Here is a 72,089-nt window from a genome sequence, read left to right on the forward strand (position 1 = left end):
ATCATTATGCGGTCATAAACTTATCATGTCACTGTCCAAGTTTGAAATTTTGAATTTTTTGGAATCACTTTTCGCTTACCATTTAACCATCAAGTCCTGAATTTATTTGAATTTGGCTTTTGCCAAAAAACTCATCTTAATACAGCAAATGAATTTGATCACAATAGTAAATAATACTAATAATAAGGGACATTTTATCCACAACTTATATTGTCTAATGTGGTTTACCAAGCCGCCACATTCACATTTTGGAAACATAGTTGTAGAGTACCAACACTGGCCAACTCGCTACATCTACCTATGGAAATGTTTTTTTTGTTTTTTTTCATTTATAATTCCTTACTTTAACATTCAGGAACAATCTCCTTAAACTGATTAATGGTAGAACACTGAAAGGTTTCACGCTTTTAGTAAACTTTTCCATCCATGTTCGTTAGCTAAACTAACAAAGGAGAGTTCATCGTCACATTTTTCTGATCCTGCTACTCAATTTGTTTGCGCACCGATTCTTTCCATGCCCTTGTCAGAGAGCTAAGCATTTTAATGGGTCAAAAAAATAATAAATGACTACAGAACACCCAAGGTCTTACATTAATTCCTCTCTGATAATGCCAATCAAAACTGCTTGATATTACAGTATATTCATAAAGGAAAAACTATTTGATCCAATGTCCGTTAAGTATATTATCCAATTTTTTTCCTCTGCTTTCCAGTGACCTTCATTTTGCGCCATTTTGGCCCACAACTCTAGTGTAGAATCGGAAATTTTTGCGGTATAATTGTGTTCCTTTAGCACGTATTGCTCTTCTGTGCCAGTAAAACGGTGTGGGACAGGCGCTGTCCCTGGGGGGAGGGTTGGACGTCTTTCACAGGACCCCTCTCTTGATTGTCTGTCTCTGCAGGCATCGTCGCTCATGTGGAGAGGTCCAGTACAAAAGCAGGAAGGAAGATGTCTGGATTAATGCTCGAGAGTAAAACCCTCACAGGACACTTCATTAGGTACACCTGCACACTGTAATGAGAGCCAGAGTGGGTTCACTTTTTTTTTTTTGTGCGCAGTATTTTTTTTTATTCTTTGCTGCAACGTTGGGTGCTCATGGCAGAAAGTAATGTTTACTAAAGTTAACGATGATGGCAGGATCTCACATTGAAACAAAATTGTCTTTATATCCTTCTAAGATCAAGCCTATTTATTTGTGTCCACTGTAGTGGACATTTGTTTTTGGTCTCTATCTTTTGATCCATAAGAGCTACCCTACTAAGTCCTTGGGCGCTCTTTTAAGGACGTTCAGGCCTTTACAATAATGTCTCGTGTTTGGGTGGCATGCTTGTCATTTTGCTGTCTCCGTGAGACAAAATGGACACAACAGAAGAATATCAGTTGTCTACTTTTGTACTCAATGGACGATGCGATGTAATTTAAGGATTGGCTCAAAATGGTTGCTTTTACAAAGATAATGGGCATTTCCATTCTAATATTTTGTTTGCTATTCAGCGCAGTTAAGACTCGAAGTGAAACACGAGAGAGGTCGATGCACATTACGAATTCTTCACTAAATACTTGAAGAGGGCCTCCATCGATAATTCTGGCGAGTTGAAAAGAGGCTCATGTGCCCCAGGGGCCGTTGCTCATTAGTGTCTTCCTAATAAGATATGAATGGACATTCCAGGGAATTAATAACGCAGCATCCATTCCCTTTAACCTTATTGATTTTTGCACTTTATGTCAGGATTATAGTTATTGCTTATTTTTTTCACAGCACTTTTAAAGAATATTGTACGGTTTAAAAACATGCAACAAACATTTTTTAATTCATTTTTTTTAGATACTGATTTGTTTTCTGTGGTCTTTTGGGACTTATGAAGCCTGAATGACTTCGTTACCAGGTGAGCGCATCTTTATTAGAACAAAACAATAAATAATGAAACCTATATGATAAAACATAACAATCCTGTACTGATGAACTATCATACAGTATTAAACTCTTTAATGGCTGGACTAATAAATTCTCATTAAAAACGTATACTGTACTTGCATTTCCTGGTTATTAAGATCACAAATATAAAAATTGTCTCCAGAAAAAAATTCCCCAAATTTAGGTTTCTCTAAACCTGAACATAACCTAAACATTTCTTAAATCCTTTTATTTTTGTGTTTTTTTTCTTCAACATGACAGTCAGTGTGATAAATCGACACAGTGACCATTAAAGTGTTTAAAATCACATTTGTACTGCTAATTTTTATACTTTACATAATCATGTTGCGGACCAGATTAAACCCAGTTGCGGGCCAGAACTGGCCCGTGGGCCGTATGTTTGATACCATTGGCGTAGCCACAGTAATGTGCTCAGATTTAATAGTGCAACAACAATTGTTGCCACAAAAACGGAGGAAGATATTAATTTTCTCTCATACAGAATAAATAATATGTGCCTATTGATATTGTTATACTTGTTTCATGTGTTGATTTAACATTTTTATTCCAATGTGTTATAGAGTTAGCAGGTCGATGATGTTGGCATTGTGTGGCAACGCACTTTAGTTAAAAGTGGAACGTTAACTTTCTTTTTCCGAGTATTTTCGTCTGCCAAACATTCGTACATACTCATACACAGGGTCGGTATAGTTATAAATCTGTATATTGAGTGCGCTCAAGTAAGTTTCCAGCTTCGGCTTGAAGAATTTCCAGGGCATCTTTATGAGAATCTTTCCGTTCCTTTGTGGAATGCTTTTTCCATTATGCTTATGAGGGCATCTTTAAAATGCACTTTTGCGCCATTGTTCAAAGTGTTTAATAGATAGCTATACTTTATTACTCCCCTGAGGATAATTAGGGAAATTAAGTCTTAAATCACTGACCAAAAAAAGGCCTAATTTGACCCATTCAAGTGCACAAAAGCATGAAGTCTGCCATGGCGCTGATGAATATGCCCCTCTCGCATTTGCCTCTTTGTGCGCCGCGATGATGATTTATAGAAGCTTTATGGTTGTTGACTCGCCGAGGCTTTATGGGGAAAATGAGATGTGAGTTGTCTTACAGCCGGGCCACTCGTCTCCTTCAGTAAGCGACAATAGATTGTGCCAGAGAGGGGGTGGGGGTCGCGGCGGAGTCGGGAGGAGGGGGGGTCCTTTATCGACACATCCCATTACTGAGGTCTTCACGTTTTACGGCCATTTCCATAAATTCTGGCCCCAGGGACAATCTCCTGGCCTGCGCGGGGCTGATGGGGAGATCATATTGGGGCTGTCGTTTGACGCTTGGGTGCGCACACACTCACGCGCACCTCCACCTCCACTCGGTGATGGAGGCCGTCCCTCGCGGTGTTGAATGAGTTTACAGATGATGAGAGTCTTAGTTCGGGTCAGTGTGTATTTACAGCTCAGTGACTCCGCGCCGTCGGTTTAGAAAGCAAACAGAGAGGAGTGGGGTTAACCGATCAGACCTCTGGGAGCAATCACGCGGGGGGACGAGGGGGGCGGGGGGCGCCATTGTCCTCCCATCAACACTGCGCTATTAATCCATTACAAGCAAGCTTTAACTTACCGGCCAATTATAAGGCAAACGGCTAAATTAAATTCAGAGGGAAGATGAGGCAATGTTAATCTAGTGTGGGGTATCCATTTGTCTGACACACTTTTTAGGCCTTTTATTTGTCTAGCTCAGTGCCTTTCAACTATTTTTCAATGACATTTCTCCCTATGAAATATTTTTTTCAGTCAAGTAGCCGCAATCCAATGCAAAGCATTTTAGCACGGAGGAAAAGCCAGTGCTCTGTGTCTTCTATTTTTTTTACCCTCTACAACTACAATTCGGAGTGGTATCACCCTATTTTTGGCCTTCTGTCAAATTTTAAGCAGCTCACAGCAAAAAAATTACATATGCTTGTAATAATTGTGACTATGCAGTGTTTCTGAAGCTGCCAGCTGGAAAATGAACTATTTACAGATTTATGAGGAGATCAGGACCGCCCCTAGGCGATTTTGCACCATCGGCAAGATTTTATTTTGCGCCCCCCTCCATCAATAATTTACATACTCTTACAATAGAAGTTAATGTTGTAACATTGCCTTAATATAATGTCACACAATTTCAACTATAAAATGGAACATTTTCTCTATGTCCTTTCCATCACTGTCATAAAATGAGAAATAACTTGCTGTTGCGACATGTAATTGCGCAGACAAAAAGGAGTAACACATTTGTTTCTTACCTTTGCACTTTGATTGGGAGTAATTTTTTACATGATCACACACCTCTCTGGCATTATAGGCTACCAATAAATTCACTCCTGCTAGAGAAAGCAAGCAGCATACCAATCAACCAGAGAGAGACTATTTGATATTAATATTTATCATAATATTAACTGGGCATTACTTTAAATCGTCTTCACGTGGGAACCGCTTGTCTAGCTATCATGCCATCTATCAGTCTATCATTGTATTTTTAAGTTAAATCAAAGCTTGATAAAATTCGATTGAAATGTTATGATGAAAGGTTTTTATTCGTCAGTAAATAATTCTTCAAATCCTGTCGTCCTTCACGAATATAAATTGGCATCACATTAACAGTGGTATTGTTTAAAAAAAAGGATGATCATTTTTATAATGGTAAACAATCTCTTGTACTGGAGCTCTTTTTTGTCTAACTCGCCATCCGTCAGAAGAGGGCGCTGTGAACTTAAAGATCGTTGGACTAAGGTAATCTGTTCAAAAGTAGCATGTTTTTATTTATTCATATAATCATTGAAACTACTGTTATATTTCAGAAAAAATATCTCATTAATAATTATCATTAAAAGACATCTCATTATCCATCGCTGAAGGTTCCAATCTATTTTATTCCTTAAAAAAATCCTATCCCTGTAATATTCCTTAAAAAATCTACTTGCAAAATAATAGGATTTTGTAAGAGAATTAATGCTTTTTATACAAATACTGTACGGTTTTTTGTCCAGCAAGTAAAATCGAGTTTGTAAAAGAATGCCATCTAGTGGCTGTTTCCAGTAGTGTCCTTTGTTTTGCCCTTTCCTCTATTAGTCATTTAATGAAAAGCGTTTGGGTGCGCCCATGCGTGTGAGATCATTAAGGAGGCCTGTTTGCAGTTGACATGTTGAACGTGTGCGCACACACTCCTGTCACCTGTGTTTGTTAAACATTAACGGCATCATCATGCTGGCTCATTTCAGTAATTGAGGGATGCTTGACTGGCATGTCATTACACACACATGCACAAAGACACATGCGCCTCCTCACTGAGTATCAGCATGGAAGTGCAAACACTGCGAGGAATTAAAAACTATTGTTTATTTAGTTTCATTTTGCTGCATATCAGAAGGTCTGCAGTCCCCTGATGAGGACTTCCTGCTGAGGAGCGTTGATGTTGGCCAGAGACTGGATTGCCAAAAGCAAGGAAAAAAACGGCTCTGGCCAACAATCATACATGTTAAGACGAGACTTTTTTTTTTTAAATTTAGTTCACTGCCATTGATGATTTTACTTGTCAATAAAGTTTCAACAGAAGGATGCATCCGAGGAACGTCAATTTCAATCTTGGAAGCAGCTTTACTGATGGATCGTGAGAAGAAGTTTTAAATATGAGATTGAACACAATACAGTATCTTCTGGGTCTTCAAAATCCTCAAATTGTAAGTAAATTGGAGGTTTTTAAAAAGTGAATCGTAAACTAATGAGTATGGATGTTCGACACCGCTTTTTTTTTTCATATTACTACCAATACAAGTATTGAAATCTTGAGTATTCACCGATCCCAAGCCTACTAGTATTTATGAGACCAAATTTTCCCACATAAAAGATTAAAAATTTTATTAAGAGAACGATTTAACTTTTCCAAGATAGGATTTAAATTTCAGATCTTCAGTAGTAAATATTATTTAAAAGTGGATTGATTGTTTTTGCGTCGAATGGAAATAAAACTTGCATTTTGCCATGAAAAACAGTGATCTACATGTGCCTATGACAGGTTAGGAGATTTACATGACTTTTTTAAATAAAAGTATTGCAAATAAAGCTGACTTTATAAGAAATCTGATCAATCAACAATATTATGCGGTAATCATCTATTAAAAAAGAAAGTTAGTTGAACCCCTTGTGATTTTTTTAGTTGTGTATTTGCACATTCCAGAATCTTCCAGTGGTTAGCAGGTTGAGAATATTGAGATATTTTGTGCACTCTGTGTTCTTTCCCAGCTCATCAAACAACACGCTCGACTTAATGCGCGAACGTTATCGCGACAAAGACAAAACGGCATCGGGCTTCCTCGAGTGAAAGGCATGCGTTGTCTCTCATTATCTTTATTCTGCCTCAATTGCTGCGTATTGTGCTTGGCGCCGGCCGAACTGGCTTTGCAGAATCCTATCAGGGTTACTGCTTCCCTCCCACAAGACGTCTCCGTGCCAAAGACGGGAGACAGATGACTGCCACTCTATGTTGCATGTGTTTCGCGTTAGTGGCTTCTCACGGTTCTGCTCCAATCCCCGTTCGCCATTTGGAATCGGCGGCGGGCCGGTTTCCGACCCTTAGCCTCCTTCAAACGCACTTATCTCCACACCTTCGTGTCGCCCCGTTCCCATAACATCCCTCGGACCCCGTCCAGGCCTGGCACCCCTTTCCCTCCTCAGACCTTGACTCATGCTCACCGCCCCCCACAACTTACCCTTGGGGCCACCCAAAGTGAGAAAGGCAGACACTCCACCCCCACATCTACTTGCCATTGACCCTCTAAGACCACAACAGGAACCGCATTCTTTCCTTTGTGGCCCGTCTTTCATCCTCAGCAACCAGAAATAACCTGTGAGGGAGCATTGTGAGATACAGATGCTAGCTTGACTTCAGGTTGTGGGACAGCGTGATGACAAAACTTGGCAGCGATCTGCGGGAATTGCCCAAATTTAGCTGCTTTATTTGAACACTAGGTGGCACCCTTGGTAGAATTCGCTGCATAGGCTTCTTAATACCTCCTGTCCAGATAATATACATTTGACGTGTACAGTCGTCAATGGCGGCGAATGATTTAATGGGGATGCATTCTAGGTGGAGCTATGATAGCGATTAACACACTTGAATCTATTAAAACAAACTTTGGGGTTCATTTTTGTTTAAATCGACATTGAACTTGGGCTGTATCGGTATGCCAAAAAACACAGTTCTGTATATACCTTCGTTTTTGACCGATGATTCGTTTCACTTTGGGTTCAGGGAAATCAGGAAGAGGTTAAATCTTTTAAATGAAGCTGGGCAAGAAATCTAATTAATTTGTGATTTTAAAAATCGAAAATGATATAAATCGTGAAATTGAAGTTTTGCAAAGAATACTGGGCGAGTGATTTAAAAGACATGTTTACAAGAGTTGCTAACTACTTAACTCACTCTTTTCCATACATTTTCCGACCCTCCTTCATCCTTCCACTTGGAAATCCATAAATGAAAAACCTAGCTAGCGTTGAAAGAAAAATCTTTGGGATTAAGTGGTTAAAGTTTTAAAGTAATTTAGGATTCATAGCTTTTGCATAACATGGGTAAATTTCAAACTAATTTAAAGAAAGGACAAATGATCATTGGATGTATTTTTTAATAATTCAATCCTTTAATTAAATATGTGTTGTATTAATTACTTCAATTAAAATCAATTAAAGTGGTCATCGAAAAAAATGTCTTGCAAAATCACAATTTTATATTTTGGCCACATCGCACCAAATGAAAAGAAAATGCACAGAAATCCGCCAATAATTGAAGAATTCTTACCGACACAAAAAAATGTGCATAGTGTACTTTGACCCTATCTTGTGGCATGTTGGTACCAAGGAACTATGTTGAAATGCAAGGAGGAGCTTCATTTAAACAGTCCATCCTTGTCTAATTGAAAAGTAGGTCAAGTATCTGCGGGTGATGGCCTAGAATGACTTTTACTTCAGGGCTGTGCATTTGCATAAGTATAATAACTTGAATTTCTTGGCTTCATAAAGTGTTTGAGAACTCTCGAATTTGAAGTTGTTCCCAAAATATTGACTGCTTCGGTGCACGGCAAACCCTTTGATCAGTTCAAACCCAATTTAGACAAACACTTTCCATCTGAATATCGTGTATTAAGTCGTCTTTTACATCAACTTTGCACAACTGTCACTCGTGTTGACTCAGAGGCAACGGCAGCAGCGGCTTGCCAGACGCCAGCGAGACAGGATCTAACAGGACAAGACAGTACAAGGTGTGGTGTGTTTATCTTGTTCGTTAGGCTTCCTTCATTACACACGCACTTCCTGTAATGTCGATAACCCTTTGGAATGGCCGTAAACATCCAGCCCATTCTTTGCTATGGAGTCTAGCGGAGACATTAGTGAATGGTAATGGTTGTAAAACATAAGTGGGCTTATAGAAATCAAATGTAAATAATAGAAAAAAACGACCGACTTTGAAGTGTACAGTACAGTTGAGACCATTATGTATGAATCCTACTTGCATTTATTCACATTATAAAACATGTGGTCTTCCCAATCAAGTAAATACATTTTCTTTTTTTTAGTTTAGCTTTTAAGTTTTGGATGCATCTCAAAATAGTATGCTTTGATGGCACTTGTTATGCGCTCCCTACAATTTGTCATCCCAATTAGAAGTTGAAACACAAGTGCACAAGTGTTTGATCCGTCGAGAAAAAGTGAACACGATGTAACTAGTTGTAAGTACTCTTTACTGTTCTTTCAAATCAAAAGTTGAGACATTATACTCGTGGTTTATAGTGCATTGAAAAAGTTGTTCCGTATGTAATAAATGCCACATACCTGTATGCGCTCCCGACAGCATCTGGTCCTCCCATTTGGAAGTCACATACTGTATTTTGATGCATCTCATAATATTATGTATGATTGCCACCTACCTGTATACACACTTTACAACCTCTATCCCCATTAAAGAATACTGTGTATGAACTTCCCTTACAAATATACATTTTATATAAAGTCAGGTCATCCCAATCAAGGCAAAACTGTTAATTAAAAAAAAAGGTTTTCAGTGCAACTCAAAATAGTGCTGATGAACGCCTATGTGTTCCTGGAATATGTGTTCATTCAAATAAAAAAATTGACTGAGGTTCATAATATCAAAAACATCCAAAACAGGCCACATAGCCGTATGCGCTCCCTACACTGTCTGGTCCTCCCGTTTGAGAGTCAAAATTGTATTATTTTAACATTTTGATGCATGTCTTTTAATGCATGGCAAAATATTGTGTACAAACACCACATTCCTGTATGCACACATAGGTGTGGAACTCCAGTCCTCGAGGGCCGGCATCCTGCATGTTTTCCAGTTTTCTTTCCCCAACACACCTGATTCAAATGATTAGCTCATTAGCAGGCTCTGCAAGAGCTTTAAAATGATCCCAATCATTTGAATCAGGTGTTTTTGAGGGAAAAGGTTCGAAAACATGTAGGATACCGGCCCTCGAGGACTGGAGTTCGACACCTGTGCTGTATAACATTTGTTCATTCCATTAAAGATTTAAGATGAACTTTTACACATACCTGAATGCATTTGCTACATTCGCTAAGTTTCCATTGCAACTCAAAATTATGCGTATGAACTCCACATCACTGTATTTTCTCCCTACAATACAGTCCAGGATCACAATGAAGCCAAATCTGTATTTTTTTAAAGGTTTTCAGTGCAACTCTAGTGCGTATAAGCTCCACATCACTGTTTGTGCTCAGTCCCAATCAAGCCACAACTGTAGCGTTTTCAAAAGTTTTCAAAACAGGTCAGGTCAAAATATCATCTGTATAAACTCCACGGCACCTGTATGTGCTCTCTACAATAACACTTCAGCCAAATCACAAGTCAAACCTTTAAACAAACAAAAAAATCACCGCCTCATAATAACGCACACGTCGTCGGATTCCATTGGATTCTTCTAATAAACTGGCCCAAGTGTGAGGTCCCATTCCAAGCCAAACCAATAGATGTTATTCACATTAATATTTTAAAAGATGCATGGCTGTGACACAAAACATGTGTCGAGGTCTGAGTGAAGGAAAACCTCCCCATCCAGATCACACAGAGAGAGGAAGAGCGACGTATTTGATCTCTCTTAAACCTACAATTTTCACTTCAGGCCTAGTCCGCCTGACAGCTTCACTTGAACTCGCCGCCAACAATCACCTAAAAAAATGAACCGCTCGAAAGTATGGAGGCCTAATGGGAATAAAGAAGCCGTAAATAAAAACAAGCTAGGCCACGACATCTGGAGTCAATCCAGTAAAGGTATCAATGATAAGATGAGAAGTATTTCAGAAAACACAAACGTAATTACTACGATCCCCCTTTCATAGAACGGTAATTATCTGTAAGATTTATGATGTTAACGTTCATCAGTTGGCGTTTACAAGCCTGTGTGATGTTGGGAAGTTGCTCCCTTTTGGCATTTGCCTTAATTGCACGTTTCTGTTTCTTTTACAAGCTTACTGTAGTGGGAAAAGTAACGTATTTTCCGCACTATAGGGCGCACCGGATTATAAGACGCACCCTCAATTAATGACATATTTTCAAACTTTTTCCACATATAAGGCGCACCGGATTATAAGGCGCACCCTCAATTAATGACATATTTTCAAACTTTATACTGAACTATTTACAGTAATCATTTAGAGTTTAGAGTTTTTATTTGAGTTATTATTGTTATTATTTTGAGTATTACTATATTGTGATTGAAAAAGTGTTAAAATATGTTTAATTGAGGGTGCGCCTTATAATCCGGTGCGCCTTATATATTGAAAAGGTTTTAAAATATGTCATTAATTGAGGGTGCGCCTTATAATCCGGTGCACCTTATGGTGCGGAAATTAATGACATATTTTCAAACTTTATACGGAACTTTAACTGAATTATACAGTAATCATTTAGAGTTATTATTTGAGTTATTGTCATTACTTTGAGTATTACTATATTGTGATTGAAAAAGTATTAAAATATGTCATTAATTGAGGGTGCGCCTTATAATCCGGTGCGCCTTATAGTGCGGAAAATACGGTATATATTATAATTGTTTTCTGTTACAGTCTACATGCATTGGGGCTTATCAGGACACCCACCAGACTCTTCAGATACAGGTATGGAGAAGTACAAGTGCTCAAATAAATCCAATCCAAGTTTTATGCCATCTCATTTGGAGGATAGCGCAACACTAAATCCAACAATCTTCTCTCTTCAGCGTTCCTCGCCTCGCGTCCTGCAACCTGAACATCAATAAGAGGAAGCTGCTCGGTAAATATTTTGATCCAGATAAATGGCATTTTTACGCACATCACAAAGCCACGAGCTGGTTTCTGAGATCAACTATCTAAACTGCTCTGTGGCTTTTTTTTTTTAAATTCTGCGGCTCCGTCCATATGGCTGCACTTTCAAGTGGTCGAGACTTCTGGTGGGGGAGCAGTCTTATGACACACATTTGAAAACACTTTGTGGTCTCTCTGTGGTGGTGACAAACACCGTTTGGGTCTTCGTGGTATGCACTTCCAAATCAAATGGTCAATGAAAGAAGTTTCCTTTATACATATCTTTATATTATATGGCGACGTTGAGAAAACTATTCTCAGTTTTCTCCTCAGTTTTAAAATATGTCATTAATTGAGGGTGCGCCTTATAATTCGGTGCGCCTTATAGTGCGGAAAATACAGTAATTTCAAATAACTCATTTAGTTTTACTGTGAGTTTAATGAACCCCCCACCACGAAATTTGCAAAATTTGCAATTCTCATATGCTATGAAATTATGCCTTTGATGCTCATATCATTAAAGGTGACATCCCTGTATCTACAGCATCATCACCTTTCAGGAGACACCAAAAACAGCTTGTGACTTGCGATTTTTCATCCTAATGACAACAAAACATTCTTATTTTTGGTGTACTTTTCACACATAATCATTTTTGTGTATTTTATTAGAAGGAATTTCAACGTTAGTAATCTATAAAACCACACTGCATCTTACTAGGAAGTTCCCTTAAAATATAAGGAAACTTTATGTAAGTAAGACATTGTTTATCCCAATGTTCATCCTGCAATTTTTTTCCCCTGGTACTTTTACCCCATATTTTTATTCTCCGTCAGAGTGGACCTCATTGTTCTGGGCTTTTGCTTTTTTAAATAAATGGTTCCAAACGGATGTTAGCAAAGAGGAAGGTTACACGTGACGGGGGTCACTCGGGGCATTTTCGACGCAAGTAAAAATAGGAAAATTCAATTGGAGCGCATTCAACGTGAAAAGTGACTTCAAACACCAAGCAAATACGAGCGGCCTTTGATGCCGTTAAATTGCATTTTCTACACGGTCACAGATGGCGACGTATCTTTTTTACACACGAGTTTTAACACAAAGAGCATCCTTGTTGTTTTTATCAGTAGACTCACAATGAAAGCAGGAGGGGAAACAAAAACAAAACGTGGTTTGTAAGCGTGACTAATGCATTGAAAGTGGAGCGAAAAGCCCATAAAACTCGTGACACCTAATCAATCCTTAGCTGACGTCCTACGTGCGGCACAGGTCCAACCTTTAACAAGGCCTGTTTACGTTTACATCGTTCCCTTATGACAGCCAACAAGGAATTTCTTTGTCTACCCGTTTACTTACATCAGTGCGATTGGAGATCGCCTTCCATGCGTGCATGCGTGTACGGTATATAAACATGTTGATGTGGCGCTATCGTGTGTCATTTTCATGATTGCTGTGGACCTACCAGAGTGCCAAGGAAAAAAATGTTTTGCTGTGTTTTGCCTGCATATGTTGAGACCACTTGTGTTCAAACATAAGTTGTATAAAGTCCCGGCTAACCAGCGCAAAAATAAAGACTTAAAATAGAGTGCTGTAGAACTTTAAAACTATATTTGTAGTGGTATGTCAAGGCGTATGTTTTTCAGCAGCTCCAGAATGTAAATTATGTTATGGTCTGGAAGGTGTTTGTTGTGTTTTGGTTAGTACCGGGGTTTTCTGCCTTTTTCTGTTCAGGGTTTTGTTTTGACTTTTCACATTCTCTTGTTTGATCTTTTGTTCATGTTAGTTCAAGTTTCTCTTTCCCTTGTCAGTGTCTTGTTCGTGTAATTGCGTCCACCTGTCCGCGTTAACCTGCTTTCGTCGTGTTGGCTAATCAGCTCCCTGTTCCAATTGTCTCTTGCCCAGGTGCTCCTTGTTGTGTCATCAGTTTTGAGTGTATTTATTTTCCTGTTTTCTTTCACCTTTTGCCTGGTCACTCTCGGTGTGGAAGTTGTGCTGTCAGTTCCTCCTTGTCTTCATATATTACCCCTAGTGCCTTCATGTACCCCTAGGGGTACTTATAACCCCTATTGATAACTTCTGATTTAGAGCATTAATTACACCCCAAATCTGCATTCGCTATTACTTTACAGTTTAAGCGACCAATGGACTCAAATTTTGGAAATACATTCCAAATAGATTACATTGATTACAATGGGAAATGGAATGCCGTTACAGAGTGCTTTTTTCATACTATTTGTTACGTGTTACGTATCTCAGTTCGAGTCACTATCGATTTATGCATAATTTAAAACATAGTGATTAGCATCCAGCTAGCAGGAGTTTCCTAAAACAAAAGTGTGTTTTTTGTTGAATAAACAATATTTCTTTCTCAGCGCTCGATGTTTAATTTTGCGATAAACTTCAACTGGCAGTGGAAATAAACATCTTAAAGCCTCTGTTTTCAAGAATTCTTCGCAACCAGCCAAACTGTGTCAGAAGTTAAAGCAAAACATTGGTCGAATATAAGTCGGGTCACTCATCTCAAGGCACTACTGTGTTGTTTTTATGAATCTAAACATCGTAAGCCACAAACAAGCTCAGATTCCGGTAAAAGTCGCAAACGAGCCTGTGGTGGGATGTTTTCACATCATAACTTCTGACTGTTATTGTAACTTTTAAAACATAAGAATGCTTTGCGTGTGTGTGTGTGTCGTCTAGCGGCGGTTATGAATAAATGCGCTGCTCTCACGGCTCAAGCCAAGAAGTGTATGCCAGCCCACCGTGTCGCCCCTCCTGCTGGCCTAGCGTATATTTATTTACACTTACTGTAACGGTGGATCGGAATCACAACAATCCAAAAAAACAACTCCTTTCCTTCTAGATCAACGCCAGGCCTGCGGAGGCCGTCCGAGCCAGCGTCCGTGTTAGGCGGGTGGTCCCCGGAGAGCCAGCCCGCCATAATAGCCGGGGTGGAGCGGGCTGGCAAGCTGTGGGGCTTTCCAAACCCCCTAGACTTCTTCCAAGGCCTCAATAAAACGGCATTGCGCTCAATTAAAAAAAAAAAAAAAAACAGCATACGCGCCGGTAGATGACGGCTGGAGAATGCCTTTTGCGGCCATCTCACGCTGATGTTGGCTGGAAAATCATGCAGCCAGCCTTGTAAATGCGCACAGTGTGTTGTTGAAGTCGTAAGACTGCTGCATTCTTGCTTCCATCGCTCACTCGACTTCGCCCTTTTTTATTTCAGTTCCTTTTTCTCGAGGAATGCTTTCGTGCGTGGAAAGCGTTGTACAGTATTCAACCACTACACGGTACCATAGGAGTTCAGATCCCAGGTCCGTTTGTTACTTACGTACTGTAAATTAATGAACAAGTCTGTTATAAAAATAATTTCATATATAAGGCGCTCAAGGTTTTGAGGCATATTGTTTTTGTGAATCATTGTATGGTAAACGTAAAAAAATGCATCTTTCACATCACACAATGCTATTTTTTCATATTGAAGCATAAAAGAGACGTTATACATGATTTTTAAAATCTCATTTTGACATAATTGTTTAAAGTATTTCTGAAGTCGAGATGTTTGATACCACTATTTTCAGTCTAATACCAGTACGAAAATTCAGTTCTTAAATAGTCACTGATACCAAGTACCAACACCACTTTTGACTACTTATTTTGAAACATAAAATGTCTTCATTTTGTTATTCTTCTAATTGCTCATTTCAAGTTCCTGACGTCCAAACGGTCGCAAGTAGACAACCAAATTACTAGTTCCAATACCTTGAAATAAGGCTGGTATCAGCACCGATACCTGGTATGGGTACTCAGCCATCTCTAATATGAAATTGTTCATTTTGAATGTTGAAAGTAATTATTACTTAATGGGATTTTTCAATGTAAAAAATACATCAAAATGAATGCCACGTATTGAAACATTTTGGTGGGAAAATGATTGCAGTACGTACTGAACTACACCCCGTGCAGTGTTTGCTTACTTTCCAGCTATAGGCGGCCTATTGTCGCCGGGCTTCCCCTCCGCATGCGGGACTTTTCACACAAAGGTTCATGTTTGACATTGACGGCGAGGATGTAAAGGCGGCGCGAAAACACGAGACAGCCCGCAGATGGATGAGCGTGTACAGTAAGCCTCAATCACAATGTCACCTTCTATAGACGAGGCTTTCAATGTCATCGGACCTTAAAGGCTTTCCTGGGCTGGCGGGAAAAGTGCTGGACACATGATAGCTTTATCAATGCTTTTCTAAGCCGACTTAATGGTCCTCCTTCCCAGCCGGATCAAACAGCGCTATCTCGGCCTATCCTTGGCTCGGAACCGCACCGACGCCTTTTGCGCCTATTCACGCAGATTATAGTTCCGTTGTAGATTGGTGGGAATTCTTCAGCAGGAAGCTTCTGGCTGTATGATTTTGTAAAAATAAAGAAATAAAATTGAATGTAGCAACACAAACACTAAATTTCAGGCCATAAGATGCTACACATATAAGCCGCAGCAACAAAAATTGAGCAAAAAATTAAAAAAAAAATAATTGTCACAGATAAGAGGCACTGGAGTGTAAGACGCAAATTGTAACATTAGATATTTACACTGAAAGATGGTAGATAAACGTTTTTTTTAACTATTTTTTTTTGACTGTCTGTTTACAGCAACATCCTAAATTCAACATAACACAGCATATTACGGAGTAAAATAGCAGTTTTTTTCATCAATACTTCGTTAGTGTCTTTTTCCGTTATGTTTAATTAATTATTTTGTTGAACGTACGTATAAACACATTGCATACAATTCATTAATACAATCATATTATGCAATATATATATATATATAATATATATATATATATATATATATATATATATATATGAAAACACAGATGAAATTGACCTGTGACATTTATACAAGATTCTATTCAACCGAAACATTTTTTTTGTATTTTTATTCGATGTTTTTTAAACTCTTAAGCACAGCCATTGATTCACATATTTCAGTTTTACGCCTTGAACGCATACACATTTGCTTCACCCATGGATCGCCCCTAGTGGCCAGTAAAATAAATCCAGCAGATAAGCCACACTACTAGCCACGGGGCTCAAATCCTGAGAAAAAGGTTATCGTCCGAAATGTACGATAATTAGCGGTTAGCATGTTAACCGCACGATTAAAATGTCCAGGGTTGGGTCGACTTTGCTTTGTTTTTCCTCTCTCTTTATTTTTTGATCAGTCTGACGAATTAAGCTCCAATATGATTTGTGGCTTGACTTTTCCTTTTCACCCCCATCACTTTGATAACAACTTTTTTTTTTCTGTTTATTTACTAAGCACAAGTCACGAGCTGATGAGGGTTGGCTTTAATGTGGACCCGGTTATCAGTTACATGTCCGTCGGTTATCTTGCCAGCAGCTTAATGTCTGCGCCGATAACATCTCCCAGCGCTGCCCTCTCGTCTGCACATGTTTACAGATGTGTGACGGAGGCAGGCGCCTTTCCTGTGCACGCCCGCGGTCCAGCAACTCGCCACCGCCGCCGTCTGTGATTATCCACGCTTCCAATATGGAATCCACACGCGATGAAAATGTCCTAAGGTCGCCCCAATATCATTCCAAACGCGTCGAATGATTGAGGGCCTTTAAGGGGGGTACGTTTAGTTTCTTTAAAGGGACTGAAACGGTACAGGCTTCTTTTCAAATGAAGAGCAAATGAATTGGAACACCAAACAATTTATTGTTATAGTGTGTTATGGTGATTCCTTTGCAACACAGTTTTTAAGATGTCATTGAGCTTTTGTTCAGATATGTCAGCATTCGCATGACAGAACGTCATTATTTGCTTTTTGTTAATAAATACCATGTGCCGGAAGTTGCTTTTGGGTCCTACTACATCACATCATGACAGCTGTATGCCTTTATTTTGTAAAGTTTTATAGAGATGCGCGTCGAGAATTTATCTGAATAAAATATGCCTTGAGATACTTGAGAACTTGAATGAATCAGATTGATGCCACGGAACTGTTGAAACCTGTTTTTATTGTTTGTATTTTAACCCCAAAAAATTGAATCAAAATTGTTTTAATCCAACCACTGCTCTGTAGTGTTCAATATGGCATTTTAACTGTGACAATAAGTACGTTTTAGACCGTTTTGAATAAATTAGATGATTATAAATGTAAAAACCTTGAAAATAAATGTGTTCTTAAGGACCAACAGTATGTTTTAAATATAATCGTAGGTCTAGTTATCATTAAATTATATTACTAATATAATTAAAAGAACATACAGCACAAAAAACAAGGTTTTGTAAACAAAAGTGATATGTTTTAAACTAGGAAACTGTTTTTAACCTGGATTTAAAAGCATTTACACTTGGGGATGACTTAAGTGTGCAGCACAACAGCCAAATGCTGATTCACCATATTTGCTTCTGGTTTCTTCTAATGAAGAAAACGACGGATAAAAAAAAAAAAAAACAGTCATCCTTGTGGTTTTGTTGGTGGTGTTTTTTTACACTTTGAGTGACAGTCAGTTGCTGAGGTCATTCACGCTTATGTGAAACCTCCCCGAAGACAGTGAAATGCAATCTAGCAGTAAGAGAGGTGACTGTGAGTTTGCATGCCTACCAGGTTTCACCAACAACACGTGGAAATTTGAACGTTTTGGTCCGACTGTTTGGTTTCACTACTTCTTACTATTACCCTTGACCCTTATAGCATCCTAATACAAATTTTAAAAAATGTTAATCCAGGTTCCAGACGAATGGTTTTCAGTATCCGTTCTCTCCCCAGGTCATGGAGTTGGGGTCATCTCAGTCCATTAAACCATGAGCAAACTTGCAGGTCAAAGGGAAGAAGACAGCTGTCCACCTCCATCTTCATCACGGCTGCCATGCCCGTGAGTAATCTCTGATTTCACTCTGATTACATCTCCAGAGGCCTGACTCAGCCATGTTGGCTTCGGTTGCGCATACGTGGTCACTATTCAGATGCTCGTAAATACAGTACACGCATAAAGTACGTTACTTTGTCCGTATACCAAAAATTGAACAGTGCCACATGTGGAGGTAAGTTTGGGCCCATGAACAGACAGGACCCAGGAGGTGGAGAAGTAGAAACTTTTTGTGAACAAAATGCAATGTGACCACAACTCTAAAAAGTAGACTCGGAAACTAGATACGTCGGGCTACATTGGACTTAAATTCGGAAACAAGAAGCTAACAGCAGTTAGTGTTAGCTGAGTTAGTTTACGACATTATTTTCAGTAAAAGAAGCAACCAGGCTGAACCAGCGTGCGAGTCCATCCTTGTTCACAGACATGATGTCTACAGCTGATTCAATTAAAAGTGCCAAGTTATAGAGCTGTGTGCAGCGTTTAGAAAACATGGCAAAGAATTCAAACTGACTCGTTTTTTTTTTAATTGCGGTCTTTTGGCATATAACAAAAAAACTGCTGTGAGCACATTCAACATGAGACTGGCGCAGCGTTCACTGACCGCTCAAACTGTGGGAAATCTGAAACACTTAAGCAGTTGGTGCGTCCTATATGCGGTAACATAGATTATACTTGAATTTGACCCTAAAATTAAGGGTGCATCCTTTACACAGGTTGGGGAATTATGCTAAGTGTAGAATTAGAACATATCAATATTCCGATTTTCATTTTCAAACCTGATTTTGTGAAAATGCGTCCCATTTCCTAGCGATATGCTAAAACAAGAAAACGTTTGGTGAAAGTTCAACCTTCAAAGACCCCCATTTGCTACCTTCGCCAACACTCGCTAACCCTGAGTGGGATAGAGGTTTTATTTTGGTATATTTTAGAACACAAACCCAGCGATGAATGAATGATACTATATGTACACAAACAACTTTATTTGTCCGTGCCCTGGATTCTTCCCTTAACTCGGCATCATAGTTTCCCGGAAAGTTTCGCTCAAGTTCCGATTTGTCTAACCGCTGAACCCTTCTACTTTAGACAGTCCCCTGTAAATAGATATTCCCTTTTACCTGCACCGTTATTGTCTTGAGCGTACGACTTGAGTTTCCAGCACGGCCGGACGGGAGAGAGGGGAGGGGTGGGAAGCCCCCCCCCCTCAGGCAGGCAGCGCTAGTCGACCCAGATCCTGCCGATGAGATGGATGGACTTGAACCAGAAACAACAAGTCTATTTGAGTCGGGCATTGTGTGTCACTCAGTGCCAGTGTGTGTGTGCGCGTGTGTTTTTTTTCCCTCTCAACACGAGTGCGTTCACTGAAAAACCCAGTTTCATTACACACACACACACGTACACACACACATTGGACTGTAGTCGACTGGGAAATGTTTGGACTGCATGACAACCCATTTCCAAAATGGAATAAAAGCTTGGCAGCAGATGGACTCGTCTGTGGGCCTGTGGCACTCCTTTTTCCTGTAATTGGAGAGCACTTTGTGGGCCTGGCAGGAGCAGTAGTGTCAGGGCCTGTGCAGCAAAAAAAAAAAAAAAAAAATGAACAAAAACACTGGATTTGAATGAGTAGCATCAACAGCAAACATGCTAACCATCTGCTCCTCGTAAAAACTGATTTACAACGCCCCGGTTTCGCTTTCCCGAGGAAATATCTCGCACGCGTTAGTGACACGTTGCGTTCAGGTGAAGTTTATCAACCGCCATAAACGTAAACAAATCCCTTAACTCACAACTTTAGTCGGGGGGGGGGGCGGGGCTCTTTTGGAGCATACGGACTCCAGATGATGTTAATTCATGGAAATGAAGAATGCGGTGGACCAGCGGTTAGCGCGTCTGCTTCTCGATTCTTAGATGCGGGATACACCCTGGATTGGTCGCCGGTCAGTCGCAGGGCCCATACAAACAAACAACAATACACATTCGTATTAGACGATGCAACGTTAAAGGAATAAATTGCTTAGAAACTTGGCACTAAAGTTGACCCGAAAATCAAACGCTCTATGCGTCCCTAAAAACTATAAAACTGTTCTTAGATGCAGGATATACCCTGGACTGGTCGCTGCTCAGGGTTGGGTTGGTCTATGCCTCTCTAAAAACTGTATTCTGGATTGCATTGGCGCGATATGAATACTCGGCAAAACACTCATTTTTTTTCCATCTCAGGAGGCGGCCATTTTGTCATTTGCTGTCAACTGCAAATGACAATCATGGCTCACTGTTCTGAGTTTGGTCATGTGACCTTCACAAGCTGAATCGGATTGTTGTGATAGATTACACATAGTTTATTGATGTAAACAAATAATTAAAATCAGATTTCTCCTTTAAAAGGTACAGCAATTAATTGTTTAACAATTAATTTACAATCCATTAAGTCAAATATTATTTTCAATGGATGATTAATCGTTTAGAAGTTTAGACCTGACAAAATACTCAGAATTTCAATACCCGAAATTTGATGTTATCAGATTTCTTTAGTAATATAAGAAACAAACTGTGTTGAATCAAAAGACAACAGTTTCGACCGTCGAGTTTTATTCTGGGTGAGAAAATGAACATTTGTGCTTATTTGACGTTACGAACCAAACCAGTAAAAAAAAAAAAAAAAAGATCATTGTGAAACAAATGTCTTATTTTAGACTAAAATTAAGGATTAAAAAAAAAAAAATCAGATTCACTGATTCCTGAATTTCAAACCACAGAATCAATGCAATCCATCCTTGCATTTTCTATAGCGCTTGCCCTCATTGCCGCCCGAAGTCCATGAGATCTTTTTGACATTTTTTTTTCTCCTCAATCGTTGTCATGCAAATGTCCCCTCATACTGCGTGGGTCTGAGATTCCCACTCTCGGGGCGGCTGGCACGGAACAAAAGCCGGCATTAGGGCACATTTAAAGGATGTAAATCATACTGCGAGCGCAGGCCAGAGGGGAGGGAACGGCATTCACGGGGAGCCATGGTGACAAAGTGTCGGGTTGCACTCTGTCAACTCGGAGTGGGGAATAGTCAATCAGTGACATGCGACACTGCCGGCCACCTGTCTGACGCCGCTAAGTGTCCAAGAGCACATAAGCACCTACTACGTGCGTACGCCCAGACGAGCCGGGACCGGCCAGCTGTCCCGGATGGCGACCGAGAAGCTCGCAATGTTCCCCTCGGCAAAACATTTTAATCGTCCGGCCGGCCGTTTTCTGCAGCGCGCGTTCGCGTTTGGGTCACGGGGGACCGACAAAGTACAGTCGTTTGGGTTTACGGGCACTTTGATGGTTAGCGCGGGATGTTTGTTTAATTCCTGTTAGCGAAAAACACAAACCAGTTCGCCACCGTGCGCAACCTCATCCATCGATCGGTTTACCGATGCAACCGTTTTTCATCCATCCATCCGTCTGTCCATCCATCCATTCAAACTATGCTTCAGCTATCCATCCGTCCATACAACTATTCTTCATCCATCCATCAACCCATTTTTCATCCATCCAGCCATACAACCATTCTCCATCCATCCATACGACTTTTTTCATCATCCATGCATGTAACTATTCTTCATCCATCCATCAACCCATTTTTCATCCATCCATACAACCATTCTCCATCCATCCATCCATACGACTATTTTTCATCCATCCATCCATGTAACTATTCTTCATCCATCCATCAACCCATTTTTCATCCATTCATCCATACAACCATTCTCCATCCATCCATAAGACTATTTTTCATCCATCCATCCATCCATCCATCCATCCATATAACTATTCTTCATCCATCCATCAACCCATTTTTCATCCATCCATCCATACAACTATTCTCCATCCATCCATACGACTATTTTTCATCCACCCATCCATCCATCCATCCATATAACTATTCTTCATCCATCCATCAACCCATTTTTCATCCATCCATCCATACAACCATTCTCCACCCATCCATACAACTATTTTTCATCCATCCATCGATATAACTATTCTCCATCCATCCATCCATTCTTCATCAAGCCATCCACCCATTTTTCATCCATCCATCATCCATCCAACCAACCATTCTTCATCAATCCGTTTCGTAAAGTTGTAAACCACCCATCCAACCGTCACTTGTGCAAAACCTCAATTTCAAGATTTCATGTACTGCCCAGCCTCGTCTTTTGGATTTTACAAAACAGTACTGTTTTACTTTATTAGAAGATTTAAGGAAGTGGAACTGATGAAACTGATTCAAATGACTTCCATTCATTTCAATGGGAAAAGCTGATTTGTGATACGTGACCACTGTACGTGACTTCCCCCTATGGATAGACAGTATTGTGTTGACGCCACATAACTTGTCTATCATCAAAAGAACCGACAAAACTCTCAAGAGCATCCCAGTGGCCACGCAGCGCCTTACAAGGCAGACCGCCGTCAGAAAATGACGTCACTCCTTTGACCTCGTCTCAAGTCCCCGAAGGGAAGTGGCGGTGCTTTTTTTCGCTGACCAAGTGAAAGAGAGCTTGCTTTGAAAACACAGACAATGTTTGCCCGTGTGTAATCGAGGCTGTTCAGGCCGCTGTTGATTTGTGTAACGTAGTCTTTCCTGTCTACGTTGGCTTGCTACAATGCTCCCTATTTATAGTAGTTTTGCCTCAGATATTAGCGCTCTGGCTTGCTCGGTTGCTCATTTCCTGCCAGTGAGGAAGCACATGTGTGTGTGTGTTTGTGTGCGTATGTGTGCGAGGTCTACTGACTTTTACGATAAGTTTGACTGCGAAGCTATTGATGGCCACCGGTGGTGGAAAGTGCTGTCCAAAACTTTTCAGGAAAATTTTGGGGTACACTGAAGGAGAAACCAATCACATCTACACAATCAGAAGCAGAAATAATTTTATATTGCAATATTTTTATATTGCTTAAACCTGGTATTTGTAAAAGGATGTGTAGACTTTTTATATCCTCTTTATTGACAGTAAAAATATTTATATCTATATCATACTCATCCACATTTCATACTACCGTATTTTCCGCACTATAAGGCGCAGCAGATTATAAGGCGCACCCTTAATTAATGACACATTGTAAAACTTTTTCCATATATAAGGCGCATCGGATTATAAAACGCACCCTCAATTAATGATATATTTTAAAACTTTTTCAATCACAATATAGTTATACTCAAAGTAATAACAATAACTCAAATAATAACGCTAAACTCTCAATAGCATAATAACTCGATGTCAATATGAGCAACCTTGTTCAAATGTAAACACACAAATAAACAGGTAAAGCTTACTTTATCACTTCATTCCCCATCTACCAATCCCAATCCGAATATTGATCCATATATAAGGCGCACCCGATTATAAGGCGCACCATCAGCTTTTTAAAAAAAATTAAGGCTTTTAGTGCAGAAAATACGGTACTTTTTTTTCATTACTATAGTAAAGAAGTCAAATCTGTATTAAAACCTTTACCTTTTTTTTTTTTTTCTAATACGAGCTAGCTAATATCCCATTACCGTTAACAATTTTCCAGGCCAGGCGACAGTATTTTGTCAACGTGTCAATGGTGCGTGTTTGTGTAAGGCAACACCTCTCGCTCGCAGATGTCAGAGTTCACCTTCGTCCAAGGGCCGCCGTCGAAGGAAAGGCCGCCGCTGGTCTGGGACATCCTGTTTTTGGATATAAACACTGTTGTGCAGCCGGGGGGATTTTCCTACTTGTGTTGGAAAAACAATATGCAAGGAGCCCCCCCTCCTCCACGTTGCCTTTTGATAAGGGCAAATCAAGGCTTTAATGCAACTCAAAAGTATTTTTTTAACTTATTGGATGAACTTCAGAGACAGTGAGATGCTAATTTGCAAATTCAGTGATTCGTTTGTATTTTTTTGGAAGCTGTCCACCATTATTCACAGAGAATCTCACTTAATTCTTTTTTTTTAACTTTACTCAATTTTTATTTTCCTGATATGTTCCCATTTTTCCAGGTTTTTTTTTTCAAGGCAAAATTTGGGCTATTTGTTAACCACCACCCCCTCGTTTAACCTAATTCTGGTCATGTCGCACCTCTTATGCACCTAAAATAATAATATGCCTGGCTAGTTGTTGAAAAATAAATAAATAAATAAAAAGCAACATTTATGATTTGGCTAATAAACCTTGATAAAACACTTTAGAAATATGATCCTATTTTCGAGCATATTGCATTGTCGAGCATATTGCATATATGTATGTGTATATATATATATATATATATATATATATATATATATATATATATATATATATATATATATATATATATATATATATATATATGTATATGTACTTTTTTTTTCCCCTGGAGAATAACACTTAGCACTTGTGAATGGAGACTTTTCTCAACCCAAGAGTGTATTTTGTTTTCCAAATCATCTGATATCGTTCAATATGTCAGTGTCACATCCTCGCCCGTCGATCATTTTCGTGTACAGTATATTCCTTGTTTCCAACTCACCAAAACACACCCTCGATTCCACGTCACGCATTCCCCAACCGAGGAAAGAACAAGACAATTGGTGGCGAATGGAGATTTATTTCCATGTCCAAGAACCTCCCTCCTCATATTTTGCATACGTACAGCTCCATTTAAAAAAAACAACCAAAAACATGTAGGAATAGAAAAATAAACATTGATATCGCAACTAATCATTTGAGAGTTTAATTGAAATATACAATTTGCATATAAAGAAACTACGAAAAAACCTCTGAGGAGGAAGGAAGTCAATGGGTGTGTTTACATGGACAGCAAGAAAACTTAGGAAATGTTCCTTTTATTTTTGTTGCTACAATTTCATTTCGTCGGATCCGTCATAAGTCGTTATCAAAGCACGAGTGTCCATGTAAACGTAGCCCATACCTTAAAGCTTGTTGAGCCTACATTCAGAAAAGTCAGAGTTATGTGAAGTAGCATTTATAATCGTCCCTGTGTCCACTTTGAGTTATCGGAAAGTCATAATAAGCTAAGCTAACGTTGACGGGAAGACAGCGGGCTGATCCGTTTTTTTGTTGTTGTTTTTTTAAGACTACTAACCCCTCACGTTAACACTCCTGAGGAAAAAAAACAAAAAAAAAACAACTCAAGTTCAAAATAGTCCCAATGTTCAAGGCAAATGTGTTCACTGCGTCCTTCGTGATAGTCCAACGTCCGTCCCTTTCAACTAAGTCGAGACCTTCCTTAACCCTTTCGTTCGTCGCCGTCCTGAAGATCTGCTTCAATTCCTCTCGATCTGCTCGAGGTCCAGTTCTCCCCCTAGCTGGAAAATGTCCCTGGTTGAGGCACGGTCACCCTTCCAGAGGGCGACTTTATCCCGCGGCGAGCCGGACCTCGAACCCACGCTACAAGCCGAGTCGCTGTCCAGTTCCTCGTCGGACGAATCCTCGCCGTCTCTCGTTGTCTCCTGCCTGGGTTCCAAGCCCACCTCGGACACGGCGGTAAATTCCGATTGCTGTTGGCTCGATGGTATCAGGCCGGATTGGCAGGTGTCGAAGAAAGAGAATCCGGGGCAACTCAAGCTCTGGAAAGTCTGGAGTTGCTGTAAAAAAAAAAGAGGGGGTAGATATATATTTTGGGCAAATAGAAGTAGTACTGCTGGAAAATAATCAAGTACGGTATTCCAAACAAAACCGTCATTACGTCGGCTGATGTGAAGCTTTGTAAAACCACGCAGACTGCGATGGACCGTCCGTAATGACCCAGATCGACAGACGTAAACTATCTTCCGGTGGTTCGCATCACGAGATTTTTTTTCAAGGCTTCGTGCCATAAAGCGGGGGGGTCTGGCTACTCTAAAAACCACATCATCCTTCTCGCCAGAGGCCAACAGTCAATGCCTTAGATTTATATTGCGGACCAGGGGGGGCAGCTCTAAAAACCACATCATCCTTCTCACTATGTCTGTGCAGCCCACGCGGCCCGGTACCAGTTGATCCACGGAGCGGTACCAGTCCACGGACCGGGAGTTGGGGACCACTGCCATGAAGCACGCTTCGAAAATGCGGAGGCACTCGCGGAAGGTCAGTTTTTGAGTGGCTCTGATATAAGCCCGTTATTCACGTATTCACTTTTACAATGTTATGCAAAATGTATTTTTTCCACGTCTACCATAGAGAAAATAGTGTTAATGATGCAAGAATTAAGCATTGCCACAAAAAAAGTAAAGTACAGGAGCGTGATCAGTATTTTTGACACAACTATCTGTAATTCTACATAATTACATAAAGTGAGTCCTCTCGCCCCCGCTGCAAAGTAGCGGTCGGCCAGTATTTTTATTTGGGGGAATTTTCATCTTGAGGTTTTCCTGTCACTATTCTTGAGATTAGATTTCACTTCGAGCTGCCAAAGCTTCAAGCTGTGTTTCATCGTAACGCTCGTTGCACATGCGAGCGCGCGTGCAAAGCCGCCGCCCGTCTTAACGGAAAGCAAAACCGTGTCAAGTCGCCGAAAACCGCAAACCCTATCTTGTTTCTTCCGTGTCAAGGTGACTCGCTAGCAGGACTTTGCTTTCGTTTTCTAAACGTAACCTTGGGGACATTCAAGCCGCAAACAAGTTTCATCCTTCCTAACCTTGATGTGAACACTCAGCTCCTCTTTTGACATTAGCAAGACAAACAAGCAGTGGTGCGAAGGGCAAAAAACATTCCAACGGTGATTGCAGTCAAGATTATAGAGATGAATAGGAATTATCCAACAATCAAATTTCGCATGAATACGTTTCGTATCGCATTGTTCGACGCACGGAAATATGTATTTATTGAGCTTGCGAGATGAGCCACTTTATATTTTATGGTTTTGCGGCACTACGAGGAGACGTCAAGTGTAGTTTCCATAATGTTTATTTTCGATTCTCCCATAACTGATTTAAGTGGGCGATCCTATAAACGGTAACTTGTAGATTTTTTTTTTTCCCAACACAATTCGAGGAAGATTAATTGAGTTTTGACAAACAGATGTCCATTTTTTTTCAGCTAGCTTTAGCTGAGGTTGTTACGGCGTTATTTTCAATAAAAGAAGCAAGCAGAATAAACCAACATCCGAGTCCATTCTCGTTCACACGCAGGAATATTACTAAAACAAAGAGGATGATGTAAAGGTTATGATGTCTCCAGCTGATTCAATTAATGGCGGCAAAGTTATGGTTGGACGGTTACGTTTAGAGAATACGGATATGTATTCCATTCGACCAGTTTATTGTGGCCTTTTGGCATATACGTACACACAATCATAATGGAACATGGATGGCGCAATTTTATGGCAAAATCAACTCAAGCTGCATCGCGAGCAAAAAAAACAATTACTTCGATCGCATTCAACGTCGCACTGGTGAGGCGTTCACTTACTGCCCACTATGTGGGAAATCGGAAATGCACTTAACCAGTAATAAATACGTAACATACGAATATGAACATATATGAAAATATGAAGCGATTTATTTGGTTTTGCTATAGTTTTTACATTGTTGCCAAATTGTTGGTGCGTCTTATACACGGTATCATGGGATATACCAGAATTTAACCCCAAAATTAAGGGCGTCTCATCTTCTCAGGTGCATCTTATATGTGGGGAATTATGGTATGTATTTAATGTGCTTGTTCGGGGGAGCCATGATCAGAGATAGCAACCGTTGACTAGCGATTTTCAAAAAAATATCACTCAGTTATTCCCTTTTTTTTGCATTTTCAATGCAGTGGGCATAATAATCTCTGAAGCGGCAGATGTTAGGAGGTACAAAGATGAATAGAAATGCGTTTTTTTCTTTTTTTCACTTGAGGACGGACAACTTCCTTGTTGCCATGCACACCGGGAAACAAAAGCGAATACTTCAGGTGATAACGAGAGTAGTGGGAGACCTTCGCTGTCTGTCGCCACAAAGGAAAAAAAGGGGGATTTCTACGCCCTCGCAGTGTTCCGTCCCCCTAGTATTACCGGACTACTAATTATCCCAGCAGAGGAGGAGGGTTCGAAGGGGGGAGGGGGGTTGGGGGCTGCTTTGTCACTATGTGCTTTCCATGAGACCCGCTGGGGACTTGCCTGGGATTTGGGAGGGTCTGCTAGTGGCAGGGTTGCATTTCTCTAGTGCGCCCAGCTTTTCATACCAATTAAAAAGGGCTGTGTGCATACAGTCATTATGTAACGCCTCACATGCTTCACCCGCTCTTGTTCTTTACAACCTGATAAATGCGGTATTTACAAAAAGAACATTTGCTCGATAAAAACCATCCAACAGTTTTTTGTGTGAGTAGATGTTTGCAGTCATCCATAGATAAGGCTAACAATAAAAGTGTAAAAATAGAAGAAACATCTTTTTTTCATCTTAACTCATTGAGTGCCATGACGAGAATCCTCATCTTTTAAAATCGTAATAACATTAATAAATGATAACATTTTGATCAAATACGTTTTTATGGAGAGTAACTGACACCCTTGAATAATACTTACCTAATATAAGCCAATTGAGCACAGTAGTGCGAACTGTGACCATTGGATGGCGGTTTTGCCACACTTACAACACAGCCGTTAGTTACATGCAAGTGTAACTGAAGAATGGAAGTCAAGCTTTCATTTTTACATAGACATAGCACACAATGTTCTGTTGCCCTTGAAAGGTGAGTGAAAATGCTAAATCCACTGGCCCTCTAGAGGTGTCCTTTTCCAATAACGCTTGGCACTGAAAGAGTTAAGCATGAGTAGCATCACGCATTGGCGTGCACGTTTTGAAACTTTATTTTAGTACTGTATAGATGAGACAATTTAGCTTGCGCAACAATGAGGATTTACCTCAATACAGTTCACGCAAACGTGTTATTTCAGAAGTGCGTATGAAATCGTATTCCTTTTTATCAGTACAAGAAGCAGCTTTTAATTTCAAAGTTTGGTGAGTCGTTATGTAAATGAATGGTTTTCAAATTGGGGTGCGTGAAGGAAATTCAGAACTTATGTAAGATTGTATATAAGATTGGGAAGGGTTTCTGCAGGTATGTTTTGTCATTTTTGCAGTATTTTTTAAAATTTTTCCTTTCAAATTAAGAGAAAATCAATTGGAACATGAACCGGGTCAGTGCTAAATGTTGTTATAGTGAATCTTTTGCAAAACATTGTTTGCCTTTAACTCTTTACTGTGCACAGCGGACGCTTTCGGACGAAAGTCTAAACAGGCAAAAATGTTCTATTTTTAAGTCCTAATCAGGCAAAAATGTTCAGGACTTTAGAGAAATTTAGGGGCATGAATTAAAGTCAGTACTGTGAGAGGAAGGGCTCACAGTATAAAAAAAAAAAAAAAACAATGTGGAAATAAGGAATCTTGAACGCATTCCTGACAAGCAGATGACGCAGCCGTGCAACTCAGCATCAATTATTCATCCGCGCCGTACCGAGGACACCATGCAGATAAGCGCGCGGAGTTTATAAAGAAGTGAGCGCAGGCGGTTATTTAATAAGATAACGCGTTTACGCAGCCAGTGGTGTCACGTCACCGTCGTGTTCCCACGTTGCCGCTATGCTATGCTCGCCATGTGCGCCATGTCTGGAATGGCGGGGGTGGGGGTAGGTCATATTCATGGAGCAAGGGTTCGCAAGCACTTAGATAAACAGAAATTGTTTGGTAAATCAATTCAAGTACAGAAACTGTTTAAAAAAATATGTTTCATGTTTAATTGAATCAACTAAGAGTCTTAAATTCTTGATTTGTCTTGGCGTTGATCCAAACACTTTTAATGTACAGTAACCAAGAGGTATTTTTCACCATTCTTCAGATCAGATTCCACAAATCAGCTTTATTCTTAATTTCTGACTCTCTGTTAGTAAAGTTTGACTTACTACTGTGATTGTTTTGTTGACATTGCCTTAACGCCATAACGCAACCCTGTAGCTTCTGTCCCATGTACCCTATAATGTGGTGCGCCTTATAAATAAAAACGGTCTAAAATCGGCCATTCACTGAAACTGCACTTTACAATACAGTGGCCTAATACTGCGCAAAATACAGTAGATTTTTCTTTTCAAATTAAGGACAAATGAATCGGAACCTGAAACTACTTGTAGCTAAACTGTTTTATACTGTCTCCTTGACACCTGAACTCATTACCAGCCAATCGCAGGGCACACATAGACCACAGGTGTCAAACTCCAGTCCTTGAGGGCCGGTATCCTGCATGTTTTCTAACCTTCTCTCTCTAACACACCTGATTCAAATGATTTGGATCACTTAAGCGTCTGCGTAGCTCACTAATAAGCTAATCTTTTGAATCAGGTGTCAAACTCCAGTCCTCGAGGGCCGGTATCCTGCATGTTTTCTAACCTTCTCTCTCTAACACACCTGATTCAAATGATTTGGATGACTTTTAAGCGTCTGCGTAGCTCACTAATAAGCTAATCTTTTGAAGCAGGTGTGTGGGGGAGAGAAAACCAGAAAGCATGCAGTATACCGGCCCTTGAGGACTGGAATTCAACACCTAAGACATGGACAAACAATCATTAACAGTCACAAACACACCTAAGAGCAATTTTGAGTGTCCAATATACTTACCGTGCATGTTTTGGGGAATGTGGGAAAACCTAGGCAAGCAAGGGGAGAACATGCAAACTCCACACAGAAAGGTAAACCTGCAACCTCTGAACTGTGAGTCAGACGTGCTAACAACTCTTCCATCCCAATATGACTAAATTTATCACAAATATTTTGCGGCCCCCAAGTTACATCTTGCTGAACTTCAGTTTGAGAATCTCTGTTTTAGAGAACAAGAAGGTATGAATTTCTTTGCGTAATTAGGATCACCCTTCTCCTTCCTCAGCTGAAAACACTTGAACGTGGCTCTCCTTCCGCAAAAGCTGCGTGGACCGTTGACTGAGTGGCCTCGAATTTGGCGATAAAACTCGGCCATCGTCTGACGGTTTTCCACAGCCGCACCAGAGGAGGAAAAAACACAGCACCCGGCCAAGGTAAAAAGGAAATAGCCAAGCATGCAAACAACACCCGAGACAGCTTGCAAGCTCATTCAGGGATTTATTTATTTATTTATTTATTTTTTTTTTTTTTTGGGGGGGGGGGGGGGGGGGTTATGTGTAAATCCCTACAGTGGCAGAGCAATGTCATGAACCCCCAGAATTCACAGTCGTGGTCATTGACGTTGAGCAGGAAGCTAAAGGCCACATTACTGCATGTTGCGCTGACAGCACACACTAGGGGCTTGTTTGGTGCCCAACCTCCTCGACCTCATCGCACAAATATCCACAAACTTTCGTAGCGACAAACGTGCGTCTCAAGCACTTTGACGTTGCAGGGAATTTGCCGGATGACAACTATGTCATTTTAAAATCCGCCCTCGCGATCTTTGAGCTCATATGATTACGGGTCGGCAGAAATGTCCCTTGAGATTTTTCTTTCCCCCACTCGTTTTCAAATAAGAGTCCCTTTTCCAAACCTTTCGCTCATAAGGGTGTGTCTACAACAAAACTAAAAAGAACAAGAATTTACGTAATGCTTATTTAGAATAAATTATGTTTTCATGCAAGATTCAAAAGTTTTATTGTCACATGCATAGGAATACTACAAAATGACATTTTTATTCTGTTCACTTTCCCGAGCAGACTACAATCCAAAATCATGCAAATAATAAAATCGGCAATAAAACAAAAAAACAGTCATAGAGCAATAATGAACCACTAAAAAGATAATAGACTTATATTCTGAGCATATTGAGTGGAAGAAACTGTTTACATATAAAGATGATAGTGCAAAATGTTATGTATTTAGCAGCTTTCCTGCACTGTGCAGGATTTGTAAAGTGCATGTGTGCGTGCAGAGAAATGTTGTTACAAGAATATTGTGCTTTTGTATGCTGAAGTCCCCCCCCCCCCCAAAAAAAAAAAAAAAAACAATTAAATCACTAGTCAGTTTTTCTCAAGGCTGAATTTTCTTGCTAACTTCTAACTTCTTGCTAACTTCATATTTATACACGCCTATTATATAATCCTCAGCCGGAGTCCCTTTAAGATACACAAAGGAAGTTGCAATATTAGGAAAATGAAGTTGAAACGTTACAAGAACAAATCTATAATGTTAACAGCAATAAAAAGGTTCTGAAAATGTAAGCTTCTGCAATACTGTACCGCAAAAATAAGAAGAGACTGTTTTTTATCGAGTGTGCCATTTTGTTCACTCCTCTGATCTTTACATCAAAGGCATTTCACATCAACAGGAAAGCATTGAAAGAGGTCACCAGGGAGCCGAAATTTCACCCAGATGGAAGAAAATGACCCAAAAACGGTCAAAATACTGCATAGGCGTTAAGGTCAAACACACCAGATTCATTGTTAAATTCAATGTCATTTTTTAGAACACATTTTTATGTTACATTTTCCTTGCAAAAATAACTATTCTCATAGAATTACCACTTCATTTTTTGCATTATTTGGATTTTCTTTTATGAGACAGTGCACCCCTATTATACCACTTAGCAATTCATTTTACTTCAACATGCATATAAAATCCAGGACAAGTTCCTCATGGTGTACAGAGGTAGTAAAAAAAAAAAAAAACCTTAACAGACAGTTTGGTAGTAAAATGGGGAAGTGCCTTGTTAATCTACAAGTGAACGTCAGCGGGAACCTTTGGTAAGCGTTTGGCTGCTCGCTTCATCTCGTCCGAGTCAAAGTCCGCACAAAGTGGGCTACCGCTTTAAAAGAAATCTTGATTGTCCGAGTGCCAAAATAATGACCAACATTAACATTTGTAGCCTTGCGTAGGAAATTACGATAAAATCACCGGCAAGTATGAGGCAAAAATCGTATCCCCCAAAAAGTACATTAAATAATATTTGAAACCACTGTTATATGCTACATAGTAATACTGTGCTTAAGTATATCCGATTTAAATGTATTTCCCGGAAAAAAATGACATGTATTGTACATTAACAATATCTGAAAAGAATTCATTCAAATTTATTGCACTTAAAAGTTAAATCTAACGAGAAAAAAAAGTGATTAGACTCACACTCACAATATTTAGATAGCGCAAATATTCACCCTTGAAGTAATTTGTTGTGTTTTTACAACAGGTGATGGTAAAAATGGTCTGCTCGGAAAATCCAATCTTACTGATTTGTTGTCTTTTAAAATCGCACTTTCGACAACATATTTCACCATATTCTGTGTGCTAATTGCTGAAAATTCCAATAAAAAAAAAATTGTTAAAAAAGTATTCTGTTAACAACCGAAACCCAAACCGCCTCCTTTCCAACGCGTCCGTCTGTTAATCCCCGGAGACGTCTACGAAAGCACGGGCCTAGTATGTGACGCGGGAGCATTCCTGCGAACCGAGGTAACGTCAAAGTGACGGGCGCGTGCGTCGTCGGGGCTCGTCTCGTTCCCCGCCTAGCAGCTGGCACGATTGGAGGAAACGCCGCGCTTCCAACTCTTACTCAGCCGGTCCTGACACTGACACAAATCTTTCATAAAAAGGAAAAGGGAGGATTTTGGAATAAGATGCTGCCACTTTTTATTCCAGACAACAGACAGCATTCCAGAACGAGGGACTAAAGCAAACCTTCAAAAACCGCAATATAACGGCGCACAACTGTGCCGCAACATTTGGAGTAGATCAAGAATGAGGTCAGGATCAATATGTGTCTAATCAATGGACTCAAATCTGGTGTCATCGAGGGCCAGTGAATTTGTAGTCGGATTATTTTGATACATTTTCCAGATCTTGATTTAAGAGAGTGGTAATTTGGGAGTTTTTCGAGTAGCGAGTTTTGCTTCGTCATTGAGATGTCGCAGTTCCTTCCTCTCATGACATTGATATTAGTCGTTCTTCACAGGGGATAAGAAATATATGACTGAGAGTACTGTAAATAGTCTACATTTGTTGTTGCTGTTGGTCTTTATTGGATTACTAAACTTACTCCTTACTTGGGATGTTTGATTCCGCTTTTTTCGGATCAACACCAGTCACCAAAAGCAAATACCAAGTACCAATTCTAGCAGTGCTTATGATACCTTAAGTCGCTCCCGCGCCCCCAAAACAAACAATGATCTAAAAGGTCTTTAAATAGTGATCCCTTGTTAATTGGCACCTCCTCTATCACGCCCTCAGTTGATCACAATTTTTTTTTTCATCTATACTGCAGAGAGACATGCTGTGAACGTTTTCTCCTCGGATGTAGAACCACTGCAGTACACATATTTACATAAATCTTAAATTATTAAACCTTATACAGTAAGCGTACTGTTATCCCTTCCCATCCCTTTGGCTGTAGTCTCACGAAGAGCCGCGGTTATTTTAGCTGCGCCCAGAAGTCTCATTGGAGAGAAGCCTGTAGCTGACCAAACATGATCACAATCAGAATTTGCACTTGAAATTCCAATTTATTACACTTATTATATATATTACACTTATTATATATATTATATATTATAAATCACACTTATTAAGTAAGAGATTTACAACGCTCTGGTGCAGCATTGCTCTTTCCTGGCTTTCTTTCATGTCTGCCTAACAGCGCCTGTGAGTTTCATGAGGGAGACAGGCACTCCTCCAAGATACGTGTTTGGTTCCCTGTTCTTGGCACTGATTCCCATGCCTGGATTCGTGTTTATCAATCCCACAAAATTATAACTGATTGATTAAAACCATACACAATCCGTAAACCATCCTTTTTGTCAGTTGACTGTCGCAATCCAGTGCTCGTTTCTCAAATGTGCGCTCTCAAGTCAAAGCAACGACGAGTTTCCGAGCCTAACGGCGGCTCGTATCTCAGAAAACTCCTAAGTTTAGTCACTTGTAGACATTGTACAGCAATTTCCTTCATGGTATACTGCATCTTTCTACACTTGGCAAGGATGTTGTTTTAGATGAATATCTCCGCATCAAAGAGTGCATACCATTAAAAGACTTGACTGCTTCTACTTATGTAGCGAGGGCTCATTTACAAACACTGATTGCTGGGGCAAAACACATCGTATGCTGGGCCTTGTTGTGGCTTTCTCTGCGCAATCACTTCTTTTTTTTGGAGGCTTTAGTGGCTTAGTGATAAAAGCCAGATTGGTGCAGGAAATGACGAGCAAAAGGGTAGGAGTCAGTGAATGAGTGGACGTGGAAGGGGCCTAACCTTTTGGATTCAGCCAACAAACTCGTTGAAATGTTAACCCGAGCCTGGTGCTTTTGGAGTGTGCGGCGTTAGGCGGCATGACTGAACATGAGGCATGTTTCGTGAGAAAGCACCACTCCCTTCCCGGGATACTTAACATAAGACTTTAGATGTTTTAGTCGCGGACCTCTGGTTGGATGATCCAGATAATTTGATTGATTTTGATTTAGCGACTAGATATAATTGTTTGTTACATGCTGGTTTGCATCCGAACAATAGTCAAGATTACCTTGAGTGGGGCAACCTCACTCACTCCAGACTCTGAAGACGCCAGTGACTAACCCGAAGCCGTTCGCGTTTTTGGAGGTGTGCTAGCATATTCTGACTAGAACGCTCTGTTGAGCAGGAAATGTTGATGCATTAATGCGACGTGAGAATATGGCTGTATTTTTCAGTCTGTTGAAGATAGAACGTTGTTGTTTTAAATATTTTTAAAAATCCATGTATTATCTTTCTGTGTAAATATCTGATGTTATGACTTATAGCGACTTATAGTCCAGTGTGTCTGATCTGCTTTTTTTTTCCTCAATTCTTGCTGCTGCAGTTTATAAGCTGTTGTTATAGTCTGATAAATATAGCTGTTAGATTCTATAGAAAAATAAAATGGTAGACGAGAAAACCAGTTAGTTTCTACTATTCAGACCGCTGCAAGTCGAGATTCATACCAGCGGTTCTTGTCAAGGTAACAACTTAGTGCTATGAGACACTTTTTGTCACCATTGAAACATCAAATTAATACGACTAGCATGTTGCTTAGCATATGCTAACCTAGCTCATATTGAGTTAGCATGTTTCATAAACACGAGGTAAAGCATGCCCCCCTGTGCTATGTTTCTGGAGGTGACCCCCAGTGAAAAAGGTTTGGACATCCTTGATTTACTGTCTCCAGTGAGCCTAACATATGTCTTTGGATGTGGGAAAGCAAGCACAGGAAGAGCATGCAGATTTGAACCCTGACCCTGTCACCTAAACAATGTAGTGTAAATCCAGCCCGCCGCTGAAATACTTTCCCCATGAGACCTCGGCAAATGTTTGCCCGCGCGCGCTTTGTCTGTGCATGTCGGACAATTCCAGCTCACCTGAGTCATCTTTGCCAAGTCCAGAGAGGGCCTCTGCTCCTGGGCATCCTCGGGCCTCCGCCGCTTCATCCCGATTTTTTTGTCATTCAGCACGCAGGGCTGCGACCTGCTTCGAGACAAGCACCCCTTCCCGTCGCCCCTCTGGCCGGAACGCCGCCCCAGTTCCGGGGTGGAATCCGGAGAGCTGGCCTCGGAAGCTTCTTCCCTCTGAATCTCCGAGAGGCTGATCTGCTCGTGGGAGAGGGACAGGGGTCGCCAGAAGTGACCGCGGTAGGACTGCGGGGCTTGCGAGGAAGGAGCGGTCGGGGACACGGTGGAGGCGGTGAAGTGAGGATTGGCGGGCGGTCGCTGGTTGAAGAAGGGCAGGTCCAAAGGTCCGTCATTAGGGATGCTGGTGCGAGGAGGAAAACTGAAGCTGGAGCTACGCTGCATGGCGGGGCAGGGACCGCCGGAGAACCCCCCGCCGGCACGGACGCTCCCTCCGCTGTAGCACCGTCGCTTCTCCACGGCCGTCCACACCCGGGAGCCCTGCGGGCGCCACGAGCGAAAGCCGCCGCATTCGTCGGACAAGGACAGAGAGCGACACTGCCGCTTGCTGGGTGGCGCCGTGGCCGCCGGGCCGGTGGTGTAGTGCGAAGTGGCGGAGGTGGAGTGGTGGGCTTTGGTCAAGTTGGTGTCACCCAAGCTGAGATCCCGGATCAGGCTGGTGATGGCCGTGGCGGCGCCCGGCTCCTTGGCCCAGGGGCGGCCGCCCGGATCGGGCATCGCATCCCACAGGCTCTCCAGGCTGGCACCTGACTGGAAGCTTCGTCTTGGGTTCAGCCATCTGTCTGCCTCTGCAAAAGTGGAACAAAGCGGACTTACTTACAGCACAACAACCGAGGAAAAACTGGACGGTCCTCCTGCATGTCTTCATATGCTTCATCGCCAGAGGTGAAACAAGTCTTTGAGCAATTCAAGTACCTCGGAAAATGCTCGAGGCATTTTTTTTTCCACCCGGGGACCTGTTTATCTACTGTTTTGTCGCAACAAGAGTTCAGGCTGCCAACGAGAAGGCCAACTTCAAAATCAACCTTTACATGCCAAATAGCATATGGGCATCAACGCCTTGTCATACTTTTATTTTGAAGTCGATCCTGGCAGCGCGTCATGGCGTAACGCCTGCCTTGACTATCACCAACAGTCAAGATCACTACGTTCTGAAATCAAGTAAAATAGCTAACCACGCAGCTCCCGTTGCCAGCGATTAGCCTCGGCTTTAACGTTAGCGGCTAGCAGCGCTGTTGCGAGCCATCTGATTACTTTTCCAAAAAATTTCAATGGAAGTAAATGACTCAGTTGCCGTTCCTACCGATCACTTTTAAACTGTTTTGGTTACTGTGACTCTAAAATCATATGAACGTTTCTAAAGAAGGAAATGGCGTGCTATTAAGCACATGTTAAATTCAAGTTAAAATCCTGTTTATCCAAAAATGAAATGCAAAGGAAATGTGTCCTTAACTAAGCAAAAACCCACATATTTGGTCACGATGGTGGTTCTTTGTTTAACAAGTTTGCGAACCATTGATCTTTAGCCTCAAGCTGGTTTTAGCTACATGGCCAAACAAGCTTTTTTTTCACACCCTAATCCTGTCCATTTTGTGTAAATGCTTTCTTTTTGGCAGAGCATTTAAATGCAGCAGTGACCTGACAGGAATGTCATGAAAACAACTCAATGAAAGAGGCGACTTCAAAAGTGTCTCGTGACGCCTGAATGGACGCGGCAGGCAATGCAAAGCCCTCGCCACACTCCTCTAAATGTCAATGCCCATAAAGAAGAAGAGAACGCAGGGAGTATTTTTATTGAGGGAAGTATATTGTTGTTAAGCTCATCCCGTGAGAGCATACAGTAATGTGCAATGTAATGTGACACAGGTGCAGGCTGATCACGAAGACGTTGACTAGAGAGGAAGTGAAAGCCAAATATGGTGTAACCTCGGAGATGGAACGGAGTCCGTTCTGGTAAGCTCAAAACAGCGTTGAAAATGATGAAAAAGTGGTTTAAGAAAGGCCAAAAGAAGCTTTTGAATTTACACGCACACACTGCCAGACCAGTAAAAATGCGTTTTTGACCTATGTAGCCGTCAACGACAGTGAATTTATTTTGGCCACCTATAGGATTTGACAATGTAGGTTCAATATTACAAATCATAATATTTTACATTTTGAAGAAATTTTAAAAATGTGATTAAGTGATTTTTATTTAGATGTTTTGAAGGAAATATTAACTGATTATTTTTTACTATATTTTCCATATACTGTTTTGTTTTTATCTGTGGCGTTATTACGTGTAAAGACTTTATTTTGTCAAATTAACGACGAGAATGCACCGATAGCCCACACGTACAGTTTTAACATCTTTTTGTGCAATTATTAAAAAGAAATTAACTATTCCCTACCTTAACTCTGATTACACTTCATGCTGTCTTATGATGTGAGCCAAGACGCTCTGTAATACTGTAACATTAACTGTCATAAAGTGTAACAAGTTAAGCAGTGTTAATATTTAATATATTTGCCGAAATTATAAAAGCTAGCACAAAGGTTATTTCAAACATCTCATTTTTTACAACTAATCTCAAATGTTGGACAAGGGAAGAAATACATTAACTGCATCGTTGAAGATGAGTCCATATATTATATATATATATTATATATATATATATATATATATATATATATATATATATATATATATATATATATATATATATATATATATATATATATATATTACTTTTTACTCATGATACAAATGCAAAAAGACAGCCAAATGCTCAGTTAATCTATCGATGCTTGTTGTTTATATTTTTTTACCTCTACGTCCCAAATCTCAAATTTTGTGCGACTTTTGAATCCTGAAGACACAATTGGCTAAAATGAGTCGAAATGCAGAACTTACCGGCAGTTCCACAGGAGAAGAGGGTCGACCCTCTGCTCATGGTGTGGCGGTCACGCTGAAAAGAAGACAGAAAGATTCAGAGAACTGAAAGTATTCAAATGAAGAACTTGATATGGATTTATTTCATCCTCATTTGTATACTGAACATATGATCTAGAGCAGTGGTTTTCAAACTGGTTTATGAGTACCCCCGAGGGTACGTGAGGGCACTTGAGGAGGTACGTACAAAGAGCCTTTATCTTTTCAAATTAAGAGCAAGTTAACTGGAACATGAAGCAACTTATTGCTAAATTGTATTATAGTGAGTTCTTTGTTAAGCGGGTGGGTTTTTTTTTTTTTTTAATCATTGCCATTACTGACTGAGTTTTCACCCGTGGATCCAGAAATAAAACAGATGATGTTCCATGAGCTGCATTTTGAAGTGGCTGAATAAATTACACCTAGAGATACCGCTATAAATGTAATTCCAAAGCTTAATAGATCACCTAGATGGCACAACGTTTTATCTTTTTTTTCGCTTTCCAAAAGTTTTTGCTCTTATTAGATGTTATACGACTGAAAAAACATTTCACACGGGGTACATTACTGAAAAAAAGGTTGAAAACCAATGATCTCTTGGAGTTACAATCAAATGTAAAGTCGATTTAAAGTAAAAACAAGTAGAATATAAATAGAACTGCATTCCAAACCCGTGGCCTGTATAATTATACCTATACCTGCCTCCAGTTATAATTGCGGTGAAAATGCTAACTTGTACAATTAAATCAACAGAGCTAGCTCATATTTTTGTCACACATCAATGACAATAAAACATCCATCTTAGAGTACACCCTGGATTACTCATCAACTTGCCTGCGGCACATTTTGGGGATGTGGAGTTGGTATGCAAATAACAGTATACCGACTACCTTGCAAACGCTCCATCAACGCTGCTATTAACTAGTCCAAGTCCACTTCCTTAAGTTTCATTCAGAACGGCGTACGTCGAGTAAGGTTTGCCTGCACACGCCTGTCTTATTGATCGCTTGCAACGGGGTGGCGGCTTCTTTTGCACACAATGGGAAAACGCGGCGGAAAAATACAGTAACTCACACGCTGAGGTTACTAACGCAATAACAAAGAAGAGTAAACAAAAAAAGACAAAACATGTTTTTGCCGGCAGAAAATGGAGCCCGTTAATTTGCGGGGCAATCCAAAACATGTCGTATTTGACGACAGTGGCTTTTCTTGCCCGTGGCAAGGGCATTGCCGTGTGTTAAACGATCCTCCTCGCAAGCAGCAGATTAAGCGACATCTCAAAAATCTCGGAATTTCATTCACGTTTAAGCAAAAGCTCCGATGCGTATGGTTATTTTTAAACAATTTGTGAGGTCAAAATAAATCAAAGCGTCCAAGATTAAAACACAGCACGGCTCTAGCTTGTCGGCACATGCAGTAGCTGTCGGATGACATTAAATGGTGATATCCATCTGACGAGGGAGAAGTAGCTGCTAACGACAAAATGATAGTAGCACCAACACAATAGTACACAAGAAACGACGTTTTTTTCGACAGGAAATACATATTTTCAGCCTGCTTGCACAGTGGATGAGGTTCAGGGTTCCAGTCTTGCTTTGGACAAATATTCAAGCAAACGGCTGAATAGAATTGAAACGGAATGACAGCACTGGACTGGAGTATTGAACATTTCACTAACTTCATGACGGAGCTCGCGTCAGCAAAGAAAAAAAAAGCAAAACAGTGCGACCGTCGGGCTCTTACCGGCCGTCGCTCGCTGCTCTTGGGCCTTACATTATTGACACCCTTCTTCTTTTCCAGGCTTTTTGAGAAGATGATCACCATTGTAACGTAGCGCTCTTCACAAATCTCATCGGGCACACAAGGAGAAGGAGGAGGAGGAGGAGGCCTTGGGCGGCCATCTTGGGTAAGAGTCCGAGACGGGCACTTGAAACTCTCTCTGAAAGGAGAGAAAAGACAAATGTGTAAATGGTGACAGGCCTTGAATGAAAACCTGACATCTATACGGTACCTAGCGCAGTTTGTTACATCATCGTTACGCAGGTATACTGGGGGGCAAAAAAAACAACAACTCCGCTGCAATGCTGGCACGTGATATAATAGCTAGATAGGACAATGCAGGTATGAGCAACACCATTTTCCATAACATGATGCTTATCTTGACACATTCTGGAATGGCACAATAGTGGCAATGATGCGAAACTGCAGCAAAATAGCTAAGCAGCTAGCGTATAGTGATACCTTGACTTAAAGCTTCAGGCTTACTTTGGATAGCCGAAAAAAACAAATTTTGATGTTTTTCATTACAAAAATAGCACTGAATTGCAAGAAACAAATATAAAAACAATAGTATGCGATGTACAGAATTGGGAGTCGTCACTGGATGAGCAGTAAATTATAAGTATGGGTGTATAGAGACTGATGACAAGTACTAATACTAGTAGTATTAGTAGTAGTGGTGGTATCATGTGTTTTTACTGTATTTTTGGCATTTTCGTAACCTTTATTGTCATTCTATGGAGCAAACAACATCATCATTATCACTATTTTCATCCATAGTGAGGAAAGGCGTGTGAAACCCGATCAAAAAAAAAAAAAGTACCGTATTTCCCGAACTACAGGCAGACACGGACAAGCCGCGCTGGATTGTGAGCCGCGGGTCATAGCATGGGATATTTACTGCTTACGGAACCTATCTTCAACAGATGACACATGCCGACATATTTATAGAAAACGGATGGATATTTTCAACATTACATCGAGGGAATAAATAGAGAATAAAAAGTTAAATAACAGTCCAAACTCAAAATCAATACTTCAATAGCGTCTTCTTCTGGTTCCCTTTGTTTAATTGATTGATTATTTTAGTGAACATAAAAACACATTGCACATAATTCTTATACAATCATAAATATGTATATATTTTATACGTCACAACTTTTACACAAGATCTTATTCAATTTAAACATTTTTTTAATATTGTCAATATTATGTATTAAAAACGTTTTAAGCACAGCCAATGAGTTACAGCTTTTCAGTTTTATTTCATAGTTGACACATATCATATAAGCTACAGGGCTCAAATCATGAGAAAAAAGTAATGGCCTATAATCCGAAAAATACAGAAATTGCCCGATGTGTTTTACTCCAGGCCAGTGGGTGGAAGTAGCCGCCATTACAAACCAATAAACTAGCTGAAGTCATCTCGCATGAATTCAATAAAAACAACATACTAAACACACACAATTTTAACGTCTATTTTGCTTTGTGGGGATTGGTTTAAGTTTTCTAGTGCAAATAAACAAACAAACGCATAATTCACAAACGTTAGCACAGCTAAATAAAGCACTCCATTTTGTCGGCTATTTCACTTGCAATGTTTTTTTACATAACACACTTGGTAGTTTTATGCGATTTTATGGTGGCGGAGGCATTTTTTTTTTTTTTTTAAGTGAGCAGGAAGCTCGATTGCATGTCTGGTCTTGCAGTAAAACATAGAGCATATAGTATGTTGCCATATGGACAGGTGACAAAGTCAAGGAAAAGACAACAACATGTGTTTAACTAGGCGGCTGGCATGAGTTCTTCTGGTCCCCCTGGAGGTCTACTCATGCAGCTATGAACGTTATTCTTCCAACATCATGTGATGTTTTGACCATGCCTACAGCCCACAAGGGCTTCATCCTTTTCCACAACATGCATCCAGATTTTTCCATTCATTAAAACCCTGTTTTTAGGAGCCAAATGAGTACTTTCGAAAACTGCTTCCTCAGCCAAAACGTGCGGAGAAGCAAACATGGCGGCGTCGTTTTGCTAATCGCGGGTAAAGGCGGCACGACTGAAGATGTGGCGGAAGGAGCCACGATGGGAGCGCGGTTGTTTCATGCACACATTGTGGCTGCGCGCAGACGGTAGTGGTTATAAAAGAGGTTAACCCTTGAGAGGTCCTAGCAACACTTGTGCCATTCATTTGATTTTTTTTAACGTAACTCCAAGGCATTTTAGCTGGGCGGAACAGGTTGACAAATCTACGTAACAATTGAACCCTAGCTAAACGCTTTTCCCGCATATCGTGGGAAACTGACCATTTTTGAGCGCGTGCATTTAAAAGACGGTTTAAGGGTTAAATCCGAGGTTCTCGTCGTGCCTGCTCCGTTCTGATTTGGAGATCTCTCAGGTATGCTTCCTTCATCGTTTTACCGCCGGAATAGCTGCGCTGACCTCCAAGCGGGGCTTTCCTCCCTCATTAGTTGACCGCTCAAAGTCCAATTAGAGAGCACGCTTCTCCAAAGCACCCCAAATCAACTGCTTTGGGGAAGCAACACACATAAAGCTAATGGCTTTTGCAGGCCCGCCTGCGTAACATGTGCATACATGTTAAGTGGAGGTCGCTGCACTTATATAACGCCCGTGCGCTTTTGGCTATTCCGCACGCAGATCCCATCCCAGCTTGTGTTACTTTTCATGTCGTCTCTAGCAACCCCATGACTACACTCAAGATGTTTCACTTTGGTGAGGCCTAAACCAACTGCCGGCATATGACTCCCATTAGCTCCATTTATCCCGGAAAGTCAGTGGAGCAAAACCGGGCCTCTCGTTGGAATAGAGGGCCCGTGTTAGGCCTCTTGTTTGGAGTAAAGAACGGGAATGTTCTTGTTGATCGGTGTGCGATTACTTAGGCTGATTAGGACTGACATTGAGTAATGGGCCAGACCCACGAATTGGTTTTAGTATGAATGTTTGGGAACGAGGCATTTACGTGCGGGAGTTATTCCTTTTGTGCGCCTGGAAACAAAAGCTAGGCAGTTCCCGGAACCTGTTATACGGTCATTGCGGTGTCCTAGACAGAAAAGGGAACGTGGAAGACACTAACCGTTGAATCCCGTACGTCCCCAAAAATAAGACGCAGCCGTGTATAAGACGCACTCTTAATTTTGCAGTCGAATTCTCGTATTTTCTGTTACCAACACTTTGGCAACAATGTAAAAACTATAGCAAAACAGAATCAATATCTTCCTAAACTCTTATTTTCTTTTGTGTTCATATCCGTAAATGATATATTTGCTGCGCGTAGAGGCAACTGTTTCCGATTTCCCACATTGTGAGCAGTCAGTGAACGTCTTGCCAGTGTAACGTTCAATGTGCTCCGGGCAGTTGTTTATCCTTATCCTCGCGACGCGGCTCAAGTTCATTTTGCCAGAAATACCCAAAGTTGCGCAGCATCCACCAAGTTTATGATTGTGTGGGTATATGCCAAAAGACCACTTTTTTTTTTTTTTTTTTACCTTTTTATACCTTTCCGTGTTGTCTAACCCGCGCACTTTTAATTGAATCATCTGGAGACATCATAACTTTTACACCATCCCCTCCATTTTAGTAATATTCCTGTGCGTGAACAAGGATAAACTCAGACGGTGGTTCAGTCTGCTAGCTTCTTTTAACAACCACCTGACATCTACACTCTCGCTCGCCCCCTTATGGTAATTATTGTAAGTGAAAATACGGCAGATATAAAAACACCTGTGTGTCAAAACTCGGCTTATATATTAAGCTAAAAATGACAAAGGATTGTCAAAACAGGTAGAGGTTGCACCATGTGTTCATTCTTAATGCTAGCAAATGGAGTTTGCAAACAATTCCCAAAATGTGTGAAACCATTTTTGGAATGTACTAGACCAGAATAAGCAATTACTGGGATTTGTTTGACTGTTGCAAACATGTGTTAAGACTCCAATTAGCTTTATTTATCCCCGGGAAAAATCAGCCGAGCACAACACGGGCGCCTCGCGATAAAAGAAAGCATGTGCTGGACTTCTCGTTGGGAGTAAAGAACAGGGAATGTTCTCGTCGATCGGTGTGCGATTACTTTTGCTGATTAGGACCGACAGTGAGTAATGGGAAGGGCCAACGAGTGCGTTTGAGTGCCGGAGTTGTGGAGCGTGGCGTTTACATGCAGGAGTTTTTCCTATTGTGCGACTGGACATGCCATGTGTCTTTAAGCTAACTGTGCTTGTGTGTGTAGTGACTGGCAAGCGGGGGGTCATGGGAGAGGGCAGGGTACAAATCAAAAGCCCCCAGCCATGCTTACTCAATGAAGCGGCTCGCCACGACGGAGAAACCAGAGCCCAATGGTGAAAGAAGTGCCGTGAGCCCATACTCCGGTGTCGACGGATCACATCAGCTTCTCAAATGAGACTCTCTTCTCCATTGCTACCCGTTACACTGAACCCTCGCTGTTTCATCTAGATTTTGCAATATAAAGCAGCATTACAACTAAATGAGTGCTGAAATTGCGAAAACGGAAAAAAAAAAGCGCTAACGTGAGAATGGCTTTCTTGATCCGGATAAAACAATACAGTGACAAGAATGTACTGGACATTTATGAAAACCTGCTAGAATCTTATAGAATTTGCTCAATGGTTTTTTTTCCACAATAACCAGCATGTGCTAGTCTTAGATATTATTAGGCAGTTATTCAAATGTACAAAACTACCACATCGTTACTAAAAAGTAACCGAAACACGCTAGACCGTCGCTGAACCGTACTCTGCTTACCAAACAGTTGTTCATACCAAAAAGCGTTTCTGTTCTTGTCAGTCACATTCGTGGCACACATCTGCCCCCTACAGGACCGGAGTGGAATGCTCAACGGCAAAATTTCCACCAAATGAACTTAGAACTCAATCTCCTACTGCCATCTAGCAGAAACCACTATTTGATATCAGTGTTTGGCATTGCTAGAGGCCTGCGGTTTAAGAAATGCTCTAATTTGATCCGTTGTGTCGTGAAGAAATACAGTTTCCAGACTTGCCAAGCCACGAGCGCAACGTTTAAAAGTCGGATTTCCAAGTAACTCAACCGCATATTTCAAAAAAAGATAAACGACTGTTGCGAGCACTGTTCTCATCAGCTTGGTTGGTTACTTTAACCTCAATTAACAAATTCAGCAATTCGGATATAACGGTCCATTTCTTGTCTGGCTTTGCAAAAGGATGTCAGAGCAGCTCATTGTTACATCACGTCAGATTAGAGCTTAAAGTGACGGGAAGCTTCATCACTAAATGGGAACAAATCTACTAGTAGCTCGTTCCAGATTCAATTTGGCCTTGTCAAATTGAGCGGTAATTCCAGTCAGATTTGTGTACGGCGGGCAAGAGCGCATGCAGGCAGCAGCTCTTGGCTCATAAGAGCCAGTGACTATGGAGGGCACTGGAAAGGGCAGCTAAGATAATGTGGCTCCTCGCCTGAGCCGTGAGTTGCGAAGCCAAATGAATAGACGCCTATTTGGGGCCCCGTGAAGCTCTGTGACGAGGGTGTTTTGTGTGTCCATCGGCGATTGGCTCGACCCTCTGCATACTTGTGCGGGGTACGTCTGGTGTCAAGACTTTGATCGGTGGCTGCAGCCAGTGAAAAAAAACAAATACACCATTGTAGAGAAATCCAACATCATTCTGAACCCCACCACCGTTTTCTGGAAAAACTGGCGTAACGATCAATTAATTATGATGCGCATCACTACTGTTAAAGTCAAGTTTTGTGTCTGTTCCTGGAATGTGCCATGAGACTACCAGAGTTGGACATTTACCATTAGGTTAGAAGTTACCAGAATATGCTAGACAAATACCAGAATGTGGTAAACATTTTACAGAATGTGTGAGACTGTATGTTATGCAACAATGTGCTACAGATTTACTAGCATCTGTTAGCAGTACGTGTTAGGCAGTTACAGGGGTCTCAAACTCCAGTCTTCGAGGGCCGCAATCCTGCATGGTTTTGACGCTTCTGTCGTTAACTCACCTGAATCAAATTATTAGCTCATCAGCAAGCTCTGCAGGAGCTTGAAAATTTGAATCAGGTGTGTTTAAGAGTAGTATGGAAAACATGCAGGTTTGCGGCCCTCGAGGACTGGAGTTTGAGTTTCTAGCGGCTAGAAAGCTACCAGAAGGCACTTTGCAGTTACGACAATATGTTGGGCAGTTAGCAGGTCCCGCTAGTCAGTTATTGCACTTTGCAGTTAGCATAATGCACAATTGAAGCTAATTTGACGGTTAAAAAAAAAAAAAAAGGAGAAAAAATGTGTTGCAGTTACCCGAATGTATTAAACAGTTAGCAGAATGTGATATATACATTAGATAGGTACCGTATTATGTTTTGTTTTCTCCTTGCATACATTCCAACATGTACACTTCAGGGCGCTCAAAAAAATGCTTCTTACGGCAACACACTGGTAGTGGTTGTCATGGAATCCCAAAAAAAAACAGAAGCAAAACGAAAGGTTTTGGCCACAAGTTTGTCTTTTTCTGGGCATGCAAGTGGGAGCCATTATTTTCGTTCCGGGTCCACAGGGTGGACCATCCATTCCGAGTGAACTCGCAGCCACCCCACTCACCAGCCGTGAGGTGCAGGTCATAAAAATGGTTCCTAGAGAGGTCAGGGCATACCACTGAAGCCTCGGATCATCACCCCTAGTATCCACGCGGGGGTAACATTGGCTCCGGAACACCCACTCCATCTTCACAAGTGGTCAAACAATGAGGCCCGGATCATTTTTTTACTGCTCATTTAGTCAATGATGTGCTTGGAATCAACCTTTAACAAGTCCAGCTGTACTTCTCACTGCTGAGTGAGCACAAAGAGATCTCACATTTGGGAACACTTCCCCGCGCGCTGCAAGTACGTGGCTTCCTTTGTGGTAATCGCATTCGGGAAGACTGAAAGGACTTTGTTCAAGACGTTCAAAAAGAAGTCGAAAAAAACCAAGGTTGATTTTTCTTGACTTCACTGCATACACTCCAATCTACTGCCCAAAACATACATGACACTCAGTGTAAAAGTAAGACCTCGATGAAAAGTCTCTGGAGAAGAAGTCTGGAGATGACTCTTTCCGTTGATCTCATGCAACAGCGGCGGGAAATCATTCTTTGATCCCCTACTGAATTCGTAAGCTTGCTCACATAAAATTAAATCGTCACTGTTTAATGAGTACTGGATTTCTGGCTCCCACAGATTGGCTAGTACCCATGTGGCGGGCAGCTGTGCACCAATCAATGAACTTTTGATCACGACGGCTCATGTGTAAAAGCGTCGGCGAGAAGGTGACAGCTACTCATTATTCCAAAGTGGAGGACGCACAAAATGACCATCAATTGCCCTCTGTCTGTCTGAAGCTACATTCAAAATTGCGGTCATTAGGAAGCGCTACGTGTGGAAATACGAGTGCGCTTCTGTAGAAATCTGAGGTCTCGCTATGGCAACAGAGTACAAAACAGAACAACAACGACAGCAACGTTTGTTACATGCAACAAGCGCGATTTGCAAAGCGCTAATGTTGGACCGGCGATCTGCCAACACAACACAAGGCCCTCTATGCGGCGCCTAATGTATTCCGGGGGTCGGGACCCCTGTCGCTTACTCAAAGTGAAGCCCTGACGTTCTTGACAGGCGCAAGATCAGGTGTTTTACTTTCAGCGAGGGAAGCTACGAGGGGCCCCCTTTGCCCCGACCGCGGCGACCCCCACATGCCAAGACTTTTCATATACCAGGTACCCCCTTGCTAATTACACCATCCCCCTCCTACCTATGAATCTTTGCCTTTCCTGCCTGCGGTTTTCCGTCATTATCGGCGAGGGCCTGTTCAGTTGCGTGCACGCTAAACCAGAGACCCCTAAATCCTTCGGGGGGGGGGGGGGGCGTTTACGTGTCGGCCGAAGTCGCGGCCCTAAAAGGCGGCAACGCGCCCGGCAGCTGCTATGCGCAAACATCGAGCGACAAACCTAAAATCGTCTCTCGCTTAGTTACATAAGCTGACGCGTATGTCACGGTTGTGTTAAGCGAGGGAACGTGTTTGGGGAAGAAAAAACCCCAAGAGTGGCATTCCACCGCCCCATTCATTCATTCATTGGAGAAGGGGTTTGGCCAAGGACCCTCTGACTGCACGGCATCGTGAGAAGAACAAGACAGATGTGTTCAGGAAGGCTCAGGCCTTTCTGTGTGGCCTTTTCTAAGCCCTTAGTCCAAATTAATCACCATTTTGAAGGTTTTACCATTCTCAGAAACACACTCGTTTCCCGTAGCGCCACTGGGACTTTCTAAAAGTCCCCCCCCAAAGCCAGTTTTTGTTAGCGGCACGTTATTTGGAAGACCTGAGTAGACCAACCAAAAAAAGTCTCAAGAACTCATACCTGATAAGAAGTTGAATATTTTTTCATGAAGATGCCCATTTAGGGGCATTTTGGCCATTTTTACTGTGTATCCAAAGAGAGATTACATTTTTTTGTCCCATTATCACCAAATTTGAAAGCACACTCGTGCAGTATTTTGACCATTTTTGGGTCATTTTCTTCCACATCATTCTGGCTTGCACTTTCCTGGTAGTGTGACAACTAGGGGGTTGTGACATGTTGAACTTTAACATGTTGTCACTATCTGGGTGAAATTTCAGCTGCCTAGTGTCTTCCTTCAATGCCTTCCCTTTGATAGGAAATGATTTTGATGACAAGGGCCAAAGGACTGGAGAAAATACTGCTCATGGGTAAAGCGTGTTGGGTTACACTAAACTATGTAGACGTTTAGTTGTGTTATTACACTAGGGCACAGGTGTCGTACTCCAGTCCTCGAGGGCCGGCATCCTGCATGTTTTCCGGTTTTCTTTCCCCAACACACCTGATTCAAATAATTAGCTCATTAGCAAGCTCTGCGGGAGCTTCGAAATGATCCCAATCATTTGAATCAGGTGTTTTTGAGGGAAAAGGTTTGAAAACATGTAGGATACCGGCCCTTGAGGACTGGAGTTCGACACCTGTGCACTAGGGCAGCTACCCTGCAGAAACTTTGGAAATTCAACCCCAAAAACACTTTCAATCAGCATGAACCCTGGTTGAAATCAGCCATTTTTACGATTACGGTATTGAGTATCAAAAGGGTCCATCAAACACCGATTGGTCCGAAGAGTTTGTCTAATCGCTAACAATGTTGAGCAATAAGTAATAGACAGTCGGGTGATACCAATCGGTGAAGAATTGTGTGCAAGCAGTTTAATCTACGCAGGCATGAACCCCCGAAATTATCAGGCCAGTATCCACCCAGAATTTGGTTTCGGCATTAAAGTATGTTCCTATTTTTTAATTTACAGTGTATTAACCAAATATTGTAATTTTGTTTTGTATGTGATAAAAAAACAACAATTTAGCAATTCTTGTAAGCAATAATGTGTTGCTGGTTGTTTAAAAAAAAAAACTTTAAAGATCTGGAAGTAGACTGAAACGTATTCACTCCATAAACATTGCTCGTAACTCTTGAATCCTGCGCTTTGGTGATTTCCGATTTACTGGTCCGATCTCCTTTTTTGGTGAGCTCAGCAGTTGCAAATGTTTGCAAAACACGTGCAGGTGTATGGAAAACCTGCCAACATGCAAATCCCAACAAAACCGCAGCGAGTTACTTGGACAAACACACGTTCCATCCGCCCCGTCATTCAAAGCGGGTTCGTCACAACCTTTGATCTCAAGTCGAAGCTTTTTGTGTCGAGGGACACTCTTGCATATTAAATGTCAGCTTTGTACAAAAGGAAAGGTCGTTTGAGGTTAGCTGTATAGGCACAAAACAAATTGCATAACCGGTGTGGAACAGGTTCGAAATGTACACCGTGTGCAATTAACCTGTGAGTGCTTCACAATAAAGGCTTCAATTTGAAGAGGCCGCTCTAATGTTGTGTACACAAACACGATTTGGCCTCGTGATGGCTGATAAGTAAATTAGGACGATCAACTGAAACCGTACGCTTATGATAACACGTTAGCTCACCTGCGCTCAGCTTATGCGCACGCCCTGTCGCTACTAAAACAACAACGACCTAGTCAGGACAAGAAGTTGTTTAAAAATTAAAAAACCTGTTCAGGTGGAAGTGCCAAAATGACTAAATGCTGCAGTGTACATGCCAGGCCAGTAGTTGGCAATAGAGCTGTCTGTTTTTTAATCAATAAAGCAAGAAGCTAGAGCTGCAGCTAATGATTATTGTATTAAATGATTAGAGTTTGAGAACGCAAGAGAGCCACTACTCTAGCTTCTGTTCTATGCGCCTTATAATGCGGTGCACCCTGTATATGAAACAATTATAAACTAGGCCATCCGTTGAAGGTGCGGAAAATATGGTAGTTTAGTTTTGAAGAGCGGTTGGCAGCCACCGTCTTAGAGTATTTTTGGCTTGGGGGCGCTTTTCTCTGTGTACTTTACGTGAGAATCCTTTTTCTTCTTCTCAAGACATCAGACTCACAAATCTGTCATGTTAACGAGGAAGGCACATCCTCACCGCGACTAGAACAAACACAAGAAAACAAAAATGCAGCAGGGCGGTGTTTGTTCCCGTGTCCCCGCAGCCGCGCAGGTTTGAGTTTCACTGTTTGTAGTTATGACTTGGGGTCACAGAGGAAGAAGGACGTTTCTGAAATGGAGACGCGCACACATAACAAATACACGCAAGGCACGGCCGACAAACTCTTCTCCGGTCGCTTCGCCTCGGGCCGGCGCGGGCATGAAAGAGCGTTAGTGTGAGAGGAACAGAAAGCTTAAGGACAAACTCGGCGTGAAAAACAGGAAAATAGCCAGACTCAGATGACACGGACGGACAAAAAAAAAAAAAGGCAGAAGGGCGATGAAGTGTCTGAGACTGTGTGTGTATCGAGTGGATTGTGGCATCGGGGCCTCGCACGGCATGCAGCTGCAACCCCGATAGAACGGAGCACAAAGCCGGCGCCGATGTGAGCGCGCACACTACTTGAGGCTAAATAACAACCTGCGCTCGATGCGGTTTGTGCCGCTTCCTTCTTTGCACTCGCACGCATTCAACTCTTCATCTGAATGTCCCGGCTCGTACGCTCCTAGCTAAAGACAGCTCAGTGAGCGGCCAAAGGCCCGCAGGTCAGATCCAGAAGAATACTTTTTCCTTGACGTCAGAGCTAGTTATACATCTTAAAAATTATAACCCTCAAATGCAGCGGCGATGATGTAACAAAACAGGGAAATTAGTAACTGCCACACGACTGGTCCGTAAACAAACACTGTGTAGCTCAGCTTCTGGTTAGCGGATGCCATTATTTTTGTTCCTATTGTATATAGAATTTTCCACACCAAAAATGGGAAAATATGTGATGTTCTATGATTGGTTTATTGCTGTTAGTGTACAGTATGCACTGTTCGAATCCCGTTCCTATTTCAGTGGGAATTGGTACCAAAGTTACTTGAGCGGAGCGCTAACCAAAACACTTTTTCTGATTTTTCATGTTTTGAGAAAATGTAAGACTTTCGTTTGCGCCTGATTGAACAAAAATATGGTGGAATTTATACCATATTCTGAACCGCGTTTTTTCTTTATGCAAAGACACACCTCCCAGCCATAGTTATTTTTTTTTGTTTTGTTTTGAAATCAAAGTTGACTGCCTCAATTTTCTGATGTACTTCCATCAGGTTAGATCAGGGGTGTCAAACTCGCCATGGTATTTATATTACTTTAAAACGGCAAAAAATACAAAATTATCTTGCGGGCCAAATTAAAGCCATTAGAGGGCCGGTTTTGGCCCGCGGGCCCTATGTTTGACACTCATGGGCTAGAGGCTGGTACTAAATGAATCAAGCACTAAGGTAAACTATTACTTTCGTACCTAATGTAATGGATTACTTTTATTTGTTTTATAAGAGTCAAGACAATTAATCCCTGGTAGTTTTTCAAAAACATGTAATTTCAATCTTTTCAAAGCATCCGTGAGAACAAAGCATTCAGACCGCTTGCACAAAAGCAGTTGCAACATCAGTTTGCAAGGTGGAACGATAGCAGGAAATGCAAACCGGGGTCACGTATTATTGTGAAAATCCGCTATAATCTGGCAATTGTTTCCCACGAGTGTATAATGAACATCCTTAATGAATAGCGCCAGCCCGTTTGCCCCAAGGCCGACCAGTATCATCTCCTCTGACAAGATTATAATTACTTATCTTTCATCTTAGCCGACGTCTTTGGGTTTTGTTTTGTTTTGGAGCGTCGATCAAACGTTAGGAGTAGAACTGGTACAGTTCCAGGTATTTCCCATTAGGGTGCCCTGGTGCTGAACCAGTTTTTTTGTTGACCGTGTCCACATGGATCAAAAGCAAACCGCGGCACAACATTAGAACATACGGGCAAAACAAGACCACTTCCGAGCTGACACTAGAAAGGGAAACGGTCCGATTTATCGGTTTGAGGTCATTGCAGCTAGCGCGCTTGCAAAATGTCGCATGATGACGCAACCGCTTCGGCAACACGCGACATCTTATTAAAATTCAATGCGAGAGGCCAATTGACTGAAAAATTGTATGCTCTGTCTTTGTAGTCTGTGACGTGATTAAACTTAATTGATCTCTACCGCCACCTACTGTCTTGAGGTGAAACACAAGTCAACAAAGAATGTTGTGTTTGCTGACCACAGCTAAACTGAATGTTGCAAAAATCGCAGGAAAATCAATGTCTTGAATCCTTTTAAAATGCATCGTAAAACTGGTAATTATAATGATTTCATATGATCCAAAATTTGGACGATGATTATTTTTTTGTACACAAAATCTCGCACGTCCAGCTGCAATCAGAAATGTCAGAATTGTTGCATTTTGAAAATGTACGTTTTAGTCATCTGGGGGAAATTTCAGCTCCCTGGAGTTTTTTTTCCCATTGATTCTTTTATGTTATTATTAAAAAAAAAATCCAAGGACTTTGCGTAATTTGTAACATAATGCCACAAGGCATTATTTGCTAGCCGCTAACTACTTAGCCACTGACTTGCTAGTTACTCGTCATATGCTTTGCATGTTTTTGAGTTCAAAACCTTTATGAACACAAAATATTACAGGGTTTAGCCACTAACTATTTAGATATTGCATGCGCTCCATTTTTCATTTATTGTGTTTTCATATTCCATACAAAATATGTTTATTCAATAAACTACACTGCTGGCTAACTTGTTTTTAACTATACATTTTGCCTGTATTGTACTGTATTTACCAGTTGTTAATCAGTACCTAGTCAGTTTAGGGTGCAGCATATGATTTGTTTTTCTTTCACTTTTTTCAAGTCTTAACAACTTTGATTTTGACCTCAGGCCTTTTGTGGCCATCTTCACACTGATTTCAGAAAATGTTTGGAGAAAAAAAAAACAACAACAACAAAAAACAATGCGGCCCTTTGTTTTTGGAGAACTTGATTGCAAACACACACTCTCGCACACACGCATCCGCACACACTCCCACAAACAGAAAATCACCTCCTTGCTAGAGTAGAAATGACTCATCCTTGTCACAGGACAAAGCCAACAACATACTGTAGTGTGTGTGTGTGTGTGTGTGTGTGTGTGTGTGTATGTGTGTGTGTACTACATGTTTCTAGCTAGCTACTGAGGCAAAATGTACTAGCTGACCCCTGCACTCTACAAGTGAAGATGTTAACAAATATTTTCTGTCAGTATGACAACAATGGACTTAAATACATGATTTTTGTGAGGTTAAGCTATAATTGGACATGTTGGTGCTACTAGTTGGGTCCATGAGGTTACTAGCGCACAACACATGCCTGCTATTAACTATTTTAATGTTATTGCAGTAAGGTTTAGTCTAAACTGGTACTAGTAGTAGAAAAGCATTTCTATTAAGATAGTGCGCAGTACTAGTTCATTATACAGTAGTACCTCTACTTAAAAACGTCTCGTGACGAAAAATTCAGCTTTTCACGAAAAATATTGTCTCCTGATATAGGAAAATGCAGGATACAAAATGCAAAAATTGTTGGTGGATAAATATGAGACACCAGCACTCCAATTGCGCTAACATTGTACAAATTCACATAAAAACACATACTTACAGCTTTGGGCTGTTGTAAACAAACCGGTTAACACTTTCTATTGATTCGTTTGTTAACTAGCATGCTGTCGCATCTGACTGCGCGTTAGCGAGAAGACTGGACCACATAACACAGGAAGTACTTCGCAAGACCTCAAACTAAACAAACTAAACTTACATGCTCAAGATGATGAAACAATTATTTTTTTCTCCTCTCGAGATGAAAATGATGCTTAGATGACTGTAAATGTAAAATAAAAACACAAACAAAACGACTGCATGCACCACCAACGCCATCTCAAGGTAAACAAACAAACTGCATTGATATTGTCAACTGCTACAATTGATATTATTTATTTAAAAGGTTTTAGGAACATTTTTTGGGGCTTGGAACAAATTAAGCCTTATACATGTAAAAAGCACCTCTATTTATGAAAGATTCAGCTTACGAAATGACTTCTGGAACAAAATAATTTCATGAGTAGAGATAACACTGCACGAGTTTGTTCTTTGTCCTCACTAATTGGGCTCTATGTTACAAAATTATGCACTAGTTGTCAACCGTATAACATAAAATGACACAACTAGTCCACATCTTTGCCTCACTAGTAACTTTTGGTTGTCTTACTATTAAACCAAATTTGTGCAAATAGTGGAAAGACTAGTCGTACTAGGGGGCGCTACTAGTGAGGACAGAGCGTACTAGTACATAGACCTGAATTGTGCATGTGTGTAACACGCACATGAAGCTTGATAGTGACCACACACAGATGCAATGCAGACTTTACACATGCAGCAACAGGTTGTTCGTGCTTGCAACCACACACATTTACTTGTAACCCTAACTAATTACAGTTAATCGCGAATCTCAACAGAAACACAGTACTTGAAACGCTTTGACAAAAGTTATTACGAAAACGTTGCAGAGGGGGGGCAAAATACACAACTCGTAACACTTAAAAAAAATGACGAAATCCTGCAAGAGTACACGCACATATATTGGACGCACACAAGATGAGATGTCAAGACTACCTGGCCAGCAGAGGCTCGTCTTCTCGCCGAGTTAAGACATCTTTCTTGGGGGTGAGGGGATGATAGATGAGAGAAAGGGGGGGGAAGGTGGAAAAAGTTGCTGGGCAGGCAGCCTGACTCGCTATAGAAGCGAAGAGAGACTGCGAGCAGCTGACAACTTGGAGCTGCGTTTTGCTCGCAGCTGGGCGACCACAAAAATGTACGAGGAGGGGGGGTAGCAAAAAAAGAGTGGCGGCTTTTTGGACAAATAAATGAAATTAACACAGAAAGAAATTACTTTTATGATTAAAGTGGTAATCCGGACTGAAGCCACACAAAAACGATGTGTTTTAAATAACGAACGATTTAAAGATAGCCTGACCTAAAGTCGGTCACCCCCGTGGAGTTGGTACGCCCCACTGTGGTCCTCCCATAGGCATTTACAATACACTCGAGCAACTTTTGCCATTCCACTAAAGGCAGACTTTTTTCAAAGTTTGCTTTGTACTATCTACGGTTGGATTTATTTGCTCCTTTCTCCTGGAATCATGCGATTAACTTTCGACTTTTAGGGAGGATTTAAAGACCCAACTTCACTTGACCAAATTAATATGCAGTACAGTAATTCAAATACCTGGTAACGTCAATGCTTACTTGACACCTACTGTCGAAAAATTGCATCATTTGAAAAATTATCCTTTTTTTAAAGCAAGTATGTTGTTTTTTTTTTGTTATGTTTTATTATGACCACAATAACAATGTCTAGCTTATATATATATATATATATATGTGTGTGTGTGTGTGTGTGTGGATGAGGCATTTTCACAAAATCAGGCTTATGTCTCTGAAACTCAAAATTGAGATATTTATGCATTCTAAATCTATGTTTATTCATACATTTAATTCCACTACAATGATATATAATACCTACATACTAACATACATTCTAATCCCTTATTTTCATACACTTTGATTAGAATTCGAACCTTTGGTTTCCAGAGGAAAAATTGTATTTTGTCAATAATTCAAAACTAATATTATACGACGTATCATACGACATAAGCCAAACGCATCACATATAAATCAGTATACTGGTGTTCATATGAAGTAATAGTTATATTAAAACAAGTTTATGAGTTTTACGTCTTCCTACTCCTTTTGAAATATCACATCTAGTTATTGAAAGTATTAATTCTAATGATGATGTCCAATTATTGTAGTGGTGCAGTCTGGTGTGCTAGTATGACTTGTACTTTGTTGTTTACGGACCTGTCATGTTCGGATCTAACATGAAATGGAAGTTCAAAAGAAAAATATGCGTCTGTCCTCATATCTACACCATGACCATTGTTATTTTTATTGGGTTATTGCTGTGTCCACTTAAGCAAAAACTCCCCAGAATTTCCCAATCCACACAAGCATCCGTTTAACAGCTGTTTAAAAAGGAGTTGACCCGAGCTTATCAGGTCCAAAAACGGATTTTTCTTTATGCTCTCAAGCTGCTTTGCACCTTGTGAAGTTCTTCACACTTCATGCATACGTGCAAGAAATGGAAATGTTATAGCAGTACTCGGCTTATTTAGATAAGCCAACCAGGAGGTTTCCCCCTTCTGCTGTGGAAAACTTGCCCGCAACATGTTGGGACTCTTTCAAAAAAAAAAAATCTTAGGAGGACTCCTTCAAAGGAATTTCCGAAAGAAAAAAAAAAAAAAGACATAAATATTTGCAGTATCACACTTGAGGGGTTAAAATGAAAGCGTAGTATTCATGCAGCGAGTCTGCAAGCTTATAAGCTAACATTACGAGCGGAATAAAAGTGTCGTTTTCAAGCCGGCGCCAAAAAAGTGCTAACTTGTGGGCTTGTGTTCGGTGCCAAACGGCGTTTTCTGCTCTTGCGACGTATATTATTTATGGCGGGATCCGTGAGAATGACATTATAATAGATACTGGCAGCGCTAAATCATAATCCGTGATCGGAAATAGTGAACGCATTTTTAAAAAAAAAGTGCAAAAAGAGGATTTGATTGAGCTTGAGATCACCATTTCCTTTTTTCACTGGAAGGTTTCTGTGAATGTCATAAAGCTCCTAATGTACATCTGAGCAGGATACTGAGAACCTTGTAAAAAAAAATGTATATATCAGATAGGTATTCTTGTAAAACTCGAATGTGTTTACCTGACAGCGTGGGTTCGGGGTTAGGCTGTCTCCCATCAGAGTCGGGCAACTCGTTAGCTCGAGACTTTTTGATTTTGCGCCGGACAGATTGCAGTTAACCAACTTAAGACGAGCGATGGACCAATGAAGCTTCATAAAGCATTTGAGGATTTTTTTTTGTGTTTTATTTTGATTCTTCTTGGTGGTGCACTTGGTTTAAAGATGGAGTGGAACTGTAATACATTTCCACTGAATCTTTAAACCGAGAGCATCATCTAGAGGAGTCAAAAAATATCATTGGTGCTTCATGAAGCTTCATAAAACACTTGTGGTATTTCTTGAGTCTTCTAGGTGAACTTGGTTTAACAATGCAGTGGAACTGCAATACATTTTCACTGCATCTTTAAACCAACAACACCATCTAGAAAAGTATATATATATATATATATATATATATATATATATATATATATATATATATATATATATATATATATATATATATATATAGATATATATATATCACAGGTGCTTCATGAAGCTTCGTTTTCCCATCAATACCTAAAACTTAACAATAGTGTCCATACCTGCTAAATAAGGATTTATATAGATATAGATATTATTATAAATAGTATAAATAATATAGATATTATTTAAAACTCTGTGTTAAATGAGCATTTTAACTCTTTTGAGTGCCATGGATGAGAAATCTCATCCTGTAAAATAGTAATGAAAATATAAAATACTAAAATTCTCATCAAATAATTTTTTTATGGAGGGTAGCTGACACCCTTGACTAGTGTTTATCGAATACTAAGCCAACATACTCCATATGCATTACATATTTGTAATTCTAATGGATACCATTCATGTTTACATAGATATAGCACACAATATTCTGTCGGACTTGAAAGAAAAGTGTAATAGATAAAGTCAAGTCCCCAAAATTTTCTTTACAATAAGATGTGGGCACTCCAGCAAATTCTACTTGGGGCGGCCATTTTGCCATTTGCTTTTTGACTGAAAATGGAATCAGTTGCTTTTCTTTGGACTCTATAAAAACTTTTTTAGACTGTGCAGAACAAAATCATGCAATAGACAGTTAAGACACCCTTAACGGTTCCTGTTTTAGTGGATACGCAAACAAAAACAAACCAAAAAAAAATCTCATTGAGCTTATTATAACAGGAACCACATTTTGTCCTACGGGTAAGTCTTGGGCCAATCACAGTTTGGCTTCACAATTCTCCCAAATACCAAAAGATGAGCAATTGAACAGTGAAAGCTAGGGCGTGCGCTACTTTCGCCAATAAAACTGCACCTAATGCTACACGACGCCAGAATCTTCTGATTCCAAACCAGCGTTTCTTTAGCAGGCCAAGATCTCATCAGCGCTAAGAAGTTCCATGTTGAAAACATTTGGACTCGATCAAAAAGATCCGCATCGAGTGTTATTTGGCGCTTTCGGCCGCTCTCCCCTCCCCCATCAATTTATTTTAATAGCTATACCCTGGGGATGCATTTAAGTCTGTCAGTGTTTTTTTTTTTTTTTTGGGGTGGGGGGGGATACTACATAGAAGGCAAGAGATCTGCAGTCAGCAAAATATGATGAAAAGCTGCTAGCAAACCTGTTAGAACATGCAAACCACCTTACAACAAAGCTTGGTTTTGTTATGGCTGTATTAAATTTAGAACAAAATATCACGGGGGGCTGATTTGTGAGTGAAACCTTTAAATATGGACCTTATATCATTGGCCCAAAATAATTAGCCAAATGATCGATTTTTTTCTGATTATTTTGACTTTTTACCTTTTTATACTACAAGCATTTAGTTGGTGTCTCCAAGTAACGCTGTCATCATTATTTACTGCCCATGAATTCATATCATAACCTTGTATCTTTAGCGATAATTATAACATGAAATTTGTTGATAAGCTCATTCTTTTCTTCATTTTTAAGTGAGCAATGCAGGGATGTTGTGCAAATAAATGGACCTGGGTGTCTCTACTTTACATACAATCTAGTTAAGGATGAAAAATGAAAAAAGTCGACATAAATGAAGCAAAAAAAAAATGCTTTAAATATGACACCCATTCAACTGCTAGTAACACGCAGATATGACACGAATATGTGTCCTTATAACTTTATTCATTGGGCTCGCAATTCTTTCTATAACGAAAAATATAACTTTATTAAACAATATTTATTTATATACATAACGTATTAAATTAATAATATAAGTATTTTATATATTTACAGCTGACCACTGCTATTCGCAAGGGATAGCCAATTTACATATAATTGACAACTATAGAAATGCATTGGAAGGAAATATGCATTTTATTCATGATATTTTTTCATTAATCGACTTTACCATTATGATATTTATATAACTTTGAAACAACAACTTCAGATTTCTTCTTTTTTTTTTACATATAATTTACATATAATTGACAACTATAGAAATGCATTGGAAGGAAAATATGCATTTTATTCATGATATTTTTTTAATTAATCGACTGTACCGTTATAATAAATATTTATATAACTTTGAAACACCAACTTCAGATTTCTTCTTCTTTTTTTTAAATACTGTTCAAAACAGTGTAAGAACAATATCGCTATTATTCAAAAACATTAGCAGCATGATCAATCAAAAAAGATGTTTTTCATTAAATGAAAATAAATTAGGTATTTTTTATACATTATAATATAATCTCACTGGCCAAATTAAATGAGTTTGCGGGCCAGAACACCTTGCTGTCAGTCCACTGTTTTTTTTTTTTTATAAGGATGCCTTTAGCAAATGTGGAATTGTGCTACTTTCGCTTTGAAGCCAATAACAGTTTTTAGTCACAGTAAAAAGGAAATTAGTAGCGGACCAGAAAGGAGCAGTCATGCATTGTTGCATTATGAAGTTTCAAGTCGTGTCATTTCCCATTTTTTAATGTCGGTTCATTGCGCAACTGATCACAGAAAGTTGCCCCATCAAAGTGTTCCATCCTACTCAATTTGTAGGAATAAACAAATTCTTTTTATTTGAAAAAAAAAAGCATATAAATACAAAAAGGCTCGAAAACAATCCCGTTGGCCGCATCACCGTACTTTTTGGAATATCAATGCAGTCACGCTGTTTCCCTTCTTGCCTCCAAACTGGAAAGTGGGCGTGGGCAACTCCTCAATACATTCAAATCCTGTGAGAAAAGGAAACAATGAATGGCAATTCTACGTTGATTTCTGTTATGCGCGGCGGCCTGGTTGCGACTCATCGTCAAAAGCGGGTGTCAACTGGAAGTATATTTTTGAAAAGCAAAAAAATACCTTAAGAAATAAAAATAAATGAACTAAGTTCTTTATTTGGTCTCCTATAGATCCCAAATTGAAATTTTCCTTAACTCTTTCGGTGCCGCGGATCACAATTATCGTCTTTTAAAATAGTAATAACAAAAAAAATTAAATTCTCATCAAATATGTTTTTTATGGAGAAGAGCTGACACCCTTGACAAATGCTTACCTAATGTAAGCCAATTGAGCACTGTAGTGATAACCTTGGCCATTAGATGGCAGTGTTTGCACACTTACAACACAGATATTACCAAAATGCAATTCAAACTAAGGAATGGAAGTCAATCTTTCATATGATACCACTCATACTTACTTAGACATAGCACACAATAATTTCTGCCTTGAAAGATGAGTAAGAATGCTAAATATACTGGCCCTCTCAAGGTTTTCTTTTCCGACAACACAACTTCCGCCTTCCCCAATGCTTGCTAACGTGCCAGCTACCGTAACGCGTGTAGTACTGATTTAAAAATCCGTGGGAATTGAGCTGCATGAACGGCTCAGGAGTTACGACGATTTGAAAAGTATCTCGCGGAACGGGTAGAACCTCTTTGTGGGCCATATCCGGCCCGCGGGCCATATGTTTAACACCCCTGCCGTGAGACATCGAAAGAAGGCAAAATGTCATTGATCACAAATAACCAAAACCAAAAAAACAATGAGAACATGACAGACGTGTCACACTCCGCAGACAAAAAAGGTGACAACGTATTGGCCGCTTGCCAAAATAGAAATTTGAGGCAGTTGTCGCCCGGAGCGTAACAGTCTCAACTTGAGAGGCCGTGTGTGTGTGTGTGTGTGTGTGTGTGTGTTGACTGAGGCGGCCATACAATGAAAACCGCCATATAGTAAATGCTTGTGTTCCAATACCTACAGCCATTCATTTCAATGTCAAAAGTGACAGCAAAAAAAAAAAATCAAATTAAACTATTCAATATTGAAATGTAAAAAATCTAAGAAGGTATGTATCATTCCTGCTGATATCGTATCATATCGATGTTGGTATCAAACAGTGTACTGGGCTGCAAAGTTGCTATCGTAACTGAAGTGAACACATCGTAACTCCGCTACCCTTTTAAAAAATATAAAACTAATATTAAAAGAAAACCAAGACTAAACTCAACCATATAAGTTTTGAAATCCCCCCCTAAACAAATCATAAAACTAATAAAAAAATGCATTCAAATAAACAAATTAACTCGTTCAGTGCCAGGGAAAAGAATTCTCATCTCTTAAAATAGTAATAACAATAATAAATCATAAAATTCTGATCAAATACATTTTTTATGGAGAGAAGCTAACTATTGACTACTGCTTACCAAATATAAGCCAATTCCTTTATGTCTACCTAACAGTGTCTGTGAGTTTCATGAGGGAGACGGGCACTCCTACAAGACACGCGATTGGCACCCGGCACAACCATCGACCAATGAGGGCAGGAGTAGATACAATTCCAGGACGGGAGTGGTTTATGACAGTTAGTGTATAAGGTTTACTAATTTAAGATTTAATTAAATATATGTACAGCAGAAAGACGTATCTTAAATATGTATAAATACTTTACACATTTAAATGTAAATTCTAGTACCCCCGTGCACATCCTCAACCCTAATTAAGATGAGTACAGTATTATTGAAACTGGACGTATGGCGTTTTGGCCTCACCTTCTTTGAATCGCTCAAGCAGCTGCTCTTTTGTCCAATTACAGGACGTAATCAAGAATAGGCCTTGGTCCTTCAAGGCGGCTTTTAAAGCTCGCACATAAAGTTTTTTCTCTTGGCTGGAATTGCCGGGATTCAGGCTGATGGCGTCAAACGTCCCTTTGTCCACGCACACGTCGTAACCCTCCAGACCCCCTCGACAGAAGTCCACCTCCTTCAAAACAAAAACAAACTCAGTTTGAAAATGAATAGAACTGCGAGATATGGCCCCAATTTTTTTCATTTTTTATCAGTCAGTCTGAATGATTATGATTTTAATCAACCTTGTGCAGTATTTTGATCATTTTTGGGGTATTTTCTTCCACATCATTCTCACAGTATTTTAGCCAATGGCTGTCAGGCTCCTGGTCATGTGATAACTAAATGATCGTGCCATGTTGGACTTTGACATGTTGCCCCCATCTGGGTGAAATTTCAGCTCCCTGGCGCCTTCTTTCAATGCTTTCCCTTGAATGTGAATCCTTGCTGATAACGTATCGTCTAGATCCGTGGTCCCCAATCTTTTTATCACCACGGACCGGTCCAACGATTTTTATTGCGGACGGGCGCCGCCCTAAAATGTGCACGTGATAAAGTCAATCAGACTTAATCAGATTCTTATCGATGAAAAACTTTTGCATATGCAAAAGGGAAATACCTGGCAAAAATGAAAATGCTAATGAGCTAAATGCAAACTAGGCAGTTCTATATAACATGCTAAAGATAAAAATGAAAATTAGCTAGCATGTTAAACACTGTCACAAGTTGTCAATTGAAGCCACACCGTCTTTCTCAACATAAAATGTAACATCAACCGTGGCCAGAGGCGGCGCCAAAAACAAAAATCAAGCCAAACAAAGCACAAATAAACAAACTCTTATTACCAAATCAGTTCCAAAACATCATTATTTCAGATACGGCCCGGCACCAGTTGACCCACGGACCGGTACCGGGCCACGCACCTGAGTTTGGAGACCACTGGTCTAGCTACCAGTATCAGACGGTACACTAGGCTGCAATTTTGCTATCATATCGGAAGTGACAAAGTTGTATCAGGACACCACGACTATTCTAACATGAGAATAATGTAATAACAATAAAGTTTTGATACTATAATTACTAGAAGATTAAAAAAAAAAAATCCTGCAAGAATGTCCACATTGTAGGTTTCTCTCTGCTTCCCTCCCTGTTCCACTAAAGTCAATATTGACTTCAATGGCAGGTTTTCAGTCCAAATAACGGACACACACACACTAACTAGCGTGCCAGGTAATGAACATATATGCACGGCTAGCGCATACACATATAAACGAGACGCGCCCGATGGGACCGCCATTAAGGAGCAGATGTGCTTTTGTTTCTTTAAGGTGGTCAAATGTGAATGGCGGGCAAACCTCCATCACTTTCAGGGCCATTTTCAAGTGGGCCACATGTAAACACAGAACGTTTTTTCCTCAAAACCTAACCAAGACGCAGATGTAGATTCACTGTGGAAACTGGGATGGACCACACGTGTTTCATAATCATCCGTTGTTTTTTTTTTAGACCGCCTGTCCTCATCCCACCTGATTTGGGAGGAAAAGGTACAGAACATACCATGATGTATTTATTTATTTATATATAGAAAGTATATAGAAGCCACCTTAACATTGACATGTGACAAATCCTCTGCCTGAAGAACATTTTGTGCCAGTTCCACAGAGGCCGGGGAATAATCAATCCCAGTTAAATTCTTGTATCCATGTTTAGCCTGGTGACAAAAGACAAAAAATGTATTTACTCCATTTTGACAACGCAGTAAATAACTATTGTTGCCACAATATGCTGTATCAGTTTGACCGACGGTCATTTATATTCAAGTATACATATATTTGTTTTTCGGTTTTACCATCTCAACTAAAAAGGCTCCGTTTCCAGTGCCAATGTCCAGAATGGCAGCGTCTTTCGGGATATCTGCGTTGTCCATCCATCTTAGCACACGATACATGCTTTCCTCACCAAACCTTATAAGAAAAAAACAAAAATAGGTATTGACTACAACAAATGTTGTATGGTGGATAATGTTATGTTTAAATAATATTAGCAAACATGAAAGATAATCATTTATGAGAATTAAAGTGACATATGAAAGAAAATGTGTTAGCTGATGAGGACTGAGTCATTTTAAGTGTTGTAAACCTGGGAGGGAAAAAAAACTTTTTTCAATTGTTCAATTTTATCCATTGCAAAAAAAAACAAAAAAAACTACGGCTTACGTATTGTAAAAGTCTTCTTCATAAATCGCGTATGTCTGTGTTACACTACCGCCTGGTGGCCAAAGTGAATACACGGGAGCACAAGTTCATGTTACTGTATTTTGCATTTTGTATTTATGAATTTAAACAATAATAAGTATTTGTAAGTTGTGTGCATAGTAAAAAAAAAAGTTTACCATATCTCACCAACATCCCCAATGTCTTTGAATATTTCCAACTCCTTTTGGTATGCGTGTTCCCAACTGCAATGACAAAATTGACAAACTCACTAGTATCGTGTGGAAATATACACAAACAAACCCCGCCATCACATTCTAATTAAACAATCATATCATTTATTTTGAATAATAATAACGAAAGTTGTGCAACGTTAGCTTAGCTGTTTCTGCCAGTGGCTGCAGAAGCAAGAAATAACAACACTCAACCAAATAATACCACTTTTTATCACGCCATCAGATGGGCAAAAGACTTACTATTCCTTCGTTCCTAACTGTGAAGTTTCAAAGTCGTTATCCGAGTCTCTGTCCTCTTCAGAATCAGAACCATGCGTGCCTCCAACGGCGGCTTCCATGTTGGCTAAACAGCGAGAGAAGCCCCGACTACATCTCCCATGAGGCTTTGCGCCACTTGCTGCGCCTTCTCAACCGCAGGGGGCAGTGGGATTGATAGGGATGTTTCCATCATGGCGGCATCCATTTCAGGTTATACTTTTAGTTCTGTGTGTTACCACAGCGCCAATAGCAACTCGGATCATGTGAGTACGCCGCGTCGAGTTGACAAAAACGAGGGGAAGCGCTACCGCCCCTGCGTCGTTCATCGGCGCCGTTAGTTAGCCCACTGTCATGATCTGTTGCTGGGCTAGCTAGTTGCGGTGTCGTCTATTTACCGGCGGATGTGCTCATTATAGCTTGGCTAGTCGCATTCGAAATTGTTCATGTAGTCTTTTTACGGATAAACAAAACTCAAACGGCGACTCGTAAGTCGAAATCACGGTTGGTTGTTGGTGTTATTTTATTAAAGGAAGTGTGAGGGGGAAGTGTTTAAGTTCCAGGAAATAATCAGCTGTTAGCTCCCCCGGTGGCTAGCAAATTGTAGTTCAATTTGTAGCTTTTGGTTCGGTGTTTAATATTCTCGTCACTGATGGAAATTTAAATTAACGAACGAGATTAAACTGTAGTCTTCATTGTGTTTCACCTCGCTTCCGCGTTTATAGACAGGTGATTTTTCTGTCAACGTCACTGACATGCTTGAACAGTAGGACAAGTCTTCAACTTTTTTCTGTTATTTGTGTTTCATGCCGGTGATTTAAGAACTTTAATAGTCAAAATGCTACAGGATAAAGGGACTGTTCATTCATTATGCCGTTTTCAACCGTAATGTTAATGTACTACAATTTAAACCTTCAAAATCATATTTTCTAGTTGTTGTCGACTAAAAATAGAATCACCTGCGCTCACGACTCTAATGACCAATCACTGCTCGCCTGTTGGTCATGTGACTTGTCAGGTTGTTACTTGAGTCTTCATCTTGTGTGATGTAATTTCCTGTTGACAAAGTATTTATTGTACATGGAAAATAATTGTCAAATTAATTATATACAAAATGCTGTTCCTTCTGAAAATTGTAAATAAAGCAGACTATCCTTTTAATCACCCATTTGGTTGTATGTTCAAGACCCGCCCATATTGACATCATGCAAAAAACATGCTTATTACTACAATTAGTTTAATTTCTCCACATGTACTTGAGCTTAATAAAACTATGTCATAAAATATCGACAGCCGTCGTCACTCTATCAAAAAACAAGACAATTTGATAATATCGTTTAAAAAAAAGAACTTAATATTTAAGTTATTCAATTAAGAAGCAAAGCGTGCTTGCTTCAAGCTATTTTTATGGCCTTTCCAGTTGAAATCTTCTGTGAAACTGTCACATAAAAGCAGTGTTCATACTCTCTAAATGTTTATCATGGGAATCTTTGTAAGCATGGAAGGAAAGTAGTTTTTCTCTTGAGTCTAAAATATAGAAAACTGATGAACCGTCATAACTGGCCTGAGGACTATAGGAAATAAATTATTATTGAGAAAAATGAGCTTGAACAACAGCAGTCAATCAAACCTTGCAAAGATATGCGATGACTTCTCACATGTTGCTCGTCTGCATTCCGTCCACTCTCCAGCGCACCTTTTCTTTCAAAGGTTTTTCCAATATTTGCAATACATGTTGCGAGTGTTGTAATTGACGTATAGGTAGCAGATTACACGCAAGCATTTCATTTCCTCCGATGAAGGTTCCCATTGTCCTGAATCCGTTCAATCGTCCGGAAAGTAATCTCTGTACAATGGCGCTATTCAGAGCATACCGGCAAATCCTTACATTGGAAATGCTTTGACCTGAGAGTATTTAGCATTTTTGCTATCATTTTTTTTGTTTTCACAGGAGGGCTTCCTATTAGGAGAAGTAAGGCAAGAGGAGACCATCAGTATCAGTGATACGCAAATAAGCAGCGCGGAGCTCATCCAAGTCGTAGGTAAGGACTGATTATCCCTTGAAATATTGAACCCTTCATTCACATGTCAACCTACCAGCTTGCCTATGATTTGGGCATAATGGAACTGAAAACGCATGTCTATGTTGCCAACAGAAATCCATAACCATGACCCCTGTGCACGGTTGTTTAGGTAAGCTTTGTTAAGATTTTTTATTTATTTGTTTTTTTCACTTTTATTATTATTTTGCACAGAAAGGCTTTATCTTTATTATACGCATGCAAGCGCATTTTTGTCCAAAAAGTGGAATTCAGCTTATGTAACATCATTTACTACATATAAATATTTTCAGAAGGCCAGCTTTTAATTCATCATTGAAAATTATACGGACCTCAGTAGTAGCCAGCGCTTGTTGCAGCTAACAGCAGCTCGTGCTAGCTTAGGTTGTTATGGCATTATTTTCCAATTAAAGAACCGAGCGGACTGAACCAATGTCCGAGTCCATCGTTGTTCAAACACAGGAATATTAGTAAAACCGAGAGATTCATGCAAAAAGATTCAATTAAGAGTGCACCGGTGAGAGAACACGGAAAGGTATTCCATATGACTCGTTTATTAATTGCGATCTTTTGGCATATACACACAGTAAAAAGTTGGTGGAACGCGGTGGTATTCTTGGAAAAATGAACTCAAGCTGCGTCATGCAGAGAAGAAAAAACAAAAGCTTGGCGTGCATTCACTGACTGCTCACAATGTGGGAAATTTGAAAGACACTTAACCCGCAACTAATATTTACCTTACGGACATTAACGCAAGAAAATATGAAAATGCCAGAATTAGATCCCAACACAGGGTGTGTCCTATACACAGGCGTGCCATATATTTAGAGAATTACGGTAATTTGCATTCTTAAAAGTACAACTAGTACAGTAGGTTCCTAAAATAAAGCTCTCATGGGGAGAAAAATAATTAAATAATGGTTAATAATAGCACTTTAAATGACTCATCGATCATGGCTATCCAAACCCAGTCCTGGAGGCTCGCTATCATGCATGTTTTTGATATTTCAGTCCTTCAACACTGGATTCTGTAATAGGCGTACCCAAAAAAAAAGGTTTTAAATGTTTCACTTACTTCATTCAAACTACTTCTTTCCTCTAATCGCCACATAAAATCGTCTCAGGTTTTTCATACCCATTTCAGGACAGTAGATGGCTCCATCTTACAAGATTGCGGTGCGACATCAGCAAGCTAACAAGATCGTGAGGCCTAAACATTTTTTTCCGCCTTCTCACCAGCTTTTATGATTACGCCGGCAAAGTCAACGAAGATCATCTCAGCAGTATTCTAAAAGACAGGCGGAAAGTGAGTCACCGCCGTCCATTTCCTCATCCCAACTGTCAGCAGCCACCGGATATTTTTTCCTGCTATTTGGACTCAAATCTATTTGAATTGACTCGTTCGTCTCCCCAGCATGTGATTGGCTGGTACCGCTTTCGGCGAAACACGCAGCAGCAGATGTCCTTCAGGGAGCAGGTCGTCCACAAGCAGCTGACCCAGCTGCTGGGCGTGCCCGACCTCGTCTTCCTCCTCTTCAGCTTCATCTCCACGGCCAACAGTTCCACGCACGCGCTGGAATACGTGCTCTTCCGACCTAATCGCAGGTATTGATTGATGGCTCGGATGGGCAATGCCTCAGTTTTAATGATGACGGGATTAACTATTGGAATTAAATTGATGACAGTGTTCCCTCGTTTATCTTTGGAGTTATGTTACAAAACACCCACAATAAGTGAAATCTCTTGAGATTATTTATTCATTTATTTATTCATTTCTTTTTTGGGAGGAGGGTTATTAGATTTTCTTTGCTATAATACGTTTCTTTATTATTGTGTTTTTGTCTTTTAAATATTTTGCTTGCTTTTTTTTTGGTGTATTTTTTTTCATTTTTGTTTTTTGTCAATAGTTTGTTTTTTTTGTAGTGCTTCCCTTTATCCTGATTTTGATCATGAGTCATGATTTTTTTCAATGTTTTTTTTTTCATTATTATACTGTGTTTTTGCATTTGCATATATATTTGTTTTTAGTTCAGTATATATGTGTGTGTGTGTATATATATATATATATATATATATATATATATAGGTGTTTACAATTTGTCAGACTTCATTTCATTCTATTCCAAATATATATACATTTATGTGTATGATAACTGAGTTAACAAATGATCATGATCAAGCTACAGCTGGCCTTGCTCTGCTCTTAGCCAATCAGCACAAAAGAACATAATGTGCGTTCATGCAATTGAAACAAAGAATGTGGGAAAACAACGAGGCCACAAAAGTTGAACCGCATTACAGCGAGGGAACTCTTTATATTGCCTTGTGACAGCTTCAGGCAATTACAAATCTTTTTGATGGGGGACATTTTTATCTGGGCTGTGTCCCTATTCGCCTGCAAATATTCAGGGAAGACAATTCCGTATTTGTTTCCACCACATATTTCATCAATATTATAGCGTGGTATCGGCGGCTCATTTTCCGAGGGCGCTAAACGGTCACGTGTACTCAGTAGGTACAACCAGAGGATCACCCTCAGCATCCCCAACCTGGGCAACACCAGCCAACAAGAGTACAAGGTCTCCTCTGTGCCCAACACCTCGCTCAACTACGCCAAGGTCATCAAAGAACACGGGTAATATTTGCACTCCAAACATCGGTCGGTACCGCTTCCAGGGTCACAGCTAGCTGTTGAACAAAATGTCCTCTAATGTGCGTGCGCAAGCACCTGTTTCCACCTGAGACTTGGTCGCTTACACAGAGCCTCAAACTCCTCTCTGATAAAGTTCCATCACTGCAGCGTGACAAACTTGTCGTGCGAGTCGCCCGGCTGTATTACAGGGCACACGTTCATCGATCGGACGCAGTTTAATACCTCCTGCCGGCTGTGCGCTTTATAAAAGAGGGCGAGGCAGGGTATTCCCCATGTGAACTGACCATGACAAATGGGCAGTGGAATTTGTTACACAAAATGGAACTACAGTACCGTTAGGCTTAACTGCTCTCGGTGACTTCCTTAGAAAGCAACGAGCGAATCTGCTCGGATTCAAATGTCTCCCGCTATTCACCGCAGGGCCGAATTTTTCGACAAAGATGGCGTGATGAAGGATATCCGAACCATATATCAAGTGTACGGCGCGCTGCAAGATAAAGTGCAGGTAAGCAGGCTCCCGGGGTGCACGAAAAGATTTTTTGTCAATAATATCAATATTTTCTTATTTGATTTTTACCTCTCATCTCATTTTTAGGCTGTGTGCGGGGAGGTGGAACAAAGTGAACGTGTGAAAGAAAAAATTCAAGACGACGTGAACAAGCTGAAAGAACAAATTGCACTCAGGAAACGCAAGACGGCAGAAGAGGAGAGGAGTACGTATTTTTCTAAGTATCTATGTACATGGAGCCGCACAAGCTCGGGGTCTCTGGTCGGAATTCAAGCTTTGGCTTTCTTGTGTGGAGTTTGCATGTTCTCCCCTTGCTCATTCATTGAAAAGTGGGCGAGGAGTGTTTGCGTCTCAAAGTCATTAAAAGACGCATTGTGGTACAACATTTCACCACGGGACTTTTTTCACAGGGAGCAGCCACTGTAAGATCATAAACGAGCTGAAAGGCACTCTCCGAAAACAACAGTTGGCGAGCGCATCATTTAAAGCGGCGGACGTCCTGACCCAGCACAAAAAGCCCTTTACTGGTGGCTGAATGATTAAGGAGATGTGACGGCAGCGGAGGAGTCATTAGTCCGGCACCATAAAAATAAGACGGGTGGACATAACTGTATGACTCAGGCTTTTCTTACAAGTAAATGTCATCAAG

At 40.4% G+C, this 72,089-nt stretch overlaps 3 protein-coding genes across 5 annotated transcripts in view; 1 reads left to right on the top strand and 2 right to left on the bottom strand.

Annotated features, from left to right (window-relative positions):
• Positions 1 to 24,741: 24,741 nt before the first annotated feature.
• Positions 24,742 to 56,445, bottom strand: LOC148419860 (protein FAM53B-like). 2 transcript variants are annotated; one of them, XM_088420893.1, is made up of 5 exons: positions 56,297 to 56,445; positions 41,183 to 41,348; positions 39,392 to 39,446; positions 36,451 to 37,286; positions 24,742 to 25,761 (listed from the first exon to the last, which is right to left on the bottom strand). In XM_088420893.1, exons 2-5 carry the CDS (start codon positions 41,231 to 41,233, stop codon positions 25,441 to 25,443), a joined length of 1,263 nt encoding a protein of 420 aa, XP_088277019.1. In that variant the 5' UTR covers positions 41,234 to 41,348; positions 56,297 to 56,445; the 3' UTR covers positions 24,742 to 25,440. The 2 variants fall into 2 exon arrangements, with proteins under 2 accessions (XP_088277019.1, XP_088277018.1); XM_088420892.1 differs by having other exon boundaries at positions 41,153 to 41,348.
• Positions 56,446 to 61,361: 4,916 nt separating this feature from the next.
• On the bottom strand, positions 61,362 to 66,351 carry eef1akmt2 (EEF1A lysine methyltransferase 2). The gene is made up of 6 exons (XM_088420894.1): positions 66,205 to 66,351; positions 65,908 to 65,973; positions 65,365 to 65,479; positions 65,119 to 65,226; positions 63,441 to 63,651; positions 61,362 to 61,625 (listed from the first exon to the last, which is right to left on the bottom strand). The coding sequence occupies exons 1-6, from the start codon at positions 66,300 to 66,302 to the stop codon at positions 61,528 to 61,530; spliced, it is 696 nt and encodes a 231-aa protein (XP_088277020.1). The 5' UTR covers positions 66,303 to 66,351; the 3' UTR covers positions 61,362 to 61,527.
• A 21-nt stretch (positions 66,352 to 66,372) lies between these two features.
• The window catches only part of abraxas2 (abraxas 2, BRISC complex subunit), a 10,231-nt gene continuing 4,514 nt past the window's right edge, over positions 66,373 to 72,089 (top strand). The window contains exons 1-8 of one of the 2 annotated variants that reach the window (XM_088420889.1): positions 66,373 to 66,485; positions 68,171 to 68,261; positions 68,376 to 68,412; positions 69,519 to 69,585; positions 69,694 to 69,884; positions 70,792 to 70,914; positions 71,353 to 71,437; positions 71,528 to 71,645. In XM_088420889.1, the coding sequence (XP_088277015.1) occupies positions 66,414 to 66,485; positions 68,171 to 68,261; positions 68,376 to 68,412; positions 69,519 to 69,585; positions 69,694 to 69,884; positions 70,792 to 70,914; positions 71,353 to 71,437; positions 71,528 to 71,645 (784 nt within the window). In that variant the 5' untranslated portion in view covers positions 66,373 to 66,413. The remainder of the gene's footprint in view (positions 66,486 to 68,170; positions 68,262 to 68,375; positions 68,413 to 69,518; positions 69,586 to 69,693; positions 69,885 to 70,791; positions 70,915 to 71,352; positions 71,438 to 71,527; positions 71,646 to 72,089) is intronic. The other variant, XM_088420891.1, reaches the window with a different exon arrangement.

The sequence above is a fragment of the Hippichthys cyanospilos genome, chromosome 8 (assembly GCF_059441005.1).
Source record: "Hippichthys cyanospilos isolate Australia breed blue-spotted pipefish chromosome 8, RoL_Hcya_1.0, whole genome shotgun sequence".
Lineage (NCBI taxonomy): Eukaryota > Metazoa > Chordata > Actinopteri > Syngnathiformes > Syngnathidae > Hippichthys > Hippichthys cyanospilos.

Bases quoted from the DNA above. Each gene is read 5' to 3' on its own strand.
- LOC148419860 (XM_088420892.1), bottom strand. From the start codon at position 41,233: ATGGTGATCATCTTCTCAAAAAGCCTGGAAAAGAAGAAGGGTGTCAAT. The intron at 39,447-41,152 runs GTAAGAGCCCGA...TCTTCTTTTCAG, and splicing joins AGAGCAGCGAGCGACGGCCG to CGTGACCGCCACACCATGAG. The intron at 25,762-36,450 runs GTGAGCTGGAAT...TTTTTTTTACAG, and splicing joins ACTTGGCAAAGATGACTCAG to CAACTCCAGACTTTCCAGAG.
- eef1akmt2 (XM_088420894.1), bottom strand. From the start codon at position 66,302: ATGGAAGCCGCCGTTGGAGGCACGCATGGTTCTGATTCTGAAGAGGAC. The intron at 65,480-65,907 runs GTAAACTTTTTT...TTTTCTTATAAG, and splicing joins GGGGATGTTGGTGAGATATG to GTTTGGTGAGGAAAGCATGT. The intron at 61,626-63,440 runs GTGAGGCCAAAA...CTTTTCTCACAG, and splicing joins GCTTGAGCGATTCAAAGAAG to GATTTGAATGTATTGAGGAG.